This window comes from Poeciliopsis prolifica, unplaced genomic scaffold (assembly GCF_027474105.1).
Source record: "Poeciliopsis prolifica strain line A6 unplaced genomic scaffold, Auburn_PproV2 SCAFFOLD006, whole genome shotgun sequence".
In the NCBI taxonomy this organism is placed as follows: Eukaryota; Metazoa; Chordata; class Actinopteri; order Cyprinodontiformes; family Poeciliidae; genus Poeciliopsis; species Poeciliopsis prolifica.
Window position 1 is genome coordinate 672,888 of NW_026562381.1, and position 72,089 is coordinate 744,976.

At 36.3% G+C, this 72,089-nt stretch overlaps 1 protein-coding gene across 2 annotated transcripts; it reads right to left on the reverse strand.

The window, feature by feature from the left end:
* Positions 1-8,708: 8,708 nt before the first annotated feature.
* On the reverse strand, positions 8,709-55,907 carry LOC129360811 (glycine receptor subunit alpha-4-like). 2 transcript variants are annotated; one of them, XM_055031245.1, is made up of 10 exons: positions 55,560-55,907; positions 27,613-27,743; positions 26,988-27,055; positions 24,955-25,178; positions 21,847-21,929; positions 16,436-16,573; positions 16,022-16,236; positions 14,964-15,113; positions 12,747-12,857; positions 8,709-9,636 (listed from the first exon to the last, which is right to left on the reverse strand). In XM_055031245.1, the coding sequence occupies exons 1-10, from the start codon at positions 55,625-55,627 to the stop codon at positions 9,346-9,348; spliced, it is 1,479 nt and encodes a 492-aa protein (XP_054887220.1). In that variant the 5' UTR covers positions 55,628-55,907; the 3' UTR covers positions 8,709-9,345. The 2 variants fall into 2 exon arrangements, with proteins under 2 accessions (XP_054887220.1, XP_054887221.1); XM_055031246.1 differs by lacking the exon at positions 12,747-12,857.
* Positions 55,908-72,089: the final 16,182 nt, after the last annotated feature.

The window sequence follows — 72,089 nt, forward strand, 5'->3', positions numbered from 1 at the left end:
AGCAATTTTGGAGTTGTGCTACAAATTCTCCATAATATTCACTTCTGAATTTGATGGAAACCATTCTGTTTGCTATTTAGTGTCCCTGTTATGACATCCAGATTTCTGAATGACCAATAGACATTAGGTGACTTCTGAAGAAAACTGGTTTGAGTTGTGCTGCTGTATTTTGCGTATTGGAGTAAATGGGGGTTAATACATAAGCATGCCAAAGATCATAGACGAAGAAATGGTTTCTCTTCTCGCAGGATCCATGTTTAATAATATGGATTATCTGAGAGTCGTATTTTTTCTTTATTTTATACCCAAACTTCCTGTGTTCACATTAGGTTTAAAGTTATTGAGAATTAGAAACAAAATATTGTCTGCTTGATGAGCATTTCAGTGTTCAGTTCCCTCCAAACAACATTCTCTGAAGAGTTTGGCTCAGTCTGCAGTCCAGTAAGCCAGATGTGTGTTTCTAGTACAGTTGGCCAGGCTGTGCCAAACCTGTAATCGCTCTGCTGCACCCTAAACTGCTTCTGATGTCTGAGTAAATACACCACATGATGAGTTGAATCCAGGTGCACACATAGTAACTTTAGCACATGCTGCTTATGCACTTTTACTTCAAGCACACAAAAGATAACTTCCATTATAGTTGAAGGTCTATTTTAACCTGAATGCAGCAGTTTTTATAAACATCTTGTCCAAGTGGAGTTTGAGAAAGTGAGTAGTAGCTAAAGGGCTTTTTATTTTTTTCCTACAAAGAAACCACAGGGTGCTGTATTTTCAGAGCACATGAATACAAAACTGGGTTGTGTTTTTGTTTCTTTTGTTTGTTTGCCTGCAACACTTTTTTTAGGTACTAACTCCCTAGGCACACAAAGCATAAGTCAAGAGTCTTTCACTTGGATTTGGCAGACAAAGAAGGATGGTGCTGATCTATCAGCATCTGAATCCCCACCTCAGCACTAAGGAGACATGCTAACACTGAAGAATTAGACATTAGAGCAACAGGCCAACCCTTGAGGGACATGCACTCAATAATCTCATGACTGCAGGGGTTCAGACTTCTAAAATGCTTCAAGTGTTTCTGTCACCTTAGTGCAGATCAGTCACAGATGGAATAAAAGCATTGCCAGAGGGTTTTTTTCAGCATGGATCGCAGTGTTTAATATAGTGAGAGAGTTTATTTCTTTGTGCCTTTTAGATCGGAAGGCGTTGGAAAGTTTTTTAAGTCCAGCATAATGGAAAAATGTAGGTCAAAACAATACAGGGCTTAGCTGTATTGTTGTATTATTCTGAAACCTGAATCAAAACAAAAAATGCATCTCCCTTACGGTTTGGAGCATTAATGTGTTTCCGTTGTTTATGCCTGAAGAGTCTGCAGACTGACAACATCCTGAAGACTCAGCACTAGTTGGGCCTGGTTCTGAAAGAGAGTACGGTTAAAACGGAAAGGGCAATCTGAAGGAGCATCACAGACATTCATTATCATTCTCCATAGCATTCCTGGTGATATTTAACAAAGGGACTTTTATTTGTCTGCCTCTAATGAGCCTGGAAAAACTAACCTTTCCGAATTGTCAGGACCAGTGTCACCTTTCAGAGGAGATGGGAGCAAATTTATTTTTGGTTATGCTACATACATTTATACCTATAACAGTTTGTTTGGATCTTGGAATCAAATCTACTGAAGTACTGACAATACTTTCATCTTACTGCTTTAAAAATACATGTTTTCAGTCAAGATTGAAAAATATTACGATTATAAGAAAGTATCCATACGAACAGTATAGCTTTCCTACAGTGAGATTATTTCAATCCACAAAGTTGAAGGGAAGTCAATAGTAAAAGTAAGTGTGGCTTACATTATGCTAATTATTTGGGGACCTATATGATAAACTTATTTCAATGTTACTATGCCCCTAAATGGCTGCTACACACATAAAATATATTGAAAGTTAATTAAACAAACAGTTCATTTGGACTTGGGTTGCCACACATACATATATTCATAAACATTTCTAGTGAAGAAATTGGATGCACTGTTGTGCCTAGTGTTGCTAGCAGCAATAAGCTCCATTACAATTAACAAATAACCTACTAGTGGTTTTCAAACTTGCAGCTTGAACTGCGTGCAAATCTAAACATACCATGACTATGATATTAATGTCATGCACGGTCTTGTGCAAAACAAAAGGTTTTTCAAGCCTCCTGTGTACAAGGGGTCTGCAATAATGCTCATAATGTCCAATATAAAGTAAGCAGACTCTATAATCATAGCTTTTAGCATGTAACTCCTCAATTTTCTTGCCTGCTATTTTGAATATACAGATGCAGCAGCATTCACTCTACAAAACGTATCTGAGAATCTCTGTTACAGAACCACTAAGGTTTAAAACCAAAACCAAAAATATAACCATTAAACCTCTATGCTGGTTACTTTGCTGTCTGCAACTGTGAATCATTATACTGCACTCCAGGGCTAAAAGAACAGCTCAGCAAAATTATGAAATAATCAGGAGTAAAATTGAAAGCCCTGCCAAAAATAGAAATTATTGTAACTGGTATTAAGTGCACTGCAAAAAGATGCAAATGACATCTGTATTAAAAATATGCAAATTTCCCCTGATGATTTTGCAGAGAAAACAGCTTTTCTCTCTAGTTTATAATGAGCATTTCCAGGCTGGACAATGACATTTAAATCTGATGAGTCTGAATTATGAGGACAGCAGTACAAGAGACTCAGCTAAAAAGACAGTGAAGTATTTAAACAGCAACAACAGACAATATCTATTTAAACAATATAACTGCAACATCCAAATAGGAGATAATCAACAGTAACCCTAATCATAAAAATCCCGATCTCAGTCCTGCTGGTTTGTAGTTTGTAGCAGTAAGTCATCCGATGCAAAACATAGTGAGGCTCTACAATAGAAAATAAGCCAACTACTTTAAAATTGTAATATATTCTTTGGTAATGACACATGATCAATATTAAACACCCAGACTGCTTAAACATGAAATGCCTTGGCATTATTATTCTGCGTGATTACACGCTGAACAGCCAAAACATTGACATCACAGACAGATTAAGTGGGAAACACAGAGCATCTCATTACAACGGCTGTCAGGAGGTTTTGTGAAGGTTAGTGCTGAAACCGGATCAACACAGGAGACGCTCAGGAGGCTTTAGATGTTTCTCACAACAGCCACTTACTTGGCTGAAGAAAATAGGGCAAAAACAGGAAGAATCATCAGGAATGGGAAAGTGGAAAGAAAAATCTGTGTTGCTGCAGATTAGTCTCAGAAAGTCATCTATAAGCACATTTCTCCCTCTTTAAAAGCACTAAATGTCAAATCAAACTGTAGGATTTTGAAAATTTCTATAGCTTACAAAATCATATGGAATAGATTCAAAGAGAACAGAAATCTTCTAAAAAGAGGAAAGAATGGTGGGTTACTTATTGTACTCTCCAGAAGGTGAAACAATTCAAAAGCTATTCTAAACTCATTTAAGAGTTATTGCAACACATGTTGCTGATTCTGATTCACGCCTACCAGCCTAATTTCTTTCTCCTTTTCTCTTCAGAAAGTCTTTTATTCTTTGTGGCATAAATTCATGTCCAAACTAAAAGGTGCAAATGAGCTGCTTCTAAAAACTCCCAAATATTCGTCACAATCAACTTCCTCTGGGCCGTTACCAAGCACCGCCAGCTGAGCTCAGCCCGTCACCTAGCAACCCAAGCAGAGTTCCAGCACGTTTAGTCAGCCGGTTTTACTGCTGTATGCACTGTGAAATGGCTGCAGGAAAGGACGACTGCTTTGTTATTGACTTGCCACTGAGAAATTACATGTTCAGTTTTCAAAATTGGTTGTATAATTGCGCATCTGTTTTGCAGCCATTTTCACATGTGAGTGTAAACGTTGAGTTGGGGGATGGATGTGATCAGTAGCAGCTTCTCTGGAGCTGTTTCACAGACAAGAGGCCTTGAAATGGCTCATTATGAAAAGATATCAAAGTAGGCAGAACTGCCCAGACTAAAATCTCATTATCTAAGACTGACATTGTTAATTTGTTCAACATAACTAACTAGAGTGGCATCAGGTTGTTTTGTGCTGCTTCAAGGTTTGACTTGTTCTGCATTCACACCCTGGTTGTACTAAGTCACTGTAGGAGCTATTGTTGCCCTTTTGTAATTTCAGTCTCTTTTTCTTCTCTGGAGATTTTCTCTTTTTCGAGCAAATCTTTGTGACGCAACGTCAAACTGTTTCTCCTCTTGAAAAGCCATCAATGAAGACCTGCATCAGAAGTGGACGACAGAGCAACGGACATAGACGGTGTATTAAACTGATAAAACAAAACAAAAAAAAGATGCTTTCTTCTCCATGGCTGTTTGTACTGATATTGAAGAAGGGTTTGTGAAGAACTCTGCCCAGGCAACAGATCTTCAGAAAGGAGAAAAATATTTTAAAGCTGTACTCGGAAAGAAAAAGAAGAACAAAGAAAGACATATTGTTGGGTGATGTGTGTAGTAGTGCTTCAGAAACTTGAAAAGATGTTCTCCAAACATCACATCCTGCTGCACTTCAAATCCAACAACAGTCTCAGACAGAAAAGTTATTCACTCCAAGGATAAAAGACTCAAACACATGTTGAACAAAGTGCTTCATGCAGTTCAGCTCAGTCAGAATTGCTTAGATCTTTCTATGGGAGAAACTAAATTCTTCGCTGCCCCTCCAGACAAAGATCAGCTGTCCACTTAACTTCTGAAAGATTAAGCTGTTTTTTAAGGACAGGAACACATGTCTTGGGTTGAGTAAATAAATAAAAGACAAAGATAACAAAACAAAACAAAACAAAAAGGGCAATTTGTGTTTGGTTTCATGAATCAAACTTACTGTTCCTACTTATTAGTAGAGGCCATTCAAGATGTTTTGTTCAATTCAATTCAGTTGATTTATACAGCGCTTCAATACATTCCAACTGATCCTAGTTATAAAACAGTGCATTAAGCTCAGTTTGTGTAAAGCTTTCTATATAAAGTCCCAATAAAATACACTTAAGCCTGGGTTGGACCATGATGTAAGGAATTATAGCTTTTGCAAGGCACTGTAAGCTGACAGGTTTGTGAGGAGACAAATGTGAAGTATTTTAAAGGAAACCTTTAAAATAAACATCTGACTGCAAAGTTTTCATGTTTTCAGAATTTTGCTTGCATTGCAAACATTTCTGATATGATATGATCCAAAGGAAAAAGTCCCAGAGTTCAGTTGTTTCCTAAAATTATCTGAGAGACCTCAAGGTTAAATTTTATGCTTGTTTTCCTGGAAAAAAAAATATTTCAAAGAAATTTCACCAAAACATTTGAAAAACAATGTGAAAGGCAAGCAGAAAACTGATGTCAGCAGAGCAGTTCTGCAGGAATATCCTGTACGTCTTCTGCTTCACACAAAAAGAATAAATAAGAAATGTTACCAAGCAGAATCCAAGTATAAAAGAAAACTGGGATGCTGTCAGCAGAGTTTACACACCATGTTTCTTTTTTTCCTTGAGCAAAGAAATTCACATGTCTTTGCATAAAAGAGAAAACTCCCTAGCGTGTGGACATGTATGGATTGTCTTCTTGGAAAATATATCTTCTTGTGATCAACCTGCAACACTAAAACAGCTAATAAAATTGCAACTTGTCTCCGGGGTAATTGTAATAATGACGACTGTGTCTCATGGATGGGCCTGAAAATGGTAGAGAAAATTCTCAGTTCACTGAAACTGCAGAATGAGAGGGAAAGTGGAGACAGTGACACTCTGTCTCCTACTTACATGTCAGTGTGCAGGTGGGAGGTGAATGACTGAGAGCTTTTAATGCATTTTATCTAAGAGGAATATTTTATCTAATTTTCCACTTTTCCAAAGAGGAATATTAGACGGAGTGGACAGGATGCTTGAAAAATACTTCTTAAAATTTCACACCCTGTAGTGAAGCATGGTTTTACAATTTTGCTTAACCATGAGAGTCAAAAAAACAGAAGACATTTTTGAGTTTCTTAGAAAATTTTCTTTCTAGTTTTTACACAATAATAAATGTTTAAGCATTTAATTCTGGTCTCAGCTTTTCTTCCACATATTTGCTGTTTTGTGGCAAACTGGAAAAGGAATTTCTTTGGGTTTCTCTTTAATACTGTTTTTTTTCTTTACCATTTGTTCATAGTTGAATGATTTATGGAGTGCACTACAAGATGTGGATCTGTCAACCAATTGTCCTTCTGTATGCACAGCTACTGTCAAAATAAAATAAACTTGTAATATTTTGCACAACTTTGTTAAAAAAAACAGAGATAAAATCATATTTGTGACTAATTGAAATAAGCTCTGATTTATTCATCTTACAGAAACTTTTTACTATAATTTTCAGTGAAAGCATGTGTCTGACTCCATTATGGAATCAGATTTAGCTCTGGAAGGACAGGATGTTGAATCAAACCCCTGCAGCACCCACACAGATGAAACATCTTTAGAAACCAGCGGGCAAAAGAAGCACATCCTGTACACAGCTATGCCTTTCAATGTTCTGGGTGACATTCACAAGGTGCATAAACCACTCGGGGCAAGTAATTTCCTGTGTTTACACTTACATTTAAAGGTGACATGTGCTGCATTGTCCCTCAATAAATCACTGTCAAAAGAAACCAATATTTTCTTCCAATGCTTTTCTTTTTTTGCTACCTCCAGTTGGAAATTTACAGTAACATGACAGGTTTTTGACTCAGGAGCTTCTGGTACAATGCTTATATTTCTGTACCTGTCAAGTTGAAGTTAAAGTTACTGTAGAGAAGTCCAAATAATAGTCAAAGAAGCATCTCTTGCAAAGCAAATAAAAACGTAACCATTGTGATTCAGCAGGAGCTGGAGAGCATGATGGTTATTCCTGAGTTAGACAGGAAGAAAATATCTTGGGATATAATGGTTAGTTGTTCAATGAAAGCTCTCTATGGAGAAGGTTTTTTTTTTTTACACAATTGTTTGTCTTAAAAATACATCTGAGTCATCACTATCGTTGTGCATTCCTTTGAGGTTGTCTTCAAACAAGCAGCTATGAACAAAGAAACACTGGAGGCATCTAAGACCTGCTGGAACAATGAATATTTCATGTCTTCATTTTGCCCAGTGCTTCTGCAAGGACCAGTTTATAAATCACTGATAGCTCTGTTTTCATTTTGATGTCCTCTGTTGCAAGTCTTAACTCATAATGGTGGTCAATATATGTCTGTTCAAGTTACTTCCCTCTTGGGATTTGTGTCAGGTATTTTCATGCATGCATCTGCACACAAAGATTAGGAGTCCAATTTTACTGATGTTTACAAAAAAGTCTTCTTATCAAAGGAGAGAAGACTTTGACAATAAGAAGTAAAAAAAAAAAAAAAAACCAAACCTCAGAGAGAGATACATTTTTTTTTTTTTAAATTGATTTGGAGAGTTTTGTTGGTGCAAAAAGGGGAGAAAACAATTCAGGCTGAGCATCAGATGTAATACTGATGTAATTTAAATGTAATGACAATGTACATGTTTGTTAGAAACATTTCATTTAACAAGCTTGCCATTTCTTAGACTACAAAATCCAGAGGAAATCTGCTTTTGACTTGACCCCACCTTGACCAACATTCAGCTCATTTGTCTGGTAGGAATCAAAGTTTATTCCAAACAGTTACAGAGTTATTAATTATGTTCATGTTTCTTTGTTGTTTGGCATAAATAAGTTAGTCAGGGCAGTTTTAAAAACAGCCAAGATTAGAACAATGCTGTGATTCTTTGTTACCTATAGAAGGTAAGAAATTAAGCCTTTTCTCCTAACTTTGATCTATTGCCTTGAGTCGGGGATTAAAATGTGGGGGAACACTAATGTTCTCTAAAAACCCTCTGAGGCCTTCACGGACCTTTTTATTTGTAAAAATCCACATGTAATTTTCATTAAGCTTCAAACTGGTCTGATTTGTGTAGATCCATCACATAAAATCCCAAATTAATTATCAGAGAGAGAATTCACACTTGCATTAGCAGAATCAGGGATTTTAGTAGAATGTAAAAATGAAGTATGAGCTCTCAACACACTAAACATATACATGTGGAGTGACAGATTCAAACACTCTTTCTCATTGACAGGGGACCCAAACAATACAGAGGAGTTGATTAGGGCTGCAGAGAAAAGGACAGTCAGCGCCAGCTGCCTCTCTCAATTCATTGTCATTAGCAGTGGAACACCAAGCCCTTTTCAAACTCATTAGTTGATAAAACAACCCTCTGATTTCCCATTAAAAAACCCATTGGTCCTCCCTCCCTACCCTCCCCACCTCACCTTTGCATTCCCACACCCTCAAATCCTCCCCTGACACTGGAAAATAAACATATCCCATCCATCCCATGTATCAAGAGCTTTGTTGCATATAAATTGTACACACAAATTTCTGAGCTGCAGATTTGAACGGACTACCTGTTTTCTGTAATATTTGCATTTCAGGATTTAGTTTCTGCTTATACTTTAAGCTATGTGCCCTCTTGGGAATTTTGAGCTGATGGGAGCTATTAGTGGGCTGAAATAGGAAAGTAATTGTGCGTCACGCAGTCAGGATGTGACTGAGTTTCTAATGCACACTTCTTTTTTTTAAGTAATCGCCTGAATATTTTGATTAAAGAGAAGTGAAATCTTATCTTGTTTCCTGGCAGAATAACAATTTATTTACATTTTGACAAAAGGAAATACATATTTGTGCTTTGAGCAGTTGGACAGCTTTGTTTATATACATTTTAATACACTGTCTTACATACAGACATACATACATACATAATCTACTGATCACATACTTAAAATTGATTTACTGATTCACTAACTGAATATTGATAAATATCAAAGTCCCCATAACCCATATACCAATGTGATAATCTAAAGTTGTAAAAAATTTTCCTTTAACTTTTTATTGTCAAAAACATTCATTTAAAGCTGCGTAGTGTCAAAATTCAAGTCAGCATGTCTCATTCAGCTAGGATCAACTTTTCTAAATTCTTGAACCATCATCTGAAATAAAACCCACAGCTGTTAGCGCCATTTTGATTGATCCAAGCAACTCAAACAAACACACGTACGAGAAGGTGACCGGTAACACCAGCGAGAAGCCACTCCTTCCTTTTCACGTCTGAGATCCTGAAGACGCACCTGAGCACAACATTTTTGTAATTTCTAGTTCTGGCTTTGAGAAGCCGTGATGCTTCTTCATACTTCTTTTTTCTTTTTACTCACTGTAATGGGTCAAACAGGCAGTTTTGGTTTTGAGAAAAACATTAACATAATGTCAGCAGAAAGCATTTTACAAGTTTGCATGGATGTCCTCGTGTCGCAGCACTTTGTAGGTGATCCAGTAGAAGATGTTGAATATGAGAAAGCTCAAGGGAAAGACGGCTCTGGATATGGTGTCGATCCGTTTGGCCCGGTCAACGAAACGCTTGTGAAGAACTTCACCATCATACATAGTGACCGGGGGCAAAGGGGAGAACACCGTGGGCCCTTCCACTGCAGTCCCATCTTTGGTTTGCAGGCAGTGACCAAGTCCATAACCACGGAAGTAAAATCCTCGGCTCTCCCGCATGAGTTCCTCCTCCTGTCGGAGCAAACACAGGAGAAAACGTTTTTTTAGTGGCTTTTCTCTCTGTGTTTTTAACTCAGGGATTACCAGATGTATCTGGTGACAAGTTGCTCAAAACTAGCAGTAAAAATAGGCGTGAAAGCATTTTCTGAAAATAAAAAAAACAAAAACAAACTCTCAATATAAACGGTTTAACAATTCAAATACGCAAAAAGAAAAACGCAGATGCCGCACAGTAATTTTAAAGTTGTTGAACGAGAATAGACAGTATTGTTGCAAAGGAAGCTAAGAAAAAATAAAAGTTGCTTTCTTCAACTATTGTTTATGTTTGAATTGACCATGTCTGGCTTCTTCCTGTGCAGAATTATGGTGCGTTCACACCAAACAAGATTTGCGTGTCTAGCTTACATTCAAAGTCTATGTGGAGGTACATTGCGGTGCATTTCTTGCATCTAGCATGGTGCAATTTTAAACAGTGGCTAGAGCGATTTTAATGCATCTTATGTGCCCTCGAAGCACCAAATATAGACTGAATGTAAATCAGGTGCACAAAACACTAGGTGTAGACCAAAATGTCAAGTGAACTTGAAGCATCGGACATGTTTTTGACGCACAAAACGTATTTGGTATCTAACATAAATTATGCAAAAGCCAAATAAAATGTGACATGACCGTTCTGACTGCAAGTACTTTGAAAACTATTGAATGCCACATATGGGAGTCGTACAAATCGGATATTTTTGGAGGTCAAAGGATCAGATTTGGGCCGTTGAGATTGCCATATCAAAGTCGGATATGGATCACATTTACTTGCTGTGTGAAAATAGTCTTAGATCAAAGTTCACTTTAAATGACAGAGTGGTCTTTGTCGCAGTAACCTCCCTATTCTACAACAAAAGGTCACTTGATAAGACAGGCTCCACTTAGTCAAACTTTTTTTTTTTAATTTTGAGTTCAGTTTGCCCAGCTAATCTGTGGCATCTTCTTGTTTCAGCACATTTTTTATTGGATTTGTCTGGTTATGTAATTAAGTGTATTAATTGATGGATTGTTTTTATATATGCTAGAGGAAAAAACTGACAACAAAAACATTGCCAAATGTGTGTGAGGTATGACATTTTAATTAGAAACACAATATTTAAAGCTCATCTTCATCAATATCCCATGCAGATGTTTACAAAATCTACTAATCTTATAAATGTTTTAGAAAGCACAAAGCAATGATTCCACTTTTGGCTTCATGCTTTTTTTTAAATAAAGACGGATATTTTTACAGTGAATGAAACATTGCTTCTGCCCTTTGAAGTGAATATTTATAGACACGCAGCTTAACTCTGACAGCCTCTCTGACACTTGCGGAGATTCAGTTTAACGGGAGGAAGTGAAGATGTGTGATCTAAATTGGATGATTAGCAGTCAGTGTGAAGACCTCTGAAAGCTCTGATCCGACCGTTTCAACTCTTCATTTCTCTCTCACCAACACTGACAGCTGCCAAATTCTGGACATACTCGGAACAGAGACACTGAAAGCTCCCGTCAGATATTATGCTACTAATGTGAATGAGAACTGGCTCTAAATTTGTCTTTAAGTCAATTTCCCTATAACTGACCGCTCCGATCTCTAGAGTTTAGACAAATCTGCTAATTTAACTTCATATAGAGATCATTCTATCACAGTAGAGTTGTTATGAAGTACTTTATGGTTGCTGTTTGACATCCAAAAGACAAATTGCACCACACAGCCAAGCTATAGGGAGTTGTTGCTCCTGTAGCACAGCTTAATTATTCCTCGTACTCGTTCTTAAATGATACAGTATGTCATGTGCTAGGATCTAAAAGTACGGTCCTCCAAAGATAATTATTGCTCCTAATCTGAGCTCCGTTCTCACAGCAGCAACAACACCAACATATTTTCCTCTCTGGGAACCAGATGCTATTTCTTTCCGGAACATGTTGATGCACATCACCATTGGAAAAGTGCAGGCGGCACCTTTAGGCTCCTGGAAATTACACTGAAGGATGAAACAGACTTCTGGAGGTCCACCACTTTTCCCCCAATATCCTAGCTTATTTCTTTTGGAGCTTTTGTTATGTCACACAGGGAAGACGTGTTCTCATGGCTGACATAATTAATCAAATTAATCATATTAATTGATTATTGGAAGAATTTAGTGATCGATTAATCTTTACCTGGAGTTTACAGACTTAGCAAATGACCATTTGCTGAAAGAACAACACAGTCAGAGCAGCAATTTAACTTAAACTGTACAAAAATTACAAATATTCATTTTAAATACATTTTGCATTTGAAATGAAAGACCTTCTTTATTTGTAAATATGTTCAACTCAGAACTCTTCAAGTGGCATTTTTAGCTTCACCTGGTTCAGATTCTGTAATAAAATAAAAACAAAAACTCCTTTCTGCCATCCATTTATTAATACAAAAAAGTAGACAGCGTTTTGACGCATCATTGGCAAGAAATTATCAAATGTACACTAAAATTTTGTTATTCCATTTCTGGAATAAATGGAATAACATATTTTCTCATTTAAAATAGGAATTAAATTATTTGCTTATATGCATGTTTTAATGCATTTAAATATTGTGTAAACCACAACAAGTCCACATCAGCTAGCAATGGACAGCTGTGAGACACAAAATGCACCAAATTCAGAGAATTACCCAATTATGTTACATACAGTAATACAGAAATACAGTCCTAATTTAAGCTTTTTATGTTTTCAGTATGGAGATAAAACAAAAACAGCAAACAAGCAAGAGAAACAGCTGTCTCAGTTAATGCCACAATTCTTTGAAAGGTTTAAGAAAAATAAGAAAGAGAGCAAAAAGAAGTCTAAACTATTTCAACAAGCAACACAACAGGGACAATAAAGGGCAGAAATTTGAAGTTAGTAAAATACTGGTATGAAGGATCGGGAGGTGAGCAGCAAAGGTTTCATGAAAACGGACGTGGGTTTGGCTGTGAGAAATACAGCAGGATAAATTCACATTTGAGGTAAAACTTTCACAACACAATCAATTTGGGTGGCTGGAGGCACAGACAGAAATTGGGTTGGAAGGTCAGGGTTGACATGGACTTCATTCGTTTTTTTTTTTTTTTTACCCTTGCACAGGCGCTGCAATGCTGACTCAGATTTCTGTAGGCTGAGTTGTTACCAGGAATGTCATTGGGTTTCCGCAAAGACTCAACGCTTGCAGCTCGACTGCCAGTCGCCTTCATCGAAAAGGATAAAAGGGGGGGGGGAACGTTAGTGCTTTGACTTGAACTTTAATTTAGTTATTCAGGATTCTGGTTTGAAAATTTCAAATCAAAACAGCAGATACAAAAGAGGTGATGATTCAGTATAATAGCTGAGGCTTTGTACACACTTAACCAGGTATTTATAACAACTAATATTTCCACCGCATTGTTAAAAAAATGTATTAGATTTTCATCCACATGAACCTGCACAAATCAGGGTTCAGAGTGTTGTTTTAAACATGCCAAACCCACAGGGGGCAGTGTAGCACAATGCTAAAACCTGTCAACGAATTGGATTGCTTAAAAAAAGAAAAAAAAAACTGGACTTCCTGTTAGGAATTAAACATGACGCAAGGAGTTACTTTTATGGTGATACATATTTGGGTTAAACTATGTAGATTAATTCTATATAACAATATAGAATTAATCAAACACAAGCCTATGTTGACTGGGAATGGTGTTAAAGTGACTATGTGGATATGATACATTTTTCACAAATCTCCACTTTGGTCAGAGTTTTTGTAAATAATTGTTTTTAATAGTATTAAATGCAATTTTGATGTGGATGAAAGCAAAAGCCCATAAAAATTGATTTGTTTTCCCAGATATTTGGCTACATGTGGACTATGCCTGAGATTAAGAAAAAAGTTTCTAGAGCGAAATTGATACTCTTCGTGCAGTAAATTCAAACCGTTTTAAGAAAGACTATACATGGAAGTAAAGATGAAATATTTGACTTATTTCTAAAGATCAAGGCAAGACATAATCTTTCGTTAACCCTATGTTTGTCTGGTTTTGTAGTCTCCACTTAACTCACAACTTCTGTCTAGTGAAATTAATCGGGTCACGTGGTAATACCTCTCAGATGGATAGTTTGTGACCTCAAACATCTCTGGGGGAGTAAATCTGCTACTGATGTGAACATCAAACATCTTTTTCCCTGAAAGACCATTACTTTCTCTCCTCTGTATTGATGGCGGATGGCAGACTGCCCAGTAAACTCTTCTACATTTACAGAGAACACGTCTGAGGCTGCCCACTCTCTAAGGCATTTAATGGGATTGTCAAGATGTCTTGTCTATGGAAAAATAACTGTTACTTGTCTGTCTTTAAGCTGAATCCACTGTGGTAGGCGTATTGTTGTGTGAAAAGTGTTCCTTATCAAAACTAAAACATTTACTGGAAATGTTACGCCGAATGTCTACAACTATAACTACTTGGTGTTTCATCAACATTTAAAGCATAAACTAAGAGCATGAAGAAACTTAACTAATTTAAAAGCAAAACAAATAAAACAAGATGAAAGTAACACAACAACAAAAGAGGGGAAGAAAGATGATGAACATATACTCAAATCTTAAGTTGCACCAAATGTATAAAGTGGATATAGATGCACCAATTGGAGATTTATGGCTGAGTTATGCTGTTTTTCTTTTTTTACATTGACCCACCAATCAATTTAAGTCAATTTTCAAGCCATTCTAAGAACTGTTTTTTAATCTTGTGGCCATTAAGTTACGAATGTTACAAATAAGTGTAAACTTTTTAACACAGGGCTTTTCTACCCTGATTTAACATTATGTTTGTGCTTCTTGATACAAAAAGAGCCACAAAAGTCTGACATTCAATACTGCAAATAAGATATTAACTGCTTACTAATATCCAATATTTAAACGTATAAAAGCTGTGTAATGGAACCACTGCATCCCAGTTTCTACAGTCATGGAAAGGTTGTTTCTCTGTATCAAATGGTGTGACAAAAATAAAGATTCTCGAAGGTCCTCACAGGTCAGTGCTCAACATGAAAATGAGCCGCGCTGAGATGAGCACATCTTCCTCATCTAACTTGACAGCCAGCTGTAGCGTGTTGATGTTGTCAGGTCCAGGATACGTAGCACGCCACAATAACAAGAGGCATAAGTCAACATTATAGGAGCTGACAAGGTGTTGTGCTGCTGAATGTGTGCGGTTTATCTTGGGCCTACTTTTTAGGAATCAACTGCATCTTGTGATGGCTGAATGTTTTATTTCCTGGAGACATCCTTCAGCTGTGTGGGTGCCTGCACAATTTACACTTACTATTCTCTGCTGCCGTTGCTTTTTCCTCAGCCTGATGAACTCCTTGTGTTGCCTCGAGACAAAGTTGACGGCTGCATACTCCAGCAAGGCGGCAAACACAAACAGAAGGCACACCGCCATCCATATGTCAATGGCCTTCACATAGGACACCTGAGAACAGGAAACATGACAGGGTAATCAAAAGCCAATCAATAAGGCTGAAGGAAAATTTGTGGGTGGTTCACACTCCACCCGTTTTTCTGCTGTGGGTTTCACCGAATCTCATGTCTGGGATGACCTAGAATTGAAATGAGTCAGTGAGTTGTAGGCAGCTGAAACGTAGCGATCAGACAGGTCACGACCAAGACTCGGGGAGTGCCCCAGCTGTGTCATTCATAAAAGACGACATGTCAAAGCACATCAGTGATACTGGAGCAAAGCATAGAGACTTCACTTAATTAGGCAGCAATTTACTGGCTGTTAAAGAAGCAAGCACTGGAACAGAGAAAAGGGAAATTCTGCATCCATTATAGTTTTCTGTCATCATCTCTTAACAGGATCTAAATTATACAAAATTATGACCAAATCCTTCAAAGTCTGTCACGCCAAAGTAAATCTTTCCCTGAATGATTTAACAACGTAGTTTTGTTTCTTAAATCAAAAGTGCAGCTACTTTTACATGTATGTAGCTGAGATTAAGTTTCTGCTGCCTTCACTGTTTCTGGTATAATCAGGAAATAATAGAACCAAACCAAATGCTATGCCAAATAGATTATTTTGAAGTACTGGCAGAAGTTTTACTTCCTCTCCTCATATTGTCTCCCCTTCATCCCCTCCAAAAACATCTTTGTTTCAAATCAGAAATACAGAAACAAAATAAAACATGGATTGTAGCAAACAAGACAAACATAAATACAACATCATTATGTAATATGTAAATTGACTTTTGAATGCAGCAGAGTTGTGTTGCTTTTGTCTGCACTACTGTGATTCTATCTAAGTTTGTCTTGATATCTCAGGCTACTTTCGTGTATTTTAACCAGAAAACAGTAGAAATATAGCCAGTCTTGCAGGCTTACCTTCGGCAGAGAAGCTCTAGAACCAGAGCTCTGCGTGGTCATCGTCAGCACTGTGGTGATACCCAGACCAACTCTGGCCGGCGCAGCGTCCATGTTTATCCAAAAGGAAACCCAGGAGAGGATAACGATGAGGAGCGAAGGGATGTACATCTGGATCAGGTAGTAACCCATCTGCCGTTCCAGGTGGAACTTCACCTCAATGCAGGTGAATTTACCTGATGGAACAGCATGAAATATTAAACTCAGACTCATGGCTCTTCTTTGTGTTTGTTTGTTTTTTAATGAAAAATATAAATCTCCTATTGTCAATGTAACTATATCAAAGCAGAAAGTTTGAAAAGAGATGCACACTATGTACTGGCTGTTATTGGGTCATTGCTTTTTTAAGACTTTAAGTGGAATTCATTCATTCACCTGTGTTGTAGTGCTTTGTGCAGTAGCCCAAGTCCTTTTCTTCTTTCAGCACAAACTGTGGGAGTGTGAGATCATCAGCCACTTGAACAGGGTTGTCAGACAGCCACTCAAAGATCAGGTCATTCATGGTGTAACCGACTGTGAAAGAGGAAAATAGGACATGAAGAAACAGACGATATTCAGTCCAGAGATAAATGATTTCCTCTTTATGAGGAAATAAACATGTCCATGTTTTTTAAGTAAGTGCACCTACTAAAGCAACACAGCTCAACATTGTCCATCCTCCTTCTGACAGTTCTGGTTATATAACTAGACACAACTCAGTAAGCAGAGCCGACAGACAAGAGAAGGGATGCTGTCTTGCAGACTGTGCTGCCCCATGATTTTCCATTACTACTGGATTTTCCAAGGTCTGGAGAGACAACCGGAGACCCTCTGACATTGAAAATTAAAGTTTTTTTGCCAGGTTTGACCTCTGGTACTAATGATGGCCATATTAAAAGAAGAGATGGTTGCAATAACCATCTCTTTATCTGCATTTCTGACAGTTTATATCTCTTAATTAGCTGCAGAAATCCTCCCCAACCACCGTTAATGACCTTGTTGCTACATGGGCTGCAGAGTTGTAGAGGTCCACAAATGAACTGTCATTTAATTCAGGTGTGTTGACCACCACTGTTCAAAAATTACAAATAGGTTAAAGTGATCTCCAAGAACAACTGCACTGATTTAGAGAGAAATGTAGGAGAACAAGTAGATTTAATATAAAAATAGTTCCTGTGAAATATTGAAATTGAGCTGTTAGCAGGTCATGACCTCAATAAGAGTGACACACAGTAATAATCTTCTGCCAGAAGCTGCTTCAGATTTCCTTTAAAACTAACTGTTGAGTGAATTAGTGCTTCAGAATTTATCTGGAAGCATTAATCTGGTAGAAGATAAGTGTGTTAAACATTTTCAAAATTAGCTAAAGTGCTTAGTAAAAGATTAAGATTTTTAAAGTGCATTAAAAATCTTAATATTACTTCCAAAATAAGAATACATTTGTTGATAAATCAAACTACTCCAAACCAAAATTTGTCAGAAGTATGAATACTTTTCAGCTCAAATAGATAAATATTGTATTTGCAACAACATACAAATTAACACTTCAATATTAAGTCCAAGAAGTTATTTGTAATTCATTTAAAGGAATTATTAGTCAGTTTTATGAATCAAAACAAAGATTCAATAGAAATATGTAACATTTTTGGTATTTCATTATTTCTTAAATATACATTAGTTTATGGAAAAAAAATGGAACCAACAAATTATTATATAGTTTTGCTTTAAATGTCCACTTAAAATTTCACCTTGCATGTTTAAACAATAAAATGATTAATTTTGAGGTTCTTATGCAGAACACTGAGGGAAAAAAATGACATATCCTTGCACAAAATGCAAGGATATGTGGTACTTGTTGATATGCATTTATTTAAGATGTTATGTGTTTTCAGAAATGTGCAGTTTTTGTTGTGGCAAAAATACATGCAGCATGAAACACCGCAAATCTCCTTGAGCATCTGAACAATGCTTACATCTACTGGGAACCTTCAGGGCCTGAGCTGCAAAGACATCAATTATTCAAGACGCTACATCCAGCGCTGTACCTCACGTTAGAGAAACACTTCCACAAAAACACACTTATTTTGTTCTTGAGAAGAACTGTCACTCACACATCCTCCCACAATAACCGAGGAGAATGCCAATGCCTTCCTAAGACAATACAACGGTCTGCTTTGCTTCTGTCAATTACAACTATTGACAGAAGGTTTGGCAAACATGACCGACTCATGTAGCAGACAAAAAAAAATTCCTGAGCCAGATTGTCTGGGATTGTGAAGCGAGGTCCATTCGTCACATGTGATCCACTTCCTTATGTTTAAAAGCCATTCATCAAGTGAAATGCTTCACAGCCACCGTCTCAGTCTCTCTTCCATTCTTTTCATCGATCATTGAAGATAGAAAGTAGGTTTAAGATTACTGAACGCTGACAACGCAAGGTAGGAGAACATCTTATAAGCTGTGTATTTGGAGCTCTGATGTGTCAGAATAGAAAAAAATCCCATGCTTGGAGCTTTTTATATAACTAAATAAGCCAGTGGCATGAAAAGGCCAAGCAGAAGATTGGCCCTGGATCCTGAAGTCTGGACGATTACACCTGTTTTTTCCTCTCTAACAGATGGTGTAGGCACATTTTCAGTAGTGACAGTAAAACCTATAATGTCCTCTCAATGTTAGGCTCCAGCCAAGGTGATTGCACCCTTGGGTGGTATACTAGCACTTGTCAACACAAGGCCAAGTATTCTCACTGGGCTTTTAATCAGAAATGATTACCTCTCCTCTAATGGCAGCGGAAAGTGATACAGTAACTCAAACCAAAACACACTCACACACCTTTAAAGTCCACAATTCTCCCTTTAGTTTTTACACTTGGAGGACAAAATATTTCACCTTTTGTTTTTGTTTATTTACATTGTTAAGCTGCAGTTTCATCAATCTATTTAAATCTGTTTCAAGCATTAAAACATTCTCGCTCTAAAGCTAAAACAGACACAAGGAGATGTTATATTCAGCACAATTTGGACTTTAGTGGAGATGAGCTTTAATCACCATAAAAAATCTGACAAGAACTTGGAGTCATTAGTATTAGAACTCAAATACCAGTTAATCAATATATTTTCCCTACTGATTAACTAAAACCAAAGGAACAAAATTAATATAAGCAACTAAAGTAAAACAAGAACAAACAACACTAAATACTCACACTGTTGTAAATGAATACAAATGAGTAAAACTGCAAGATTTACTATGGGATTATCTGAATTTTATGGACCAATTTAAAAATTTTACTTAAATATAAAAAGGCTAATAAGTGAAACTCTCCTCTAAGAAGCTGACTGCTCAATAGTTTCCCTCATTATATTCAAATATTAGCCTTGAAATAAAATAATGTTTAATAAATATATAGAGACCAACAGAAAAAATGATGGTAATTAAAGAACAAAAATAAAATCTACTTTAAATATATAATACAATTCGTTTATTATGTATTGCTAATACTATGCTTATGAGAATATACTTCTAAAATAGCAAGCTTCATGAAACAAATATCTTCAAACAATTAAATGATACTGTAGTACATACATTTTCTACAGTTAGTACATTATTTTGGTAAAACAAGAATAGATAAATTAGACATCACAGTTTTTCAAATTTTTCTGAACTAATATTATATTTGTAAAATATTTGTAACATAGATTAGCAGCTCCTGCAACTTGGTTTTTAATAGAGCCATTAAAACGCCTGAGTTTTCCAGACCTAGAACATCACAACCCTTACAAAGACGAGTTGAGAAATGGATGGAATGGGAGTCCGACCAGAAAAATTATAGAGTCCTCTTATGAAAGAGTTTAATTTGACCAAGTCATAACAACAGCTTTACAGGATAAAGTTAATATCTGTTGTGCTATTTTTGTTTTGAATTGTTTGTCCTTGTGTTAATTACAGAAATAAATCAAGTTGCTTATTGGAGACCATGGAGGATAGTTTCACAAACACCGAAACAAATTGTTATTGGATCAGATAAAAATATAAGAAACACCACCAGCTTTCCTTATTTGTGGAACATCCTTCTGCAGAGATTACTTTATGACACAGGTTCTTTGTCTGTTTCACCCTTTGGTAAGCTTAAATTCCCTGTGATAAAGAACTAAATCACCTCTGGGCACAGCGGTGACTCACATAATAATAAAAGGGACACTGAAATAAAGTTTTATTATTTATATCCTGGAAATTGGTTTCATAAGGGCAGATCTTATCTCTGCTAAAGGTAAGGAGCGACTAAAAAGAGAGAATAACATTTATTCCATTTCATTCATTGCAGTAACCTTTGAAAATGTTTCCAGTGTATAAATTATCCCACATTTAAGCATTCCAGTTGTGTGTGAAATAGTATGAAAACATCATTAATCATTCATTTTTCCCTTGTCTAACCATGTTTGTAACAGTAATTAAGTATTTTCCTGCTGCCATTTGCTAAGGCAGCATGTATCTGCCTTATATGAATGGTGTTTGATGTTTCCCATTTTGAAGAATGCCTGAAAGAAATGGGTTTGCGTGTCCCGCCGTATTTTTAATCCAGAACTCATCTTCAGTTTCTTTGATTTTATAGGAACTGTAAAGAGTGTCAGAACTATAAGTGTGGAGTTTGAAGTAGGAGACAAATATATCTTTTTTGTAAGACGTCCTGCTATGAATAATATATATGCTCCTCTATCTCCTTCGTCTTATGGGATTTTAAGTGCCTAATCAGAGGATTTTAGTGACTACATACACTAGAGTACCTTAAAAAAATAACTTCCAGTAACTTTTATAGGACCTTACTTTTTAATTTTATTTGAATATATAGCTTAAAATAATTTTGAAGTCACACAACTCTTACTTTTGTAACAAGATGACTGGTTCTTCTCACTCTTCATTGCATTGTTGACTTAAGTTAACCTCCATATGTGCTTTCATTCTGTTTTTTAATTCTCACTTTCAAGTCTAAAATACTAAACTTCCTTACAAATATTTGGTAGATATTTTTACTTAATCCATATGGAAAATCTAAAAACAGAAATTAAGGAAGGAAGGAAGGAAAGAAGAAAAGAAGGAAGGAAGAGCAAACTTGAGTAGTTTGTTCTTCTTTCAAAGAAGAACAAACTTTTGTTGTCCTTCAAAAGAAAGACAAGAAAGGAAATCCAGAAGGGAAGACAAAAGTAAGAAATTACAGAATAAAATCAGAAAGAAAAGAAACAAAGGAAGGACAAAAGGAAGGAGGGCTTCGAGATGCGAAGAAAGAACAAAAGGTAAACAAAGGAAGTACACAAAGTAAAACAATACAATGTAGAAAGAAAATGGGATGAGAAAGGAAGTAAATCAGGAATGAAGAAGAATAGAGAAGCTATGAAGAACATGAAAGAAAGGTGGCAGAGAAAGAAGAAATGATATAGAGAAAGGAGGTGGGACAATATTAAAGTCTAGAAACAAATATTTTTCCAGACTGCCTGGGACTCATGTAGCTAAAAACTCTGCTACTCTCCTTTTGGACAGATTTTTAACGTGCATTATTCTTTAAGAAACAGTGAACCCGTTTGGACATGGTGCTTGTTTCCAAAAATATGTGGAAACAATTGAGCTTTTATTTTTGCAATCAAATTTGTACTATGGTAACTTGTGAAACGAGGTACACTGGAACAACACCACTGTCATACAGAGTTAGTATTCCTTGGATTACAGCCATGTAAAGCAAGGCAAAGACTGGAACACAAAAGAGATTAAAAAAAATATGTAAGAGAATAAAGGAAGAGGAAGAAATGAAAACTCACAGCTTTCAAGCTGCATGGTGCAGGTCTGAATGTCCATTGGGAAATTCTTCAAGTCCATAGGGCAGGACAGGATTAGAGTCAACCTGAGACAGAAACAGATTGGAAAAAAAGATGTGGAGCCATAGGGAATATGAGAAGGCCTTAAAGAGGTCAGGGAAATGATTCCAGACATAGGGAGACATAGTAAGATTACAGATTGACATAACAGTCAATTTTATAAGCACAAATGTACTTTGCTTACCACTTTACAGAATGCAAATGTCTATAAAGTCTTAATAAAGAAAGGGCACAAGAGGTAAACTTCCCTCAATGACAGAAGATTGAAAAACATCTTGAGTTACCATTTGTTCAGTCATTGCACCACAAGTAAATGAGAAGTAATTGTTGTAGGCATCCTGACTTCATTTGTTGTGCAGTTGAAGCTTTATGGCTCCAATGATTCTCAGAGAGGAAAGATGGAGAAAGCTATTTAAGAGTCTGACTGAAGGAAAGCTGTGTAATTACCCGCTGTAATGCATTGCCCAGAGGCGAGACAAGAGCCTCCAGCAATAAACACACTCACATCCATCTGATAATGTGCTATGATGATACAATATTATTTCCTACAGAAGAAGAACAAACTACAAATACCCCACTGATTGAATTCTCACACACAGCTTAAACAGTGTCATGTATTTCAGGTTGATTTGATTCATAATTACCAAACGCAGCTAGGAAGCAAATCAGCTACGTGACAGCTCAGTCGCTCGGTGGATTGGAAACGTTGATCTGAGTGATGCTGACACAAATGTTTTGTCTCTCTTCAGCTTTCAAATCAGTGCATTTGTGAGTGTCATTATTTCTAAACCCTAGATTATGCTTAAACCTGGTGTACTTAAATTGAGAATGGCTCATTTTGGTGACATTAAGGAGTGTTTTATCCAGGAATAACCACCTGCTTTAAACTGAAAGATCTTTTTACAGTGGGGAAGATATTTTTGAGTTTCTTCTTTAAAAGGAATGAACGTTTTTGCATTTTTTGTCCACAAACGTGAGAGAAAAAAAGCTAAATGAAATTGTTTGATTTTTAAATAATAAATTAGCATTTTATTGTACAAAATAAGTTTTTAATCATCAACCAACCAGCAACAATCCTGCCTCTCATAGACCTGTTTGTTCATCTGTAAGAAGCTCTCCAATCCTCCACTAAGTTCATGTGTTAAGTGAACTTGTTTGAATTTGTTACCTGTGTAAAAACACCTGTCCACATACTTAATCAAAGTCCTATCTCTCCAGTTGACTCGGGACATCAGGGACAAAACTGTAGAGCTACACAAGGTTGGGATAAACAAACAAGTTGGTGAGTGAGCAACAGTTGTTGGCGAAATTACTCAAAAATGGAAGAAATTCAAGATGCCTGTCAATTCCTCTTTGATTCTATTTGTATAGAAATAATAAAATTAAATAATATTTCTAAATTTTAGGCCAGTAGAAATCAGTTTTCTCTTTAGTAACTTTGGTATGACCTTTTTGCACTTTGTAAAAAGCAGGTTTAGTGTTTATACCTTACTTAAAACTGTACTTAATAAAAAAAAATGACTTTATGGTTACATAATTTTATTTAAATTCCCATTAATACTTTGTAGATGTGTTTTTATTGTTTCCTCATACTGCTGTCAGTCAAACCTCTTGATAAATCTGGCTGGGACTGTCTGTGGAAGAAACTGTTAAATCTGCTCCCATTTAGAAGGGGATACATTTTACTATGGCAACTCATGTCCAGGCCCTTCTGAAATTTGCAAGTGACTATCTGGATGATTCAGAGGGTGCATCAAAGCAAGGCATGTCAGATGAGATCGAAACCATAAAACATTGTGGTAAGCATCATAGTGCTTTCCTCCATATTGGAGCAACGTATCGAGAGATTTCCTTATTCCCCCAGTAAGAGAACTGAATATGGGTCAATGCTGGATCTTTCTGCAGGACAATGAGGCAAAACAAACAGCCAGGGCATCTAAGGCTGTTTACATAGTGACTCCATAAGAAGCATTTGAAGGTTCTGATCGAGCCAAGCTAGTTTGGAGGAAACTGTTTCCTACCAACAGCCCTGAAACCTGAAAAATCCCTGAGGGATCTAAACCGCCTGATGCAGTGTGTGAAAACCTGGTCAAGAACTACAGGAATCTCCATGATTGTAATCAGATATTTACTGTTTTTTTGCCTTGTCAATAGTATTTTTAGATAACTTTACATATTTTTAATTTGTAGTGCTGCTGCAATGTTAGTGGGTGAAAAATCAGAAGAATAGCGGTAAAATTCGCAATGCATTTACATATTTATTGTGAACTTTACATTTCATCTTGTACTTATATGTGTGGCTTAACCCCTTGGGAATCATTACATTTAGCCAATAATATTTACCTTTTGAAAACAAGGAAGCTATAATGTTTTGAATCTGAAATGTGATGCTGGAGTATCAGGAGTGCTTTTTTTTTGTCCAGTAGGAACCAGAACAATATCCATCTGCCACTCAACATTAAACAGAACAAAATGGTTATGGAAAATAGAAAAAAGATTTAACTGTGACATCCATGTCATGACTAGAAATAAGATCCTCTTCTCTGGTGCTACGCTTAAATCGGTAAGATTTCCTTTCCCCAGTGCAGAGTGTCATTTAAAAACTTCCATCAAAGCCTGTCACACGCTTTCTGTTTGGCATTTTCATTAAATCTTTTTCACCATGCTCCCTCCATCCCTTTTGATGAGTGGACAGATGCAGAGGGTGCTTGTCTTTGGAAATTTGGCAATCCACAGAAGTCGAGATGTTCTGCATGATGGGATTTCTTTGCTGTCTGCCTCTCTTGGACCGTACTGAGAGACATTTTTGATTTGAGCTGTTTTTCCACATGACACTTAGTGGGATTCAATCAACTCAGAGTTGACTTTGGTTACTTAGTACATGTTTGTGAAGGGAAAGGATACGACTAAGGCAGTCCAACTGGAATGCGGAATCAAAAAAGGACAAATAAATAACCTACATTCGATTTTTAGACAACTAGAAGTTAATTTGGTTTCTAATTACCCATCCACATCCAATGGTTTTGCTGTCCATGTTTTGACTTCACTCACCTGATGCTGTAAAGAACATTCCCATCTTGGAAAATCCGCAGCAGCTTATTATCTGTCGTGACCTCATGGAAATTGGCTCCCTTCTCATTTGCAAAGAACAGATCAGGTTTCCAGATCGAATCCAGCATGGAAGGATCCAGGTCCAGGGAGTCGTCTGGGTATTCGTTGTACGCCAACCGAGGGTCGTTCCATATTTGCCGTAGAAACACGTTGAGTCGGTAGTCCTGTGGAAGAACTCAAGGTAGTTATGGAAAACATACAACAAACAGAGATGGATTTTTCTGCTAATTTTAAAGATGTAAGGATGACAGATACTATGTTGCTTGTTATAAACATATTAGACTTAGCTATCGATTAAAATTATTTTAAAAATGTAAAATATGTCTGGCATTGTCAAGAAAAACTGAACGCAATGAACAAATGGCAGCAGTTGTAAACATCACTTGCATCAAAGGATTTATGACTTTCATTTGATTCTATAATTCAGGAACATTTTAAATTTAACTGGAATGTGAAAATGGGGCAGAGCTATATCAAAAAGAAACATCAATTTGTAAGATATTCCTCTTTTTTAATAATAATAAAAAAATCAGGTCACTGCATAATTAAGTTCAAAATTTTTCATACTCGTGGGAGATTTCAAACTGCCTTTTAATTTTACCAACACTGGCAGTAATATCAATAACTTGGAGTCCCTGTAGTATTAGGGAATATTGCTTTGTTTCATTCATTGAAAACAGTGTGATTTCTGCCTCTGCAGGGATTTTGTATGAAATAGTGAATGACTGTAAGGCAGCTAATGTTGGATTAGCAATATGGATTTGGAACCAGAGGTTATGGGTAATTGGCTTGGGTTAGACAGGGAAGCACTTATTTATAATTTGATTATTATTTATTTGACTTGAATTTGACAGAAAATGTATGAAAGGAGCTAAATAAATGAGGGTGATCGCCAGTAGGTTTTCCAACCTCAAATCTTAGGAGCCATTCACCAAAAAGAAATTATCAAAATAACAGATTAGAAATGCAAAAAGCGGATCATCAGTTAGAAGAGGGCTTGCAATAGTTATATTTTCTATTGATAAATGAGGAGGATATACATTGATAAAATGTAAATTAAACCAGACTTTCTTTTTCCAAAATTGAGACTCATCGTCTTTTGAGAAACACTCGTCTCATTTTCTATAAGAAAAAAGAAAAGTCTCAGTTGAAGGAAAATAGTCATAACTCTAAATCCTGTAGAGTTATGAATTATTCTGGGTTTAACTACATATTTTTATATCTGACCAAATATGTGTGGCTGGATGCCCCGTCATGAACTGGCGTGACCCCACAGGGATTAGCAGGTATGCACAGTGGATGGATGGATGGAATATTTTCAACCAAGTATTGCATGTGTTGCAGTAAGTAATATTTATAACACTGCATCCATGGCTCATTAGAATATTAAAATATAAAGAACTGTGCAAAAGTTTTGATTCATCCTCTAGTTTATATATTCTAATAGTTCAAACTGGGCTACATTGTTATTTCTTTAAGCTTTCTGCAGGTTTTTACTGACTTTGGTTCAGCAGCACATTGTAATCGCGAGTGCCGTCGTTCTGGTTGTAACCGGGGAGGACTGCTCCTCTGGAACTCCCTCAGATCCCCTTAAACAGTTCACGACTGTATTGCGCTGACCCAGCAGCAATAACACTATCAATGCAGACCTCTTCACTCCCCTCTCTCTTTCATTTCAGTTTTTCAATTTTTCATTTTAATTGCTGAGTGGACAGTTCATTATCAGCATGTCAGTGACCCGTTGGTCTCTGAAGGTTGCGCTGCTGTGCTCCAGGAAACAGAAATGAGAGGCTCCAGCAGTATGGGGATTAATAAGCAAGAAGATCAAGGAAGAGAAAAGAACTGGTTGAGAGTTGCTTTGTATTAACTAGGGAGATGGTAGAGCGACGGTTAATATAGATATCTTAAAACTAATATATAGGAATCTATTTCAATCAATTTTTATTCTGAAAAAGTAAAAGTTGTTGACTTACCATAGTAGTTTCTGTAATAGACCCAAAGCTGTTGATGAAAATATTGCAGGTGACATTCACAGGAGGGCCTGAGGGAAGAAACAACAGACTGAATGTACACATCGCTCCCATAAGTTGGGATTTATGAGATTAAACCGCTGCACACGTTAAAGCTACCCATTATACTGTACATCTCCTGAGGCTTCTGAAAAATGTCAGCAGTTTCTTCATTACTTTTAATCTTCGTGCATTGATTGCAGCTGAGAATGTTACAGGAAATCAAGTGATTGCTGCTCTACCTTTGATTTGGAAGAAACTGGAACTTTATTTCTGTCCGAGTGGAAAAGGTAAGCGGAGTGTTGAATTAGAAAACAGAAATGTTGGGACTGTTTAAACAACTGAAGCACTAATCAATCAGGTAGTGACTGAAATTGCTAAACTTTGGCTCCAACTTGTTGTCAGCCAATAAGATAATTTTTCGAACATCGAAAGAAAGTTGCTATGATCATTCTTGATGGAAAATATTGTGAAACAAAAGATGTGCTTTCACTGCAGAGTGTTTGCAGGCATTTATCTTGTTTCCATGTGTCTGTTTTGGGATTTTATTGATGGTAGTTGTGATAATATGCTGGTGCATACAACGCACCTTTGAAGTTGGGTCTGATGCGTGCATCGTATCCTGACGTTCTCCCCATGAGTTTGTCCAGGAAGTCAGAAGGTGAAAGCTGTGGTCCGACCCGCCCCGGGGGCTTTGTCTCCTCCTTACAGGAGCTCAGTCTGAAACCCCAAAAGACAAGGAACAAGCAAAGCATGAGTGATTTAAAAACCGTACAGAGTAAGTGTTTTAAGTGCTTTGAACTTCTTCTTCTTTTTTGTCGGGGTTCAAGTGCAAATTTCTAAACTTATATATTATATATTCTAATAAATTATTGCAAATGCATCTCCAATCTGCTTCAACACACCTAAATCAGATTATCGCAGGATTCTGACTTGTGCTGCACAACATACATGGTGGTTTTGCAGTGTTTATATTTCAAAGAACAACCCCAAAAAGCGCACTTTGCATCCCTCACCAGACCCTGTTCAGTTCAAAAATAGCTCCACCATCTTTGTTTCTGTGTCAATGACTCTGCTCAAGGATGCAGCAGTGCCCTCTTCTGGATGGAGGTTTTTCTACAGCATTAAAATAATTTAAAAGCAGAGGTCATTAATTAATTGATTGGAACTCATTTTGATCTAATTAACCATTGATCCATAATGAATCAATAGTCAATTATTTGTTTAAAATAGAAAATAGAATCGAACAAATCAGCAAGTCTGCTAACAAAATAATCCAGAGAGAAATGAGAATGAAAATTAGATCAAATGAGTTGGTAAAGAACGATTCAACTCTTTTGCATGTTGTCTGTGTCTCATTGCACTTGTTAGGCTACGAATGCAGAGAAGGAACAGAGAAGTTGAGGTAAACTTGTCCCTTTCCTGTGATTCCCACTGCTGCTGCCTTAGCAGGGGTAAGTCTGACAGAATGATGGCTCAATTGGAATGCTATGAACGTCACACAGGGGAGAGGAACGAGTTGATTGGAGCTCCAGAGAGGCTCAAACAACCACTGACAGGAATTACCAACAGGCAGGAGTCAAATTGAGAAGAGGAAGGAAGTGGAAGAAAAATGTTTAAAGGTAAAGGTAAAGATAAAAAAACGAAATCCTGGATCATAATGGATCAGAGTTCAGTTTGGCCCCTGCTATAGCTCAGCATGTTGCACCGCGTGATTTTGATACAACTGTAAATAGTTCACGATCTGTCTTGATCTAAAGCTCTGTAGTAGAGATGGCAGGTTCAATCCCGAGGCAGCTTTGCTGATGTACCGTGTTCCTGGGAGTGTGTGTGGAGCCAGTTTCTGATCCATCAATCTTAGAACCTCTTAGCTCTATCTACAGTCACATAAACTGCACAGTCAGGGACTGCAGGCTGGAGGTCTTTGTGGAGAACATTTCAGGTCACAGAGATGCTGGATTGACATTGTGATATATTTGTGCCTTGTAGTTTAGGCTGCAAATAGAAATTCAAACTCAGGTTGTGTCTCATTATCTCATCATTCCTAACCGGCTTGTTTATTTCACTCCGCACATTATTGGTGAGGATTTACTGTCACTATAGTGGAAATAGAATAAATGCCAATTCCACCACTTTGCAAGTGGAGCTGTCAGTAGTTTAGTCTTTTTAAAAAAAACAAAAAAACAATGCAGATATTTGTGTAAAAATAGCAAACAGTTTCACAACAAAAACACTGCAATTAACAGAGTCAAAGAACAAGTCTTAGACATTGCAGACAGCAAAACAAGTCATTATCCCCCCATTTTCTTTAAATTGGGATAATTATACAAGCACAATTTCAAGAACAGAAGAGATGTTTTCAGAGGTACTGAAAAAAGCAGCATTCAATTCATTTTTTAATTATTTTCATATAGATTTTTGTTGTTTTCTAACAAACCAACTTTACAGCCTTGCAAAAATGTTAATATCCCTGAAACTGTTTCACATTTTCCCATATTACAACCACAAACTTCAGTTAATCTTAATGATATTTTATGCTATACAAGAAAAAGTGGAATAGTTTCTTCCTTTGTCACAATGAAAGCTGCTAAGAATCCAAATACAGATAAATGAATGCGGGAGGACGGTGAACGCAACCTACAATTTCCAAAAAGGATTTGTAAATTCAGATTTGCACGCAATTCATTCAAACACATCCTTAGCAAGAGCTTCAATTCTGGATACACTTTATCATCTCTGACACGGGACCAGATAGTATTTTGCAAGCTGAGTCAAGGAGAGAACAGATCATTCAGTTGTTATTCAGGTTTATTCTATTTCTCTATCTAAAATTATATCACGGCTGCAGAGATCCATTGAGTTTTGATTGTGATTCTTCATCCTAGATTAAAAGTTTCAAATGTTCAGTGATATCTGATGTGAATATTTGCACTGATGATATTTTATCTCTGGTGTTTTTTATTTTTTTTATTTTGTTATATTAATGAGCTCTCTAGTTCTCTTTGTAGATTTAATGTTGTGTTTTGTACCTATAGGGACTTAATGCTGGTCATGGCTCATTATTTCACTTTCTTCCTGACATGAGGAGGCAATTTATCACATTTGACAGCTTGTTACTACCTTTCGTAAACAAAGTTTTCTGTTGACCAGTCATTTGCTTTTCTGTTATCCATTCTTTATTCAGTAATGTTTTACAAATCCACAGCTGGTTCACAAAACACTTTCCAGTCTCGCTCACCGGTATTTATTGTCAGTATTCAGCATGCGTACCAAGAGAGGGAAGTACATTTCTTGATCTTTGAGGAAAAACTGCTTCAGTTTTGTGCATGGAAACATCTACAAACAAATTTAAACAGGGTCATTGTAAAGAAAACAAATTGGTTCAGTTTTAGGGTTTTACTAAAAATGATAAAAATGTTCTGTTCCCTTCATTCACTGTAAAATGATGAACATAGAATAGTTTGGAATAGTTTGGTTATCTGAGACAGGTTCTTTAAGATTGCTCATGTTTTTATGTCTTTTTAATGTTTTTGAGTTGAGACAACCCTGCATACCTCACAGCAACAAAATGACAAAACTGGATTTCATGGAGGTGCTCCCACTAATCCAGGGGTCAGGGGTCAGCGACCCGCGGCTACAGAGCCACATGCGGCTCTTTAGCGCTGCCCTAGTGGCTCTAATTTAATTTTATATACTTTACGTTTTCAAAAGGCTGTAATTTTATTATACTCCATTTGTTGTTTTTTTTATCACACGCTTAACGGTGATTATTTACAAAGAGCGATCGTCGTTATGCAAACTGCATTTGGGGGCAGATTTTCCGAGTTAAACATAAAGCACCATCGTACAACAGAGGAGTCACGTGGTGCGTCATTCCTTCCAGGATGCACTGCAGGGAAAATAAACATTTAATCATGAATACTACTTATATATATATACACTTAGTCGTTTTGATAATACGCTAATATAAACACCCAGAGCCTGTTTTGCCTTCTTTATAAGCCTTATATAAGGCTTTTACTTTTTTTGCGGTTCCAAACAGATTTGTTTTTTGGGTCCAATATGGCTCTTTCAACATGTTGGGTTGCCAACCTCTGCACTAATCACTGTCAATTAGTTAATGCATTTTATTAATTGGACTGCCTAATACTTTTTATTGTCCTCTTTTGCAAAATGCTTTTTAACTGAAAGGTGTCTTACTATATGAAGTTATGTCTCTGCAAATTCAAACACTAACAGAAATTGTAAACATCAGATTATCTGCTACTAATTTTAATCTGCTTTGTAGCCTTTTATTCATGCTTTTATTTCTCACACATGCTCTCGTACAAACAAAGTTGCACGGGAAGATGGAGTGATATGGAAACCCTCAGTGGCAGTATACCATTTATTAAACTCTTCTGGGCTGAAAAATAGTGAATATTAAAGCATTTTGTTGGCTCTCCACTTCTCTAAAAATACCCTTCTGATCTTTTGTTAATGGAAACTGCCAGCCTATATTAACAAGTTATAAATGTGTGAGCTGCAGTGTAAAATCAGACTTATCTGAACATCAGCTTGAAACATGACTGTCAAATAACAGAGAAAATGTGTTGAAAATGTAACAGAAATTGGTGACTAGGGATGTCATAACGGATTTGTAAAAATGTCACTCTGGGCTGCATGGTGGAGGTGTGGATGGCATGAGAAAGTTTGGCTTGGAAACCTGGCCTGTTTCTTTCTGAATGGAGTTTGCTTGTTAAACATATGATTTGTCTCCGGGTACTCTGGCAGTCCAAAAACACAATCACACACACATTAAATATTAGTGGGCATGTGCCTGGTTGTTTGTCCATTGTCTCTTTATGTTGTACTGCGATGAACCATTCAGTTAGCGCTGGAGATAAGCGAGACTACAGTGAATGATTTCTACTTTTAAGAAGCAATAAAGACTATTTTTGCAAAACTATTCAGGGATTAATGATGCGAAACTTTTCCTGTTGAGTTCAACAGCTGAACTTCTCACCCCCAGCAGGAAAAGATTTCCTTTTTTCTTTGCTTTCTCACTTGGACCATTTCGCCTCTCCAAACAGCATCTTGCATTTCTAATAGGACTGCTTTCATGTTGGTGACATAGTGAGAATATCTTCTGTGTAGTCTTTCTTCTTTGTAGCAAAACTGTCCAGCTCATTCTAAGACATATTATGGTCCCTACAGCAGATTCTCGGTGGGACCTGGAGTTTCTTCATATTAGTAGATGCTGAAAATCTCTGAAGAGAAGATGCCCAATTCAACTAACAGCGGCTTAACAGCTGGAGTGGCGGGCACCAATGAACTTTAGGCATCAGCTCCTTCATGTTCTTTATACAAAGCAGTCACTGGATCCAACTCACCAGCAGATTATAGTCAGTGGATAAGGTGACCTGATATAAGGTACACTTATGAAAAGCAGTTATTCCCGATGTTAAGCTACAAAGTTATCTGCAATAGGTTTTTCAGTACACTCTATAAGTGTGTTTATTGGTCCTTTGTTTGAAGGATTCATTTAGTAAGATGTTCTCTGCTGATATTTAATTAGCCTGACCTTTTGCTTCCCCTGCATTCCTTTTTATTTGAGCGTTGCCACCAGACTGCCGGTTAGAATGTGCAACTAATTTCTTTCCATCCATTTTATGGCAAGTTTAAAACTGTCACAGCCTCGTTAGTGAGCGAATGTACCGGGTTACAAAAGCAAAGCTGGATCAAAGGTGAAACACAACTGCATATGGATGCAAGAAAATTTCTACTTTCAACACAATATTATGGGTGACTGTGTCAATATGAGCCTGGAAAAATATCTTGTTATTAAAAAAACACCCTGGTTAGAGTGCTCAACCTTATTCATTGTGAGGAAACTTAAGTCCTTTCTTCTTGAAGATTTAAAATTTGTTTTTATGACTGATGTGATGCCGACACCCCCACCCCCCGACACACACACACCTTCAGAGACCTTCTGCCCCACAATGCCATTAAATTACATTGAAATAATACAGTTTAGAGGTGCTCAAACTTTTATGATTTTCCACAGTACCAGTTATGAAAAGTTTGTTCTTTTAAACAGAAACAGACGCCATATATCTGTTTCATGCCATGTTTATTATTTATAGGCTCAATCACACACAAACTAAAAGAAAACAAGGCAAAATTATTTTGTAATACTTACAGTGGTAAACAAGCATAAACTTTAAGATCTGCAAACTGCTCAGTGGGGATTTCATGCATCTTCTCACTTATTATATCACATCCTTTAGATGCCTAATTGGACTGAAATTTTTAAGACCTGTAGGCAACAATAATACCTAAAACTACTTGTGCACCATTCCTGAATCATTTTTTGCTTCCTTTCACCTCCTTTATTCAGCCAGAAGAGGCCACCTGGAGGACATGACCTTATGTTTCTCAGCAGAAATTATAATTCCTCTTGCAGCCCTCAACGTGATGTAAAAGAAAAATGATTCGTAAGACTGTACTACATTCTTTCATGGCTTTGTAATTCAGTTCTGACGCTCATATTCCCATTGCTGGAGATGTAGCTCAAATTGCTAAAAAATGTATCAGAATCGATGGTGGTTCGGACTGAAAGAAGTGGTGGGTTCTGCTTACTAAAACGTTATTTTTGCTAACCTTTGAAGCTCTAATTATAACAACTATGGCATCAATATCAGATATCTTGGATCTTGAAAAAAGCAACTCCTAAACATGTACAAGTGAAATATAATCAAGGATTAAATAAGACTACGCATAGAGAAAAAAACAAACCTACAATGAAAAGTAAATTAGTAACTGAAATAGTAAAAAAACAAAAAACAAAAACAATCAAACAAACACTAGGGATTTTTTTCCCAACAGTTTCAGTGAGTTTATCATATCTTGTAGTTTGTCCTTGAATTTTACAGATAAGAAGTGGGGAAAGATAGCTTACTTTTCAATTTTAATACTTCCCTGTAATGATTGTGCAATTCAATAGCCTTTCAAGTTACATTTCTTTTTCAGGGTCAAATTATGTGCAAAGATTGATCCACTTCTAACTTTTATGTAATGGCAGAGCCACAAGGGAGTGTTGTGTGGGCTGTGGTTATGCTTGTTGATTAATCTCCCGTATAATAAAACTTGCAGGTGAAAGGAGGAAAGTTTTACATGCATTTTTTCTCGATCGTATTTAAAGTTGACTACACCTAAATTTGAAAATATTTTATTTGGAATATTAAAAAATATATATCTTAAAAATGACCAAAGCAAATAATTTTTTATGGTACCGTTCAGGCTGTTAAATTTAATAACTTGTAGCAAAAAAGATAGAACATAAACAGCCACTTAAAAATAAAAGCATGTGTATAATCATCCAACTACTTGATGAATTCGGAGTTGATAACCGAAACATCAACACAGATGTTGAATTATATTAAACTGAAAGTTTACAAAACAACTAATTAAATTATCATTCATCTGGAAAAATTAATTTAGAGGAAGTTAAAGTTAGCTAAACAAAAAATGAGCTCAGCTCACATTAGAGAGGTGTCATGCTGATCTGTGTCCACTGCTAAAAAAAACCAACAAATGCATCTGAACATCAGAACTGGAGCATGAAGCACAGTGGCTTACCCTCAGCTGCATAACCATTTTCCCATTCTCATTACGCTCAATATTCTTTGCACTAAACAATAATTACTCCACCCATGAACTTTCGTTGACTTTGAGGCACAACTCTTTTCAAATCGCTCTGTTTTGAACACTCGAGTGTCATGATTTTTATTAATCCACTGTGAATAACAACTCTGTGCCGTCGCTCATGTGAACTAATTTGCACTGCAATCTTTAATCTTGTGACTGAGCTTTGACATCTGCAGAGAACGTAACAAACGGATGTTTCCAGGCTTGTGCCACGGTGATAACCGGGGCACCGCGCGCTGTGGCTTGATGACAGAATTATGCTCCTGTTTCTCTGACTCTGAACTCCAACTACCACCCCAGGCTGTTCCAATGCAGCCTTAACTAATCTTTAGCACTCTCATCAATTCTGGTCTAGTGAGCTGAAATCCATATTTGTGTGAAATATAATATCCTTCTGTTTATGATTTAATTCATTTATCTGTCCGTATCCCACTGTGTTTAATCTGAAGAAAGTGGATCAGCAGTTTCTCCAACCTCTCGTTGCTGTCACAATGTCACAACAGAATAAAATCTTCCACCCACACACTTTACAAAGTTTTGTGCTTTGAGTTCATCTCAGAAAAAAGTTCTTGCTTTTGATTTGAGAAACCTAATCTCCTCTATGGACGAGTATAAATCTTGAGCAGTCAAGTTCAAATGGGCCAATCTTAGACTAAACTTCTTGAAGACACTAAATCATACATTTTCAGATGTACTTTGATCTGGTACAGCAACAAACTAATAACTCCATGAAGAAGAAACTATCTCTTCAAAAGTAAGAAAGGGGATGAAGTTACACATCAGGCTCAATGCAAGTTTTTCTCTTAAAGTCAATGAAAGTGATCAATTGCTCATATTCTAGGGCAATGTTGTCTACCATAATTCTTGTGAAGCAACATATTTTTAATTATTCTCTTTTGTGCAATAGTTTCTTCTTTCTTGTTACCATTTTTGTCTGTTCCCCTTCTCAAAAATATTCTGTCAGTCAAAGCAGAGAAGAAATGTTATTCTTCAAAGTACTTTTATGCATAATTTGGTGTTTTTTCCAGAATATATTTTTTTCTTCGTAGCAAAAGTTGTACAGTGTATCTCAGATAAGGCACCTCTGACAAAGTTTGATGGATATATAATTGGCTTCCCAAGAAACTAACCACTATTTTCAAAACTTAAAGTGTTGCATTTAATCTTGTAGTACACATTTTCCCTACTTTTCAGCAACTTTATATTTGACCAGTGTGAACAGCAGCAATACCAGTTCAAATGCTAGGATTTTTTATTTTTCATAGCTAATTGTTTTTATGTAGCTAAACATAAGAAACTATTTTGGAGATCATCAAAATTGCTTAAAATAATGTTTGACTGAGTTTAAGTAAACTTTCATGCTCCAAAACAATATATTTTATGCATCATAAGTAGTATTTGCCACCATTACTGATTGTGACTAAATTTGCAAGAAAAAATGACTTGTAAATTTAATTGTGCATGCCTGAAAATGTGTTAAAGTGAAATAGATATTATGAAAAAAAGACCCTAAACACATTAAGTCCATAACAATCCTTCAATTTGTGTGTGTGAAGTGGAGGAAAATAAACGCTTTTCATCCATTCTCATAACTTCATACTTCAGCAATTTCAGTTTCTAAATCTTGAACGGTAGACTGATTAGCATTGAAATTGAACATAATTGTATGTAAGATTTGTTTTCTATTTGCTCTCCTGAAAGCGATGGATCACTAACTGAAGCTTTCCGACAGAGGAAGCTGCAGCGGTAGTTTGTGATCACCCTGAGGAACTGACCTTTACCCCCATGTGAGATGAATCTAACAGAGCCTCCTCTCACCTAGCCATCCTCACAGACTTCACTTGAAGCCGCTCTGTATTCAGGCCATCGTTTTCACTTCTAAGATCTGGTATCAGCGCTGACTGCCGCCTGTCAGTCTGTGAAACAGAGCCAGCAGGCTTTCTGATAGAGGAGAGAAGATACTGACAGCAAAAGATTGCTTTAATGTGGCTGCTTGGATGGGACTGCAGCTTCATCCTCAAATAAAGGCAACTGAAAACTTTTACAAATATTGCAAAAGTACAGTAATTACTGGACAGCTGTACTTGTAGTTGGTACAAGTATTAATTGAAAAAGCTGCAGCTTTCCAGTGCATAAATGTTGTTTTGATGTAGCCCAGAGAAGTGTGTGCACGTTTTTTGTGTGTCAAGCATTTTGTCAGCTTGGTGTGGCACCACATGGTTTTCTCAGCATTGCCTCACACCCCACCGATCTTCCTCCAGAAACAAAGGCCACAGGGAAATCTCTGCATCTGGCTTCTTACCGAGTCAGACTACTGTCTAATACTATACACTGAAAATGTAATTAGAAGGTTAGGGGAGATGATGATTTATGTTTTCAATTTGCTACAAGCACATATAGGGAATGTTTTCTCCTTTTACTCACCATATAAATCAAGTAATCTATCTGATGTACAGTGCCTTTAAAAAGCATTTGGCCCCTTACATCAGATAACCCAAATAAATACAAAAGATACTTTTGTTCACAAAAAAATTTCAAAGGTTGTTTATACACCTGTTCTGTTCAGTCCTTTTAAAGGGGACCTACTATGCAAAATTTACATTTTGCAAATTTTTATACTTTCTTTTGGGATCTTAAATGCTTCTAAAAACATCCAAAGCACTTAAAAAAAAACATCCAGCTGTTTTCTGGCAGTTTTTTTGGTGTCAAAAACGTTGACTTAATGAGTCACATTTAAGGGGCAATGAGCCGTTACCCAGCTACCCCGGGTGAGCCCAGCCCATCACCTAACAACCCATGCAGAGCTCCGGCACATTTGGTCAGCTGGTTTTACTGCTGAGTACAATGGCTGTTGGAAAAGACAAGTGTTGTGTTGTGGACTTACCACCCAGAAACCACTTGTTGCTTTCTTTTTGGTTGTGCAGAACTTTCTACTAATGCTTCTTAAAGAAGCTGCAGTTGTATAGATGCACATCTGTTTGGAGCCATTTTCACATGCTTGTGTGAACGCTGAGTTGGGGGGCATGGCCAGCTGCAGCATGATTTTGTGCAAAAATTGTGAGAAATATATTTTGTACCTATCCTGTTAAAGGAGGCATAATAGGTCACCTTTAAAAAGAAAATCCATTTACTTGTCTCCCTCAGAGACATTTGGAACCATTTATCCAACTCTAACAAAAACTGACAGAATGTCCAAGGTTATAGTACTAAAATGGGAGACAGCCATTTTATATAATTTGTAATTGATAATATTTCCTATGACTATGTATTAAAAGCTTCAATAGACAACTGTCCTTTTGTGCATCCTTTTAAACAGTAATACTGCTTTGCTATTTTTCATTCTTGGCTTTAAAGAGTGAAGTTTGAAGTGGCCAAGAACCTCCATGCCCTCACTAAGTGCCTACTCAGCAATGTGGGAAGATCTACTTGAACCTGACTTATGTAAAATGCTTCAAAATGCTCACAGCGTTGGCAGCTTTGCTTGCATTTCACACAATTTTTAGAGTTATGTATTTTTATTTTATGCCATAAAAAAAATACTGCGAACTCCAAGTTTAATCTAAACCTTCACAGTGAGTAAAAGAAAATTAAAAAAATGTTCTGACTCAGAGATTTTGTAGAAGTTAAAGAACAAATCTTATTTTGACATCTGTACTATAGTTTTGGGGGAGCTGAAGGATTTTCTTTTTGCAAGGTTTAAGCTTAAATTCATAAAGAAAAAAACAGTATTCTAGGTGAAATGAATTACATTCAGTTATATTATTAAAAATTATTGAGAAGTTAATTTATTTCACCAACTATTTACTAATTGAAACACAATATATAATATACCGTAAAAACTTGACAACTAACGTTTTCAAGTTTGGGTGTGTTAATTTTGATGATATTCCACATAGTCAACCAAAACCTTTAAGATTATAATATATCAGATTAATAAAACAGCTTAATACAAAACTGTGGCTTAGTGAAAAGTGTGTTTAATACCCGATTAAATGTTATTTTCAGAAAGTACATTGAAACAAATGATAAAATTTATTGTATTTTACTGTATTTTTCCCCAATTTGGATCATATTGGAAGCCCGTGCTAAGCAGCTGAGATTGTATAAACACACTGCCATGCCTTTGGCATAAATGTACCCAACATGGCACTTTAAAGTTAATAAAGCTTTCACATATTCAAAGCTCTTATCACCCCATTGACACTAAAAGAAAAGAAAAACCAAAGAAAACCAAACCTCTGATTATTATTCAAGACAATGAAGTTAGTCCAATGAGTCTGACAGGCTGTTATCAACCTAAACAAACAAACCAGACAGTTCTGAAGAGGGCAAACATCCAGTTTAATGTTTAGTTACTTAGCATTACCATTCTTCAGCTTGCAGTGTGTTTTCTTTTGTGTGTGTGTGCGTGTGTCCATGTCCACAGCTCTTAGGATGGAATTGAGAGTTTATTGCCATTAAATCTAAAAATTAATCAGTAAACTGTCATCCCTCATTTGGGGGAGAATGTCACAAGCCATTTCACCCCTGCAACGTCAAAGTTAATTGATGAAGCTGAAGAAAGAGAAAGAAAATGAGCGAGGGCGTAGTACTGTAATGCATAGACAATCCGGCAATCTTGTTGTTTTGGCATTTTGTGCATGCATTTTTCCCCACCTTTATTTCAATTAACTTTAATATAAATTTAAGAGTAGCTTCAATTTCTAATAGCTATTTTTTTTCTAAAAATTATGAAAAACATTCAATTTATATAATTATATTTATTACATAACTTCTCTTGGGCTAGTGTAGAGTGGAGTCAGATATTATCTTGGACAGAATGTGAATAATTGATTGTGATAACACAAGTCTTGGTGTATCAAAGCACAGCTCAAACGCCCACTGCCCCACATGGAGATCCTGCACTCTACATGACCTATATTTTGGACATGCAACAAAGAGGAAGGAGGTTGCAGGCATAACCACTGGCCTGTTTCGCTCGATCAAGCTGCTGGCACCAACCAGCAGCATCATCACAGAGCCACCATGGAGTTGGTTCTTCCAGGGGGTTTCTGAGGCAGACCCGTTAAAGAGACACCCTGCCACTGCTTTCACAAAGACTTTTTTTGGCACATTTTTTCTGCCAGTTTTTTTTTTTTTTTGGAGAAAAAGCAGCTGAAATTGTAATGTTAATTTCTGTGGGGTTTTTGGTTGTTTGTTTTCACTTCTGCAAACATACATTCGACATTAAATCACACTAAACTTGGGCCATTTGTAAGTTGAAATATTTTTTTTATATATTTGAATATCAGAACTAATAAATAGGAAGAGAGAACTTTTTCATTTTAGTATTTGTTAAAACTGTATTACACAAGAAAGTAATGTGTTTTTGGTGTTGCCATGAAATGTACCAGTATTTGTGCTTCTATTTCACTCAGATATTGTGAGTTGCCCAAACAGAAGTGACCAAAGTAATGGCGTCATCCTCAAGGTTTTCCTAAATTGCAGAGTAATTTGGGAAAACCCAAATTTCAGAGGAGGTAAATGTGTAAATGTGAAGAAAGAGAAAGGGATGAAAATTGTCAGGAGAGCAGAAAAAGGAACCAGACTACCATAATAAAAGAGGAACTAATGTCCAAGAAAAAAACTAAATACTAAACCTCTAAATCAAACACAAGACTTGAAGTATTGCAAAATAAGATAACATTTTATATAAGAGTCGTTTCTCCAGCCTGGTTTGACACATTTTCAGTTGTTTTGAGTTTTTAATTGCTGCTCAGAATATTATTGTGAAGACAAAACACGCAGCTGCTTTGCTTGAAGGGCATGGTTTTTGTCTCTCATTTTGAAGAGTGACTAAAAATTACCCTCCCTGTAAATTCATAATTATACTTCAGTGAAACAGGAAAGAATGGATTGCACAGTAAAAGCTTTTAGATATACTAATCAAATTAAAAAGGTAAAAAGAAGTTTGTTTCACACTTTAATAGGTGTGGAGTGCACTGCCTGTTGACACTGTCATTCAAGAAACATTAAAATTAAGCACCAGCAATTAGATCCATATCATTGCTAGAGTCCTATTAGAGAAACCCGTGCAGATTAAATTGAGATTATCCAAAATTATAATCGACTCAATTAGCAGTTGACTTTCCATGAAAGGACAGAAAAACCTTTATATAGGATCATATCATTCCCTTTTAAAAGCACAAAGAAAACCAAGCCCTTAAAATAATAACCCAATTTAAACTTAATTCAGGGCTTAAATAAATTGAAAAAAAAAAAAGATCTAAAATAATTTTCATCCAATCGTTACAGAGGTAAACTCCAAAAAGCTGAGAATGAAGGAAATGAAAGAAAGAGGAACAATTAAAAAGTTTTGAAAGTGGCAGACTTTCAATGCATTTAAAGTTTACTATTTATAGTGGAAAAAACAGGAGTCAAGAAAGTAATCTCAAGGTTCATTACTTTGTGAATCTGAGAATTTTATGTAATATAAACTTTCATTACGCCTGAAAGCTCTGTGCCACTCACAAGTTAAAAATCAATAAAAACGGCCTGAGAATGTATATCTTTTTGAACGTAAAACATTTAATGTGTGTCAGTGAACACCTTGAGTCAAAAGACTCCCCAAGTTTGTTTATAGTGAGACTCATACAGTGCTGACGCCTTTCAATGCATCCCGAGCTGACAAGTTTGGATAGTGTCAACCCCCAAATCACAGATTATGTCCCAGTAAACAAGTCTGTGACAGCACAAAGCTGATGGCAGGTAAAAAATGGCCTGATGTTTTCATCCTCGGAGATGTGGAAAACCCGCAGGCGAGACAGACTGGCTGGCTGAGATTTCCTACGAGGCCTGAGCCCAGGAGACAACTCGGGCACCGCTCCATTTGCTTTGTGCACTTTTTTTTCCAGGGTGATGTCTTATTCACAAGAGCCTCTTGGGGTGCTGGACACGCATTGCATGTCTTGCAGTTTTTCCAAAGAACAAAGGCAGGCGGTTATGGTAATTCTTTAGCCTGTTAGGGGAAAAAAAAAAACAAGTGCAGGAGGACGACAAACTAATCCTGTTTGACATACACTCTCGTCCTTTTATTTTTTACTTTCTCAACAACTATAGAGAGAAAAGCAAACATAGTTTTTTTGAGTTTAGCTCATTAAAAAGAAATATATTGCATGAATCAATGCCTGCTATCACAAATTGACAGCTTAGCACAATAAAAAGGCATTTCCAGCCGTCATCCTGACTTGTTAGGATCTTGATTTGAGGCTGTTGCTGAGAGAACATATCGAAGAGATGGTCACGCATCATTAGTAAAGTGTGGGTGAAGTCATGCTTTCAAAACCAAGCCAACCTTGAAAGTTATGACCCTGAAAAAAGCCATATATTACCAAAATATATTTTTCTCAACTGCGACAAACCCCCACATCTCAATACGCCCTCTCAATGTGACGTCATGAAAGCTTCAAATTATTGACTGTCTGACCTTGAAATCACCACTGAGCAAAGCACATAATTAAATTTTACTGCTGTCTCAAGGTGATTTTGTTCGTGCTTGTGAAATTTCCTTTGTTATTTGACATTGTAGATGTAACACGAAGGTTTAATTTCACATTGGATACATCTTAAAATGTTCTAATACAAAAGACCTACATCCTCATGATAACATTTTATTTCATTTTTTTGTGTCAGTGCAAAACATCAATTGATGTCTGTGACTCATTTTATTAAATAAGAGATTACCCATTCTCTGCGAATCTTCCAGCATGGTTTTTAACCAAAGATAATTAGCAATACCAATAACCTTTACTTCCTGAATGTTTCAGAGCAAAATTGAGGCGATAAAACATTACTGGAGCTCCCATCTGAGAATCTTAACTTTCCTTTTATCCACAACACGTGTACAATTATATTTAAGTGACTACATGGAGACACAATTACATTTTGGGGGAAAATGAAGATGAAATGCGAGAGTTTGAGTAGTGTGACCATGACTTTGGAGATCATTTTGATCAGATCTTGGTACTCAAACACAATTTTTTTGCTGAAATCAAATTTTTTTGCATCGTTGATCATGCTACTAATAACGTCCAACTGAAATCAGATTTCTGTTTTAGGGGTTTACGACAACTAAAAATAAATAATGGATGCAACTATCTATGGACCGACTTTAAAGTTGAGCAATGGAAACAGACAGTACTGTCAAAAGATCATAAGACGAAGGAAGCTAATAAAAAAGAAAACACCCACATTTATTCAGTGTATTAAAATCAAAATGAGTTAAACACAGATGATGTTGAAAATAGCAAGACTTTCACTACCAGATTATGTCTATCGACATTAGGTTAACATGTGAAGAAAGGCACAGAGAGAGGAAAGGTATGCATCAAATGGCTTGGGGTCGAAGTCTAACCCTCTTCATCTGGTGCCACAGAGTTTTATTTGTGAACCTCTGGGGTTTATAAACGTATCATTTCTGGTTGCAACATGATCAATTATGTAAAAGTTCAAAGGTTATAAGAAATAATGTAATAAGACCCTGTGTGCATTAGGGGAATGCTGTCATAAATAATACTCAGCCAACATTGCATTCTGATATTCTTTGAGAGCAGATCCCATTTTTCTTGCTCAAATGATGAGCAGTGTGCTAAAAATGAGAGAGAATACCAAATGCCTTAGGATTTCGCCAAAATTACTCCACAAGACTTCTGCGGGAATTATTTTAAGAAACCTCACTCGGTGAAAGCTGGGTTATTTAAAAAAAAATAAAATAAAATCCTTCACTTCAACTTAGAGCATCCTTAGGGATTAGCAACAACACGTCTCCAAGTTCACACTGATGTGTTCTCCTTCAGCAAACTTTTTATAAACTTAAGCATATTATAGTTTGATACTGCTTCACCAGCCAAGGACAACAAGTCATCCCGCTAATGTGGGGAGAAAAGAGTGTGCCAGTGAGGCAGAGGTCAGAGCGGGGATTTGTGGAAATACATGATCTGCAGTGTTTTACCCTTGAAGCAGCTTGGCACTCTATAGAAAGAGTCAAATATTCACCACTTATACTAAAGAGTCTCAGATAATGCCCACCTACAGGATGTCCAACTAGCAATCAGCAGAGCACTCATGAAACGTCTCAAAGCTTTATGCTTTCTTTCTATACACTTCTGTGAAGTGTGAGATTTAAGGTGAATGTAAAATGTGACTCTTTGCGTAGAAAGGACGTACACATTTTGACCGCCCTCCTTTGACACCACTGAAGGAGGAGAAACCCTCTCGACCAACATGTTATCGGACAAACACAGCTATAATCCCTCTTCAACACCACTCCCAGCCCCCTTTAACCACACGATGCATTCTGCTTTGCTGCTCATGCGTAACTTCGGCTGAGGTAAAATACAGGATGTGGAACAATTTGTTGTTTAGGATTTTATTTTCTGACAGGAGCAAGTCCTCTGTTTCCTCTGTGCGAGTGAGCAGAATGTTGAAAAGTGGCATGTTTGAGGGATCACGGTTTTTACATGAGTCACAGAGGCTTTTTTTTATAGCTCTCACTGGGTTTACTAGACTGCAATTCCTGTCATAATTTAATATCCCTAGCACAAGCAGATAGAAAATAAAACTTTTTTACCAAAGAGCTAAGACGTTTTTACAAACATATATTTGGATTTATGACAAAACCAAAACAGTAAACTAACCCTAACTTGAGCTAGTCTAATACATACAAGCTGCTGTATTAATCACTTTTTTCTCTTTCAATTTAGCTCTGACCGCACAAAATGTGTAACACTTTATTTACCATGTGAGCATAAGACTGACATGACACTGTCATTAACATGAACATGAAGAAGTCTATAAATGTTTACAACTGTTGTCATGAAGAGTCATTCGGTAAATAGTGACACTTTTAAGGCAATTTTTAATAGAACTTTGCACTAAAAGGGTCCTTGTCGACCGAATAATGCAAAGTTTACACTTTTAATGGACATTTAATGCAATGTATAGTGCAAATGAAACGTTATCGGATAATCTTTTGGATAAACCAAGGGTGTTATGCAAATATCAACTTGTTTGAGCTTCTGTTGTGTTGTAATGTTATTCCCTCATCAAAAACAAACTTGTAATGTTGAGCTTAAACAATCAATTTGATAAATCGTGATGAATTGATTGCTGAAGTAGTCGTCAACCAATTCAGTTAAAGATTAATCATTTATTGAAACAACAATATTCTCAGAAATGAAATTAAGCAAAAACTATACAAAACAATATATACATTTAGCATTTAATACCATGGAAAATGACTAATATGTATTACATACATATTACGTATGTAGAGGCGTCAAATTTAATAAACTAACAAATTCTTACTTGGTGATTGATAAACAGCTGGGATAGTTAAACTTTAAAGTAATTTAAAGTTTCTAATTTGTTTCATAAGTTTAAAATTACGGAGGAAATTGCTACGTTTCTGTCACCACTTGCCTCCAACATTTGGCAAATAAACCACGGAGATAGAAAATTACTTACTGATTATTGAGCAGTCATTCACTGGCTCGGTTGATGGTGTTTTTATCCAGTTAGAGCAGACCTCCTGTTGACTACAAGTCAAATTTTCTTCTCATCCAACTGTTTATTGGCTTTCAGAGCGAACATTTTTTCTGCCTTCTGAAAGTGAAGTTTCATCAACATGGGCCCTTTGGGGAGAAATAATGACATGATGGAGAGTTTCATAATGGTTCCCCACTTCTGGCCTCTAATTGTAGGTTGTGAACCTCAGAGCTAAAGTGCTGCTCTAGTCAATCAGTGGCCATTTTAATCTGCAAGCGCCAGAGAACAAGAGTGGAGAGGTCAATTTAATTGCATTACCTTTCTACTGTGTCACATATTTTGTATCCTGGATATAGAGGAGGCTTACCAAGTGATACATTGTTTTGGTTTTACACAAAGTTGTACTTCTGCATAAATGCATCATACATATTCATCACAAGAACCACCTACCCCTGGCTTTCTATATGTTTTTTTTCCTTTTAGTATTTTTTGGGGGTTGCACAACTTGCAAAAAATTTATCATGAGAAATGTAGTCTGCACAGTTAAATTAAAATACTCCACATTACTGCAGTGGCGGCACAAATAGAATAAAAATATCCTTTATTGTCCCTTAGTGGGAAAATTCAGGTGTACCAACAGCAAAATGAAGAGGAAATGGAAGCATGCAGATTAAAGGTAAATAATTCAAACAGAAAATTAGAAGAGAATGTAGAGTAGAAGAAAGTTTACAAGATAAAAAACACTGTAAGGGTTTTAAAAAATAGCATATTCAGATTCAAAGAAATGTGTTAGAGGAGAATAATTTAGAAAATTTACAAAATGTGATTGTATTTAGAAACTCTGAACATTTAAGCCATGCACAGCTCTGTTCCTCCTTCATTCATTGAAACATTCCTACTTTTTGAGCACGAGCAAAAAGTTCAAAAATAAGCAGAAACAACAAATGGCTTGTACTTTTATTCCAGAGGACTCTAATGTGCTTTACACTACTTTCAGTCAATTATCCATTCAAGAACACAGTAACTCAGTGATCACTGTGTGGCTACTACATTGTAGCCACAGCTGCCCTGACCACCATAAATTCGGGCAGCAAAGTTAGCTTTTATGCTTTTAATACCTTCTGTCAAGAAAGTTAAAAAGTATTTTAAGGTTAAGAAATGATTCTCTATAACTTAACTTACAGATTGTTATACTATTTGTAAGTAATGGTAAGAAATTCTGACAAATGTTGCTTACGTTAATACTTGGCATTTGTTTTAACTATTCCTGTTTTAACTATTCCTGGCAAAGACTGGATGCATTGGTCTGAACACAATGCTACCGTCAAAGACACAGAGACACAAAGACAGGACAAACAGGAAACAATTTTAAAACATGTTCTAAAACAACTTTATCCAACGTGAAAGACAAATTTCCTTCTTTACCAGCTTGATTTATTCTCTGTGACTGGAAAAAGCCACGCCTCATGAGAGAAAGAGACCAACGTCCATGACCAAAAATAATGTGAAATGGGCTAAATAAAGCCAGACAAGGCCAATTCAAAGTGTTAAGGCCGATTTTGTCTGCTGGATACATAGAAATTAAATGTCTGCATTTCCTTGTTTCTTTTCATCTTATCGTGAGAGAAGGGATCCTAATCCTTCTCATCATACCAACCATCGTAGTCTAATTTCTCATTAGTGCTGGGGAGGTAGCAGATCTAATGTGGGGTTTATCAGAGCTCTTTAACTCTAATTGAGATCTGAGATAAAACCAAAACAATGAAGTTTAATCCTCCCAAAGGAGAACTATAAAATTTAGTGATCTTCTTAAACTGATTCAGGCAAAAATAAATTATTTTAAACATTGGAGTTATACATTTTAATCATATAACTTGGGTATTTGTAAGTACCTTTGCACCAATTTTCCGTTTTGTGCTCATTACTGTTTTAATATGCGTCGATGTGATCTCCAAGCAAATGCACGTCATTTACAACGCAGCATGTCAGAGCTTTCTGTTATAATAGCAGCAGCTTGTGGAAAGAACATATATAGACAATACAATGCATTTTTCCCAACAAAGGATTTACCTGTGTGTAAGAAAATATAAATCTAAGCTTATATGTAGAAAATCAAGGGAGAGAAACAACTCCCTTCAGGTAACTGAATCAGAAACTATGGACTGACAAATGATAGTAAGAAAACCAGACAGTATTTATGTAGAACAAAGATAATCACTGATCAGGTGCAGGTGAGGTAATTACAGCAACCTAGGAACAGGTGTGCAGGAGGTTTCAGAGAGCAGAATGAAGAGAAGAAAAAGAATCATATAAATGCAGAACATGTGATAAGTAAGAAAAAAACATGAAATTAAAACACACAGACCATCATGTTGAAAGGACTTAGTATGTGTGTGTGTGTGTGAGTGTTAAAGTATATGTTTTATATAGTTGTTCTTAAGGTTAGCAGATATATAGGATAAAAAAAAATGTCTGAATTACATTCATTCATGACATATCTTGGAAGTGAGTGTGTGTTGTAGGATTAATGGTGTGAAATTCACAGTCTCCTGCTGCATCAGGATTGGGAACATCACTTTTGAAAATGTTAGAGGAAGACAATATTGGAGAATAATTTTATCTTTGTAGGTCGTTGAAGGAAAAGAGAAACAGTATGATGAAAATTTTGCCACACAAAATAGCAAAACTGGGTGACGGATTACGTGCTAAGAAACTACTTCACCCTTTTTTTTAGAAATATGGGTCTGAAATACCTAAAAAGAACAGCCTGAGCTTGATTATTTTACATTGAATTGAGAGAAATTACATTATGGGATGTTCAAATAGCTTTCTGGGGATTTTTCTTTCCTCCCTTTGATGGAACCCAACTTGAAAAAGCAACATTTAGAGAAATCAAATCTTTACTAAAATATTTCACACTGTGTACAGCTAATTTAAAATGCAGTTTGTGATTTGTAAAACTGTAAAGGTGCAAAATCTATTTGTGAAAAAATTGGGATGCTTAGCTTTCTGTAAAATATTTGTAATATTTTGTCTTGTCAAATTATGAGCTTGTGTTTTCTTTCATCCTTAAATATAAGTAAATAAAATCAATTTGCTGGTATTTGACACTTGAGAAGGTTATTTTTTCAAAGCAGTAAATGACAAAAAGCAGGACAAGAATGTTCTCCGTGGTTTTGGAAACTAACATGATGTAAGTCAGCTGCCGTGTGTTAAGATCAACTGTAGGTTCACAAAAATGTCTGTTCATGTACGAAAAGTAAAGGAAAATCATATTTGGCAGAAAACAATCACTCATGGTTCTTAGCCTGAAATGTCAGCCTAAGACCAAACAGCACCCTGTCATCTCCACTACAAAACCAATCACTAATATTTTGTAAATGAAGCAAAGGGCCGATCTGTGTCAGGCACTTTGATCATTAAGATAATTCTTGGAGTAAATAGGTTTAGCTTCCTTTTTACTAAATCCTTTTTGCTGCAAAACCAAGAATGTAGGTTAGTTTAAATGAAAGATGCAATGACTTATTTTGAGTACAAACTCTTACAATGCAAAATTAAAGGACTTTTGATAAATATAAATGAGCAGACGACACGATAAGGTTAACTGTTTTTTAAGAAAGTGGAGACAATTAGATCTTGCACATTTCCTCAGTGGATTTTAAAGCTAAGAAGCAGAAACAGACCAAGTTGTTCTTTATCTTTTGATGAATCTTCTTCGTGTCTCTCATCGTCATAGTTCATTGATAAGTACACCAGGGCTGCTCGTAGCTGTGCTGGCTGTGGAGAGCAAACCGTCTGTTCGACTCCCCTCGTCCTACTTGGCTCATTTTTTAGTCATTAACTCACGTAAACATCCCATCTGCTCCTCTTCTACACTTTCCTTGTTCACGCAATCCTTGCTGTGTATCAACAGAGTGTGTGGGGAGTTTCCTGCATTTTAGTAAAAAATGTCTGAGTGCAACTCAAGGAGAAATCACTGAGTGGTATTCCTGTTTTCTCTGACAAAAACAACATAATAGACATTCTGTTTAAAGCTTTAGTTGTTTTAGATATGCAAAGGTTTGCACGTTGAAAATAAATGTTTTGTTTTTTTTTTAAATACAAGCCGGTGAACATGTTTCCCCCCCCCCTTTTTTTGCACAACTCTGAATAGTATGAGTAGTTCAAAACAAATATTCTGCAAAGCGGCTCTTTTTATGTTTATTTGCCTCCAGATATCACGTTACAGAGCAGATGCTACTACACCAGCTGGGACAACCATCTACATTTAATTAAACCCAAAAAAATTTTACACATTGGCTGAATTGTGTTTACTTCCTTCCAGGATGTTTTCTGTGAGAAACTATGTTTTTCTCTGCGGTTTAGCAGGTGTTTCAGAGGCTCTTCACAGGAATTTAGGGCTGTGGGCTATGCTGTGTATAGATTTAACATTTCAGGCACATACTCTATTTTTAATTTACGAACAGACTTATTTTGATGTGCTAGAAGTCCAGAAGGAATTTAAGTTTCAGCAAGCAAACAATATTTTGCTCATTAAAGCTGGATAAAACAAAAATGTTTTTCTCTCACAACACAAAAGCTTCATTATAGATGGAGGAAGGAAGAAATCTTCTTCAATCTCTAAGTGAAAGCTGCTGGCAAAAAAGATTTTCTGGTTCTTTCGCAAGAAGAACTACAGATGCACTGATTTCTGATCTCCAGTTTTTGTGAAGCTTTGACCTGCTCATATTGTCAATATTGTAGCCGATTCAGATTTTTCTTTGAGATATTTAATCTATCATATGGGATGGAAAAAAAACTTGAGTGACGTAGAGTTGGAATTTATCGTATATCTTCAAAATAAAAGCACTATTAAAATCAAGCTTATTTCAGCTGTTTTTAAATCAAGACACTCTAAAAAGTGTTTTTATCTGTAAGTACTTTGCTCGTTTAGTCCATTTGTGTTACTGATGATCTCTAAAGATCTCTGCAATATAATTGAGGCAATCCTGTCCGAGGCGATATTTCATGAAAATATGATGACGTTGGGTTTATAATCAGTGGGAAAGCATTTAAAATATTTAGAGTTAAGAGGAAAAGCCTTCCCCAGGACAACGTTTCTCTGAAGGGAGCATCAGGCTCAGGAGTTCCCAGCTCAATGGGACGATAAACCCATTTCAGATGTGAAACGTGATCTTTTGCTGGCTAGAGGCAAGGACAGCCTGCCTGTTGAGATTATCTGTCTCTCGTTCCAAGGCAAATCACTGCTTCACTCTGCAATTCACCAATGAAGAGATACATATCTGATAACCAGGAAGCGTGGAAGCATTTCCACAATTTATCCTTCTTCTGTTGTGAAGTTCACATACTTATGAAATGAGTAAAAATGAAAGTTTTGGACCGGTACTATTTTTTATTAAGCACCCCACACTGCAGGAGGATGTGCAACTTGAGTAATTTAATTTTATGTAAAGGTGCAAAATTTCAAATGTAACCACATGTGGCCCATTCAAGTGCTTTTCAGCTAATGCTAAATCACTAAAGTATAAATTATATCTTCCCTTGAAATACTACAAACCTCAATAACCAGTTTAATCTTGACAATATACAGGATCTGTGATGTCCTTATGTTTACACTTATATCGTTTTCACTGCTGTCCAGGGGAAAAAAGACACGTGAAGAAACAGAACATTACAGTAAAAAGTATTCACTTTCTTCAAATTAAGAATCCTTAACAGTTGATAACCAAAACTTCAACTTTATTTATTTAATGTTAAAGCAGAAAACTTCAGTTTAAAGTCAAAACTGATAGATATTTGGAACCATATTTTAAAAAAAGGGAAATTGATGCTGCCACCACCTGTTTGGTGTCCTTTGGTGAACCAGTTTCTGCCCCACTTTTAAAATAATTTTGAAGAAACGCCCAAGCTCTGTAATGGTCACATTTTCTTCATTTATTGATAACTGTCACCTTGAGACAATGTATTTATGCGTTATGTAAAAATACACTATTGGTACAATCATATTTTCATGCCTAAAAGCCACTTTATTTAATGTTGAGTGAGGAAAAAGTGACTATACCAGGAAATTACAGATAATTTAACGTGTTAACACTTTTCTGCTCTATAATAATTCTAAAATATTCTTAAAGTGCCTCAAATTTTTGATTGAACCTACGATTCTCCTCCAAAAAATCAACCGAGTGGCCGAAAAAACTAAGGAAGTCAGACAGATTCAGCTTTTCCCGTTCAGCTGGCACTGAATTTAAACCGACATGAAGTGCAAGGTGCAACACTGTCTCTTTGTACACACACACACAGATTGATGCATGCAGTCTGCATTCGCAACCCTTTCAGACTGCATACTTTAACTTTGATGCAACCTGTAATATTCATTGCATTCTTTGTCCCCGTTTCCTCCTGTTGACAGGCAAGCAACATTTCTACGTCCTTCCAGTCTGCGAGCTCTGCTTTGTGCATTCAGAAATGGCAGAGAGCTTCTTATTTTGGATCTCTTCTTCCGCCTCCAGTTGCTCACATTGTCTCCGTTTCCCAGCCTGTGCCACATTTCTCCATCTCCAAGCCCCATTCTAACTGCTGCCTGCAGCAAAACATGCCAAACTCTCAGCTTTGTCTTCGCATACATCTCGGCACGGTTCTTTCTCAACCTTTTCCCATTCCCCATCTCTGTCTGATTCTGCCTCTTTTACACCTGCCCTCGTTCCTTAATCTTTCCTCTTTTCCTGCTTGCCTCAATGTGGCTTCCTCCACCCCCTCATGTAGTGAGCAGGAAGGCCAGTAAGAGAGCATATAATTTCTCAGAGGAGGTGCTGTCAGTTGACTGCCTCTCCAGGCTGAGAGCTGCTCCCCTCGCCCCTGGGTTCACAGAGTCACGGCTCTGTTCCGCTCCGGGATTATGCAGATCTTAATTCCCTTCCGTTCACACCTGAGGGTGGCAGGGCATGAAATAAGGAAAGTGTTCAGTGTGAACAAAAAAGTTTTTTGGCACTGAGTGGGGAAAAGAAAGAAGCTACGGAAGTTTGGAAAGCAGGAAAGGAGAATAAGCTAAGACAAGTGAAAATTAATGATGAAAAGAAAATCAAGATATATTTCTGCTTCTGGAACCAGAAATACTGAACGCACCTTGACTGATGCATTCTCTTATTGCCTCCAGAAGCAAAGCCACACTGATCCCAACCTGTAAGCAATGTTTGCAGCTGTGTAACAAAATTTAATTCAAGCACAACAGGTTGATAAATGCACCAGTTGCACACATATAGAGAAAAACATAAATGGCCAAGGTTCAACTTTTATCTGCAGGATTTTCTGAAAAAAAGAAGTACTGCTAATCATATTAGATTGTCCAAAAGAGAGTAAAGCACTTTGCTGCAATGAGACAGTCACCTAACAAAAAAAACCTTTTCAACTAGTTTAGCTAGAAGGAGGTATTGATCTTAAGCCATTCCTGAAGCCCTGTCTCTAGCTGTTGCCTCTTCACAATCTGCAGTCATCACTAATGTTTGTCTACCTTTTAAACCATACACTTTGTTCTTCCACTAAGCCATTTATTACTATACTTAGATGCAGCGCTCTTTGACTGGCAAATTTTTGTACTAAAACCTCCTAGTGGACTGTATTATTACCGATCCACAATAAAAACAAAACCACAAAAGCCCCATCATTGGTTTGTTTGCAAATGCATTTTAGCAAAAGTATCCACAGATCCTGTGTAGAAGAGTGCTGTGCAACATCCTCACCAAATTATTTGCAAAATATTCTGCTGATCAATGTCTTATTTAGTTTATTCAGTGCTTTTCCAATGTGTGCTGTCTTTTGTATATCACTTACCCGATCTTGAACTATAGTGTTTGTGAAAATATTATCAACGTACAGACAAAGAAAAAATTAATCTTCGGACATGTTGACCGGTCTGCTTCTCCACTAACCTGGCAAAATATATCAACCTTAAAGAAAACATTTGAAAACCATTAACTGCAAATTGTTGACAAGTTGCACAGACATTTTTATCAATGTTATATAAGAGATTATCACTGATTGGCTGGCTGCTGTAGCGCATTCTTTCGAGGATTTTGATTGGTTTATGAAGGTGTAGCATTAAGAATGTTATCTAATTCAAACCAGAGGTAAAGATAATTTCTTTCAGAATATTTTCAGATGTTTTCCCATTTTTTTGAAGATTTCCAGTGTTCCAGGGACATTCCTTATAAATACATGACAATCCCAAATAATCTTCTGATAAATTCAGTTGGTTTATTGTATTTTTGTGAGCAGAATGGCTGTCCAAACCTCATGGCAGAAAATGTTTTGCATTTTCCAAAAACTCGTAGTCTATTTTGTAATTATTGCAACAAAAAGATTCAAATCTGAGGCACGAGAGAAAATTCTGTGATTCAGAAATGTCCTGCCTGAGACTCGCTCATGTCTCCCAGTTTGGCAGGCATAGCTAAAACTAATAGGTTTTTGTGAACACTGGTACATCCAATTTCTATGCACCACAAATCTGGAACAAACTTCCAGAAAATGTCAAAACAGCTGAAACACTGAGTTCTTTGAAATCAAGGCTAAAACCCCACTTGTTTTGAGTTGCTTTTGAGCCGCAATCACTAGAATATCTATCAATATATTCGGTGTGTATTGATTATTTTTATGATGACATCGACAAACTGTAATGTAGGTTTCTTAATTGCTGATTGTAAGATGTTTTTATGACTTATTTTTATGTTTTTATGCTGTTAAGCACTTTGAACTACCTTGTTGCTGAAATGTGCTATGCAGTTAAACTTGATTGATTGACAAATGGTATGGGGATCAATTTTCAAATTTAATTCATTAAATAAATTGTCTTTACATTATTGAGACACAATTATCAAGACAAGTTAAATTTAAATTTGGGTTTAAAGTTCATTAATCTTCAGATCTTGTACCCCAGTTTGACTTTCTGTCTTGCAAAGCTCTTTATGTATCCCAATATTTTGGGTCTGTGCATGTTTTAGTAATTGGATGTTCTCATGAGAAACAAAAAAACAAAAGTGGTATTGTGATTTCTCTTTTTAAAAAGTGAAAATATTAAATTGAAATACAAAATATCTTTACATTTTTTTAAAAGTCAAAGGCATGTAGGAATGAAAGAAACATGAAAAGACTGAACTTCTTTTCATGTTTCAAATTGATAAAGAATAAGACAGGCATAGCTTATAGTTAGAAATATTTTTGGGATATTTCTAAGCAGGCACCTGATTCTGCAACCATTACACATTGAGACTGTAGGAGGCACTGTTTCTTCTGTGCACCCTAAAGGTGTCATTATTTTTTGCCACATGAAAGTGCATATAGGCAAAATTATCCACCCATTGTTTATACCACCTTATTCTCACCCCAAGTCCATCACATGGAACACAATCATACACTCCTAATGGTAATATTGGACAGAATTACTGTAACATTATGGACTGTGGGAGGAAGCCGGAGTACCCGAAGAGAACCCACGCATGCACAGGGAGACAATCTATTGCAGAAAGATTTCATACAGGCTCGGATTGAAACCCAGGACTTTGTTGCTGCAAAGCAACAACAGCACAGAACAGCCCTGAACATCAGCATAGTAAAAGCTACATAAAGAAATAAAAAAATATGTTTGAAGAGTTAGATAAAAAAATCTGTTCTTACCGCCATCTCTCTCTCTCTCTCTCTCTCTCTCTCTCTCTCTCTCTCTCTCTTTCTATATATATATACATATATATATATATATATAGATATATATATATATATATATATATATATATGGGCAGTGACGTCATTGTTATTCAAGCATACACTTTGCCAGACTTATGTTATTTTAAGAAAATACATTAAAGTTTTTGTTTATCCGTTTTTTATTGTACACACACAAAAGAAAAATAATATTTGTATTTTTAAACAAAAACAGCACTTTTTAAATTTTACTTTATTTTATTCTGTCGGAAGTAATTGTTTTGCCAGTTAACATATTACTCAACCATAATAAGTAATATTATATCTAAGTTTCTTTACGCTTCGAATAAGTGGATTTTTGAAGCTGTGTGATTTCTGTGTGCGTAAAAACCTGGGAGAAAGAAAATGCGCTCAACATGGTTCCAGGTTATCAAAATAATAAACCTAAATTCGGTTTTTCCTCTTGGTATCTTATTGAATCCACGAATGATCTCTGTTTATAAGTTATAACATTTTTAATAGCGCACAATTAATGTCCAAAAAAGTTTGTGCCAATCAAATCCCCCCATCACCCCCCCCCCCTCCAAAAAAGGAAGAAAACTCGCATCGCTTAAAAATGCTGAATCTTCTTACCTGATGAAGCCTCCTTGGAAGACGCAAAAAGACAAGACATACAAAATCCGAAAGACTTGTGGGAGCATCCTCTAGCTCAGAATCTCTCCTTGTCCCCGCTGAATAACTTGGAAAAATAAGAAATTAAAAAAAATAATAATAAAACAAAAATCAGCAAATCCACAGAACCACCTGTGAGACCCGTCTAAAGGAAGAAGGCATCGTCTCTCAGCTGGATCCAGATTCGTCTTTGGGGAAACTTCTCCCCCTTCCACACAACCAGGGGGGTCTTCCACGCATCCACGCAGCGGCTGAACGGGAGCTGGTCAGTCTGTTACAGTGTTGCTGCTGATGTTAAAGGGGAGTGTCGGCTCGCCACTGCCTGTATGAATGTGTTTTAACATTGCTTGGTTTCCCTTGTCTCCGTATTTCCCTCCCTCGCTCCAAAAAAATTAAACGTGGAGAAGATTTAAAGGAACAGACCCGCATTTCTCCTCCCGCCCCCCTGTTTTTATTAAGCCTGATTCGTTTTTTAATTACGGTTAATACTGAGGAATAGTTGGGGTGAGATTATTCGCTGTTTTGCTGATTTGAATCTAAGATAATGAAAAAAATAAAAAACAGTAGTGGTTGTAGATTATGTTGAAATTTGTTTTTGTGAATCAAGACTTGCTTTAACTGCTTGATGACTTTTAAGGATATCCTCTTAAAAAATCTACACTCACTGGCCACTTTATTAGGTACACACCCATCCATCAGTTCTCTGGTGATTCTGAATTGATAAGTGTGGAGACAATGGATGGATGGGTGGATGTAATTGCTTTGAGAAGATGGTGGCCCACTTTTTTCTTGGCTATAGCCTTTTGGCTCGGCTAATCTGAATTCATGCAAACATGCAGATGCAAAGGCAGTTCACTGAAACCTTTTAAATGAATCTCTAGATGAGTCATCAGTAAAATATTTACTGATTCTTTTTTGTGTCGAATTTTGTTTCAGAATTCAGGTGAAATGAAAAAGTAGCATTGAAATTGCATCCATCACTACAAAAGCTGCTGTTGAAATCACTTCATTTTTTGTCAGGGCTTTCTGACCTCTCATTCTGGTAAGATTAGAGTTAAAATTATGCATGTGAAGCATTTTCCAGCCTGATGACCGACCCAGACCGACCCAGACCAACATATGTCAGGTTTACAGTGGACATTGTTGCGTTTCTTATATGCACCGATGTGCCAAATATTTAACACTGAAACTGCAGGAATGGTAGAAACAGTCAGGAAATTTAAAAAGATATAATACAAAGTAGTATCGAAGTCCAAAGCTTAATAAAAATGCTGAAATTTTCAAAGTTCATTGAAAGCAAAAAAAAGCCACTTAGTAAATTAACAAATAGACTTCTATGACCTCAGTTAGGTTTTCAAAAACAAATCAACTATGCTCTGATCTTCCCCAGTTTACAGCTTAACTTTAGAGATTTTATTTCTAATAAAATGTTTAAAAATGACACATCTTAGTAAAAGTTCAGAAGTTGAAAATTCTTCAACCAGTGCTATTGTTACTACTTGGCCATTAATGAGGAAGCTTTTTAAAAAGTTTTTACTGTAATTTCTCCTTAGATATAATTTTCCTAGCTACTTTTTTTTTCTTCGAATTTCTGTGGAGTGAGCTTCTTTTAAGTGATACCAGAAATAGGAAAATGAACTCTGTCAGCAATATGGGACAAGAAGCAAGATTTTAGTCTAGAGCACATCAGTCAAACTCAAGGCCCACAGGCCAAATCCAGCTGCCATAAGTTTTCAAGTGACCCTTTATACTCATCATGCTTAGATGTCATTTTATCAATCAAATCACAGCAGTTTTTATTTGCATAGGGCCAAATGTGAAAAGAATTTCAATATTATGTAATTTCAAGAAGTACTCATTGAAAGGAGAGATATTTATAAACTTTAACATTTTGTTAATGGATGGTTTTATCAACATGTTCTGCCATAACCAGTTCTTTAAGAAAATTTATTATGTTGATGTGACTCAAAATTAAATGCAAAACAAAAACAAAAAAATAGAGTTTTATCTACTGTTCTTTTTTTCAACAGAGGGAAGTTAAGCTCAAAATATGAAATATGGCATCTGGAGCAAGAAAGTATGTTGCTTACAGCAGGCCGCTGTCACCCACAAGGTTTCCAGGAAGGACAGCAGCGCTGACAATGTGGGAATGACTATTAAACCCCGTTCAAACTCGTCTTCCTTTTCATTACTCCGAGGGTGCCCAAGCGTTTCTGCTTCATGTCTCCAGTCACCATTCTGTAGAGTTGCAAGCACAATCATATTTTATCTTGTAATATTTAGGTTTCAGCTTGAACATGTATGAACTGCATGTTCTCATACCATCTGTTTAAATAAACTACTTTTAGTGACAACCAGAAAATAACCTAAATGGAGCTTTGATTTTATTTATGTTGCACTTTCCCAGCAATAATACATTTTAAAGTGCTTAACAATTTCAAAAATAGACATAACAGATCAACAAAAGCACAAATTATAAAATGAGACATAAAATAGTAAAAATAATGCACTCTGATTGCAAGGTTTTAAAATGCTGAACACAAACTGAAGCAGTGTGTGATAAACCAAGTGAAATATATTTAAAAGCCAAATCAGTGATCTGATTTGTCTTTTGTCACCACTATGTATGGAGACAAAGAGGGATGGAGAGTCTAGTTCTGACCTTTGAAGACAAACAAGACAATTTATTAATTTATCTGTATTAAAAGTACACTGCAGCAGATGCTTTGCAGCATTGAGTTTGTACTTACAATGTGAAGGTAGGTTAACATTTTTCTCACCCCATCAACCACGGTCATAAAACGTTTCCGTTATTTTCTCAAGCAAGGAGCACTCAAGTTGCTTCAGGTCACTGTGAGATTACTAGAAGAACTAGTTCCACAGGGACAGTTTTCAACTTGTAAAATGGAAAAAATGTCTTGTTAACAGTGAGACATTCTGCCAGTATAACCAGTAATTATTTTCAAAATTAATATTAAGGAGTTATTGACTGAAAACAAGCTCCTATATGCTGCTGAAAGGTTACTTGTCAGCTCGTTTTGTCTTATTTCAAGATGCCACAGGAACTAGACGAAAAAAATACTTGGTAAGATTTTGTGTTTTTGCAGCGTGAAAGCTGTACTTCTAGCATTGTGCTTTGCTAAAACTTAGAAGAATGTGTGCCACAATGACAAAAAGAAAATACTTCAAGAGTTAGAGAAGCAGTTGCCAAAAAAGGCCAAAAAACATTTATCTTTTTAACTGATACTGAGAGTGAACAGGCATTGCTAGTTTGGCAGGGCTTCCAGAAAAAAGATAATTCTTCAACCTTTATTTAACCTTGAAATCAAATATGTCTTTTACCAGAGGTATTGGTATAAATCCATTAGACCAGTGAGACAGAAGTGAAGCTTATCAGCACCTTTTACCAACAGCAACACAACGGAGGTAATTTGTTTTTCAACCACAGCACCAGAACACATCGCAGTAACAAATTCACCCGGCATCTCCTCTGTATTCCAAAGTGTGACTCAAACTGAGTCATCAGGACAGTGGATGCCAAACACAGCAACAAATATGCCACAGGATGCCTGAAAAAGAAAAGAATCAAGGTTTCAGTGGCAGGTAGGACAATGATGAAACCCAGAGAAAGTTGAGCATAAATGAGAAACAGAACTTTGAAAGACTGCGGGCCAAAACCTGGCTCAGCTGTGACAAAAACACTTATATGTCTGCTTGAAGACATGCAAACGGTACGATCCATTATTCATTAATGGCTGCATACCATTTGTGACTTAAATGGCATTTGACACGACTCTAATGTGCCAAGGTGACACTGCTTAAAATCAAGGAGAGAAAAAATTATTCCAAAATTAATATTCTATGAATCCTTTTTTGTATATCAAGCTGCCAATATTTCCAGCCATTGTTTGCGAACAAGCACAACAATGTAGGCTATATCTCCAAGGGTTCTTCTACCCTTAGCCCCTGAAAAATGGCTGCTTAGCCCAGCACAAAATCTCTAATTCTCTCCCTTAGGGACAGACCTGTGGTTAGAGTACACAGTTTCTGGCCCCAACCTCGTCTTTATCCCCAGCTGCACAGTAAAGACACATCCTGCACAGCTGTTGGTTTTGAGGGAATAAAAAAAGCTATGTGCAGTGGTCCATGCTGTTAATAGCCTAAAGAGATGATTATACTAAAAATGTTCTGAGCAACTTACATAGAGGAGAGAGTTAAGGTGCTGCCGCCTGAATTTAAAATCTTTTCCTATTTGTTCGCAACAGCCATGTCCTATTTATTTTTGAAATTCAGGTTGCAGCCGTTTGTGTGAAAATTAATTATTTTTGTTTTTATATTCACAAGGTCAAAGTTTCTGCCTTCTGGGTAAAGGGGTTCATGTAAAGTTGAGAAAAATACTCAGTTTTTACCCAGTAGATGAACATGTTCAGGTGACAATGGGCTTAAATGTCATTTAAATTTTGAGGAGAATTAAATTAAATATATATTTTAGTGATAAGTATCCATGCAAATTACTAACAAACATTTGGTTAAAGATACTTTACCAAGTTGTTGTGCAACTTAATGCCATTTGTGGGATCAATAAACTTTTGGCATAATAGTGGCCAGTATTTCACGTGTTAAAAAAAAAACAAACTGTTTCTCTGTTTTAAATATAAATGTATGCAAAGCTTTTTCAACATTCTGCCAGTATAAAAAAATAAATAAATTGTGTTGTTTCCATTCAATAAGAAATGCAATTAAAATCACATGTTAGAAAGTCTATTTGTGAAATAAGTCATTATAAATCATAGCAGCTATGGATGTAAACACTTCTATGTAAGTGTTTTCATTTTGAAATTTGAAGACGTTTCCATCAGCACTTAACTCTCAAATAAAAATAGTTCAAATGTATTTTTTCAAGCCCCTGATTGATATAACATTCAAGTGAATGCATTTAAGCATCTTGGGAATTGTGAATAACTTTTGATATTATCAGAAGCATGTTTTTATTCAGTGTTGATACAGGAATATCATTGTATGAAGGATAAATGAATAAATTGAGGTATTTTTGATTTGGATTTCTCAGGTTTCAGAATGAACCTCTTCAAGAACTATCCACCATTAAATGAGGAGCGTGTTTGGTCATATCTTACCCCTTCTCATACATAAATATCCCCCTAAACCCATTTAAACCTAATCCTTTTGGCCTTCACTGTTTACTTAGGCAGACGTTTTGCTCTACAAACTTGATCTCAAACTTTGTTTAAGAGCAAAGTGTTATTTGAGTCACATTTCTTAAATGCAAATGCAGGACAAAAGACATCCTTTTCTCCAAGTATGTACAGATTTAAAAAGTGAAGGGAAAGACATTGTCTGTCTGCATAAGTGAAGCATTCATTCAGTTCAAACTACCACCAGGAAACCAGACAGTCAAACCAGAAGAAAGAGAGCTGATGTCTATGACACACAGACACGGCCGCCACAACGTAAATGACGAGGCAATTCTGAGTCAGTGAGAATCAGTCAGGCAAATTATTGGAAGGTTATGATGTCAAACCAAGTTTAACACAATATGGACTCTTCATTTTATTCATTGAAGTTGTAGTCAAAGGTTCTATTATGAATCCCAATCACATATTTCTCTTCAGCCATGTGTTTAAACATGGTCTACCTTAACAGACAGTTTAAATTTAAATAATATGCCATTTGATGGCTCATATAAGAAGATTAAAGCTGACCTATTATGCTTCCTTTAAAAGGTTAGGGTAGTCTCCGGGCTATACAAAACATGTTCTTCCCATTTTTATTTTTTTGCAGAAAATCATTCTTATATAAATCCAAATAATTTCCTAAAAACTTTGAAACATATAACAACCATAATCAGCATTACCTTTTAGCAAGGAATAGAAATGTGCTGCCATGTTTAGATGAGTGTGTTTGCCTAGCATTTCACTATCTGGAAATCTTGCAGTAATCAGGACAGAATGTACTTTTGGATTAAAAAAAAAAAAAGAAAGAAAACCTTTAAACTGGTGTACTAAATTGATGTGCAGTTAATTATTGGCAACACATAATTTAATACAGAAAATATATTAATTAATGCCAGTAGAATAGACAGGCACAAACCAAAAACAGTCTTTGTACTGGGCTGATTATGAAATTTTGGATTTTAGAGAAGAAGCAACCAAAGATTGAGAGGACATAGATTACGTAGACAGTCAACAACATAAAGTTTATATTTGACACCTAACAAATGGCCCAAATGTCTTGATTTTGGTAAGCCAAGGCACAGAGCTGGATAAAACCTGGGTGGCATCTGGTATGAGAGGGAAAGGTGAGATTGTGACATGAATCTGATGGATGTCCTGCCAGCTTGATTGAAAAGATTATACATCACCTGTCAATGCTGTTCGTTTTTCAGGCCATGTAAAGCCACTTATTCTAATGCTGCAGCACCTTGATTCAAGCAGACACTGATACTGTAGTTTTACACTCAGTAGTGGAGTAAAGATAAGAGCTTCAGCCCTGAGCAAACTCGCCGCTGTCAGTTCAGACACAGCTGTGCTCTTATTTCCAAACTGAAGAGTCTGTCTTAGCCTCAGATAACACAACCAGACTTGGGGCAGAGCTGAATTACGCTACTGGACACCATGTACTTTCTTTAAAATGGCAACTTCTGTTCACCTCGTCTTGCTTTTTTTTTTTTTTTTTCTTTTTTTTTTTTTTGAAAAGAGTAATGCAACCTGAAAATGGGTCTGGGTTGAGTCTATTCTAAAAAGAATAAATAGTTTCAAAATATCCTTGATTACATGTGTTTCACAACAATATAATTTGTGACTGCAATTTTTCTTTATACCAAAATGGGCCCTTACTTTTAGTGTTTTATAATTCCACAATATCCAACAAATCTGTTGGATACAAAATGAAGAACTTTTTTATAGCGATACATAAAACTAACTCAAACTGACGAGAAACTTTCTCCTTGTAAAATATAAAATGAGAAATTTCCTCGTAATACCTATTAAAATGAAAAACTTCAGCATAAGCTTAGATTAAAAACTCTAAAAACAACTTATAGGGGATAAAACTTGAACTGATTTGCTATTTGTTAATAACAAATTCTTTTAAATTTGCTTTTGATTTGTAAATTTGTTTCCAAAGGAAGAAAGGGCTCATCCAGAGTAACATTAATGTTGCAACCAGCCACGATTGACAGTTACTACACTGTTCTTAGGTTTGAATTGTGTCTGTATTACAACACAAATATTTGTGTTGTAATTGCCAAATAATTCAACCTAACTATTACATATCTCAGCAGATATGCCCTCTGAGCACAGCAACAGTGCTCTCCTGCTTTTTCCTTTTCAAACATTGTTGTGAATGTTGGTAAGTTCAGTGACAGGTCTCAAGCAAATTCTTTTTTTATGGCAGAAAACAGAAACGACCGGCTCCACTCAGTCATGATTACTAAAGATAAGTTGATACACATTTACTTTGTCAAGTTCAAAGACATTACTGAATCAATAGTGGAGTTATTAAAATATTTAGGTGGATTTTTATTTCAATGAATCATTAAATTTGTTGATTGTTCCACCCTGGAAAATATTATGAGACGAATTCAAACGATGAGTGTTTTTAGACGACTGACCAAAGCTGCAGGTTTCCTCCGAATTTGCAAAAGCAATCAAAGTCTTTCAGCTGATACTCACAGTTCTGTTTATTATTGTTATACAAACTCAGAGAGTCATCCCGAATCTCCAGAGATCAGTTGCGCTGATTTGTTTATTGACTAGATTAGAATCAGTACGCTTTGAGTTGTGTCACAGCCACATCACGCTGGGTTCTAATTGCTGTATCCTCATGATATAAGCCAAAGTATCCAAGAATTATAATGATGAAATGTAACTCTGGCTGTGCTGATTTGAATGTGCAACTGCACAGCATCTTTATGTCTCAGGAGCATGCGGCGCCCATAAATAAGGTGCTTCTATATTGTTTTTGTTTCCTCTGACTCATGCAGTGGAAAACTGTTTTTAATTGGCCAAGAATTATGCTTGCATCTCATGTCTGTGTTTAATAAAAGAGATGTTTGAGGAGAGCAGTCTTTCTGTGACTCATTACAGATTGAGAGGAATTTGAAGGAGCGTTCAACCGCTGTCCTATTTTCCACGTAGCGCCTGGGACGTGCAGTGGTAGAAACGGTGAGAGATGCCCCGTGGCCTCTTTTATGTTGCTGTTGTGAGTTTTGTGGTAGGAATGAAAGGAATACTGAGCAATGTGGTAAAGCATAAAATTTTAATTAGCCAACAGAAACAGCAGGGGCTCTTGTGGACTTTACATTCATTTTCTGCAAACATCTTGAAGATTTGTGTTTTAAAGCTGCTTACTTGATTTGTGTATAATTAATGGTGGATGCACTAAATATATATTTAGTCTCTGAAGTCTAATTACAATTGTGGTCTCACAGAATCTGTCTTCAAAAACAAGTTTTAGACACAAGAATGTTGTAACTGTAGTGAAAGTTTTTCATATTTATATATATATATATATATATATATATACCTTTAACAATCCACTCAGTGTTTGTCATCAAGTATTTAGAGGGGATTTTTGTACATTTATAAGCCTTAATTTTATGTACAATCAATGAAATAATAGTTTTAGTGAAGGTAAAATTTTAGTTTATCCTTAATCCAACACAAAACATGGGATAATACACAAATTTGAGTTTACAAACTACAACACCAAAAGTAGAGAACTGAATATTTAAATATTGTAATCAAACTAAATAAAGATTCAAAATTTATCAAGTGGTTAATTAGTCTCTTAAGAGTCTAAGGAAACAGTTTGCAGCCAAGTTCTGACTAAGAATGTCTACTCTAATTCTAGGAGGGATTAGAAGGACAAATTCAAAGAGTTTCAGTACCAGAACCGTCACTAAAGAAGGAATGAGTGCTTTAGCAGACTGAAATCAGGCTGCTATCTTTCTCAGAGAGTTAACTTGGACTTTAGCTGTAAGGTAAGACTGGCAGCTGCCAATTCTGACTCAAGCCATTGGAGGCAGTTTTTCAGTTTGGATTAAGAACCAGTTTGAATATGAAGGAAAACGCTACTTAAAAGATGGTAGGAGTTGATAATGAGCACACATCCAACATGTTGAAGAGAAATTAAAAATAACCTCAGTGGAACTTTACACTACAAATAAACAGTCAGAAGCTTCTCCCACATACATCTCCCCTTAAAGTCTGCATTGTACACTTTAGACCAAAGCCTCAACATCCACTCCAAACTGTGTACCACTATAGTAGGGAGCTATATTTAAAACAAAATACTTTTATGTGCAATAATACACCGCTCTTTAATTATTAATGCCTGTGAGATGCATCCCATAGATACAGGAACCACATTCATACATGGAGCTTCTGCTGCTGCATGTTTTCTCCATTCAACCTTCAAATCAGTGAATCATAAATGCTAGAAAATATTTCACCTTTACCAGCTAAAACCTTTTTTAAAAGTCTTCACATTCAACCCCTCTCATTCTTCCAAGGACACGGTTTCACATTTAGGGTTTATGACTTTAAGCAAAATTTAAAGTTATAACTAATTATGTAATTATTATTAACAATAATAAGGTCATTGATATTTGAAGGACTTTAACATTATGTTAAGTTTTCTTTTGAGCACGAACTTGTTGAGATCTTAAAAATATTAATATTTTGGAGATTCTGGGAGGCCACCTGCAGAGTATACGTATTTCGCTTGGCTAAGAGGGGCATTGTGTGTGTGTATGTGTGTGTCTGTATTAATAAAGGGAATAATCTGGCTTGGTCTGACTGAGAGGCAGCCTCGGATGGGAAGTGGGCTGTGGTGTTTGGAGATGAATAATGGTTCTCTTTGGCCATGCAAACCTGCACCGATGCTGCAGCACGCACCACCAGACCGAATGCACCTGAAATTGGTTTAGCTCCATCCTCTCTCTTCAGACTGATGAGCAAAGTAAATGTATTAAATCTGGCTCATTGCTTTCTTTTCCAGGCACCAGAGCACAATGAAAAAACAGGTACGTTTGAAATTAGCATGTCTATTTATTTGTGAATTATTCATTTTAATTAATCAATTTTGAGTGCATGGTTTCTAAAAACAATTTCATAATTGATCACTGATTTTTTTTGCAATACATATTAGGATGAAACCCGTTCAGGTTGAAAATAGAATAAGTTAGGATGCAGTTGACTGAAGGTTTGTGGGCAAGTAACTGTTTTTCAGAAACAGATGATTTATCTTTCCCTCATTTCTTACTGGTGCAGCTTTAGCTCTGGAGAAAAAAAATAAGAGATCGCAACCCTTTTCTCAAAAATCAGGTGGTCTACAGGTATGCAGCCATTTTATTTGAGTTTCTGTCGAATTGCAAAACCACTCAGTGATCATCTGAACCCAACCTTATTTACTGAGGAAAGCAATAAAACACAAGTTTTGTACCAGGTCCAGCTAGATGGCAATGCAGGGCTAGCTAGTATAACCTGGAAAGGAACAGGAAACAAAATTATTTCTACTCAAGAGTTGAAAGCTTTTGCAAAAGAATAAGAAGGGTTTAAAAGAGAACTCAAAAGTGCTTTTAAGCTAACTTCAGATAAAAAGAAATCATAAAATATGCTTATTGTTCATTTTTAAAAGAAAAATTCTTAATACTGAATGACGTGACCACAATCAGACTGTGGTGACAAATTATTTTAGAATTGCATAACTTATTATTTTCATGCATGGTTTACGTGCAGAATTATTATGTATGTCTCATGCCAATGACGTAAAAGTCTGATGAAATGTGACATGATCGTTCAAACTGCACACACTTTGAAAAAAAATAAAAATAAATCCTGCTTCCTTCTGCTGTGACAATGTTTCTTCATTCTGGGAATTGTACTTTCCCCGCAGCAGGACAATGCTTGATGCCGGACAGCTAGGTCAGTCAAGATGTGGCCGAAACTTCATCAGCTCAATACTCAGTCATGGGCAGGCCGATCATCAGATTTGATCCCACTGAAAGCATCTGGAATGTGAGAACATGGAAGATTTGTTGCCATCAAACATAGCAGAAGCTCCAAGTTTCTTTAGTGAGGGAGAACATGCCTAGATGCATAAGCTATCATGACAAGTTTAGGTTTACTCCAAAGAAATAAAAAAAAGTTCCTTCTTGAGCTGCAGGAGGTTTGCAGACAGTGTAGAACCTTCAGGGTTCAACAAGAGATTTGTCAGACATACATTCTGATGCAATCAGGAGCAAGTGCATCTTTTCTTTTTTATTTATTTTCTGTTTTGTGCAGTGGAAAGATTTGACATTGTTGTCTCACATGCATACTGTAGAGATTTAGTTTTCTAAAATATTTTCCAGTCATTATGGTGTCTGCCTACACCTACTTCTTTGCTGCTAAGTAGTCTTGTAAACGAGGACACTATTTCCAATTGTGTTCATAGATGGAGAGGAAACAGAGGATAGTGAATCAGAAGAGAGTGATTTGTGATGCAGCATCAAGAATCTGCTTACGCTTGGTGTTATGGGAGCCACCAGACCCTCATTGAAGGTTGCTGAAATACAGAAAGTATGATTTATATGTATGTGTACGCTAAGATGATTAATCATGTTTCACTTGGCTGTCCGTGGGGTTAGTTCGACATGCTCTTGTGTAAACATAGGAAGTTTGAATAATTTCTGTATCCCAAACTTCAAATATCTGTAGATCTAACTGCTCTGTCAACACACCAGAGGCACTTTCTTGTTATGGTGTTTACTTTTCTTACTGTGATAAAGTTTGAAGTTAAACAATACACAATCCCAAATTGGATCTTTCTTCAAAGATAAGAAATCTGAGGAGTAAAAAGCGAAAACAAAACCTTAGTTTATTGTCTTGGACTTTGGACAAGATAAGGTTTTTTATTTTTACGTGAGCAATACCAGGCACTTCACAGTGATATATTGCCCTCATGTTTAGCACATAGAGAGGTCTGAAGTAACAAATTCTTTTGTATGATTCATACTTAGATGATTAAGTTTTGTTGTGTCTATAATTTATTACTCTTCTGAGCAAATTATGGTTTGTCAAGTAGATTCACAGTTTTGTTGAATCATAAAGAGAATACTATAAACCTTTCTAATTTACAGTTTTTTTTTTAAGTGATTGCCACCTGTATCTTTCCCCTGCATTCTTGACTTGAATTTGTCATTCTCTGTTTTTGCATCTGCTGACATGGAATCAAACAAAACTATGATGAGTGTGAGGATTTAGTTTTCTGTGTTGTTTTTTGGCTAATTTAGGCTTGTGTCTATTTGTTTTAAACTTGATTTTTTCCAGCTGGATCTCGTTTGCCCTGATTACCCTCTGCGTATTTTACCTCACCTGTGGCACCTGCTTGCTGTTCATCTCAGTCGTTTGTCGTATGACTATGTCCTGTAATCCCAGCGCTACATGTGTCAGTGTTTCCTGTATTTGCCATTAAGCCATAATTTTGACTACTACCTGGTCTACCTCCTCACCAACAATCCACCCACTTCATAACAGTGGGTGGATTGTTCTGTTGTGTATCAGCTTGAACACAACAGAAAAAAAGTTATGCGTTAAAAGTTGTTAAAATTCTAATCTTTGCAAAGTAAATACTTAAATCCTTAAAACTGATCCTGGAAGATTTAAAGTTTTTCTGTAACCAGTTTCAAGGCTGCCAGCAGAAGTTTATTAAAAATCCCTTTCATATCAATAGTTAAGGCATTTATTTCTTCCCTATTGAGAAGCTGAACCCCAGGCTAATTTTTACTAATTTGTCTCTTTTTATTTCTTTTGAGTTCATTAGGTCTAACTGAGAGCCTGTACAAATGCTCAGAGGTTTTACTGCTCAGCCCTCACGGCATATTTTATTTAGCAAAAAGGAGCTACGGTTAATATTTGTGAGTTTTCTGCCCTTGTACTGCACACTTTGCGATTCTGGTTTATTTTTTTAGGAGTGTGTGATTCTTTGCTCTCCTCTTCAATTTTGTTTCCTCTCTGGTTTATATTTAAAACTGGTTCAGATCAGCAACCGGGAGAAAACTGTAAACTGAAAGAGAACAAGAGAATGGACGTGAAAACAAAGGTTAAGAGAACCAAGGACAAATTGAATTTAAAGGAAGTGACACATTTGGGTGGTAATATTTGGGTCGATGGCCACATTCTTCTGTTGGCATTGGGCAACAGGAGGCAGATATGACATGTTCTCAAGAGAATGTAAATTGGTTCAATAGGTCACCCAAATGCAGAAACTCAGCACACTGCTGACCAGCTGCTCCCAAACACGCTTTAAGAGTCTTTCGCATACGACTTCAAACAACCCTACAACATAATCTAATAGCTCTTTAATTTTAATGTAAATGTTCAGGTGTTGCCAATGAGTAAAGCTGTGCCGAACAATAAAATACCTTGTATTTTTTTATTGTCAAATTGTTATTGGGAAACAGATCCGTCTATTTCTAGAGACACAGAGAGGTTGAAAGCATTCATTTACACGAATCGCTGTATTTATTTGTTCAACCTCTAGTTGTTTGATTGTGTGTTGTATTTGTCTGTACACCTCAATCATTTGTTTGTTCTTGCCATTTGTTCAATAATAAATAAAGTTAATATTTACAAAAACAAGAGACCAAGAGGAGAGAAGACAGAAATGCTGCATAAATTATTTCAAAATAAGAGTATGGATATAACTATAGCTAACTGCTTGAAGAATTATTAACCGTCAATAAACAAAACTTCAACATAAATGTTGAAGTTTATTCAACTTAAAGTTAGAATTTATCCAGGAAGGAATATTTAGGAGAAATTAAGTCCACTACATATTTCCAAAGTTAGCAAAACGCTAAATGAAAAATTAAATGCTTAATGGTGGTACATGGTATAGCTCTTCATGGAGATTATATTCCATGATTGCCGCTCTGCTGAACTGCTAAAGATGATGAATAATGCTCTGGGTATAATTGGCCTCTACACTCTCCATGTCTTAACTCAGTCAGTCATTTGTAGGCTGGGCTAAAAAATATTTCATGGACACTCGAATGATATTATGTAAAGTTTAAGATGGAAATCTAATGAAAGTTGGAAACTAATTATCCAGCAGGAAATCCACAAAATCCTGGTTCTTAGCTCCAGTCAGCAGACTGTGATTGACCTGGACAGCTGGAACAATGATAACTGGCTATTCGTTGAACGATGAACTGACCATCACCTCCTTCTTCACACTGCAGCATTTTTGACTGCAGCATCTTGAAATAATGTAGGCAGAAGCTCCTATTTCTTCTCCCACTTGGTGCCGAGGAGCTGCAGGGCTGTGGATGGTAATTGGTTGGATTGGAGGTTCAGTCATCTGGAGGAAGAGGGTTTGCCGGTAGTAATAACTGCATCGCTCCCTTGCAACTCAGCCTGCATACATCACAGAGTCAAATTTAAATAATTCATCAGTATGTTGTGGGTTTATTTTGTCAAAGCATCCAAAGACAGGATGAAGGGAAGGGTTTGAGGGTGAAGGAAAAAAAAGAAAGCAATAAACTCTTGGGGAAAGATCAACTAATACTGGTTGTCAGAAACTTGTCCAACATCCATCACGGGTAATTAGGTTTATGACACACAGACGGCACAACATGGTGTTCTGGAAATTAATAGGAAGAGAATCTAAATATAGAGCAGTGTCTGAAAATGACATGTTTTTTTTTTTTCTGGTGAATTTCCAAATCAACACATTCTTATTTTCTTTTCGAACTTCTATGGCTGCTCTACCTTGTTGTGTAAGATGCATTTCAAACATGGAGGATCTTCTTTTTCTTGATGTATTTACTTACAGAAAAGATGCTCAGTATGAATCCTTTTAATCACTGAGTCTGTACGTGAACATTTAGGTCAGCCCCTCTTTAGTTAGGACGGCTTCAATGCCCTGCAGCCACCATCTCTATTGAAAGACGCACCACCCACTCGAGAGGGCTACAAAAAATGGGAACATTTTGCTTCACTCTTTTTTTTTTTTACAGTTTATTTGAATTCAAAAGGATTCTCACTTGTACTTTTGCTTTCTAGCATATTTTTTTTCCCATTAATGACAATCAAACCCTCCTGGAAGCTATGCTTTTATCTTCTTTACAGTGAACTCTGTTCTACTTTAAAATATCTTATTATAAAGCTTCTTGGATCCAAACCTGCTTTGTGTTTTTTTATATATATGACAGCCACCCTCTGGGATTTGTCTCATACTCTTCATCAAATCTGCAAAACACTTCCTACTTTTGAAGATCCAAAAAGTCTTTGTCTCAGCTGCAGATAGAAATTTATTGAGCTTAAAGTGATTTATTTTTTTTTAAAAACTCTAATTTTAACTTTATACTCACAAAAGCCCGACATCATCTGATCGCAAACATGCATGGTATTCTATCTAGATATGGTTTTCTGCTGCTTTGTGCTTTTTATGTCTTGGAGGCCTTCTTTTAGCAGAATCCTGCTGAGACAGCCACTGGATTGTCTTTTTCAGAGAAGCTGACATTCAGTCATGTCTTGCAGGCTCATGGCTACATCTCCAGGGAGGCTGAGAGAAACAAAAGCCCAGTGCAGTATGGATCCTAACAAAACAGCCTCCACGGATCGGTTCTGGCCTCCCTGCTGCGATACACTGACATGCCTATGGAGCTGACTGACAGCCTCCTCTTCCTTACCACTAGTAAGGTGAAAGGATCATATTCTCATAGAGCACATAATATAATCGATTTACCAATCTATCGTAACATGTCGTAAAAAAAAATCTGGATGTTATGAAAATTTTGAAATTCAAAACGGTAAAGATTTGCAATACAGAGTGAATTATTTAAAGGCTTAATTTCCTGTAATTTTTATGATAATTGTATCCCTCAAATAATAAAATAAACTCACATCTAACCATTATTTAGATAGTCAAAAGGTAACATTAGCAAATGCTGACTTCATGCAACACATCGTCATAAGTGAGTTGTGAGTTTACTAAATAATATCTTGACCAAATGACAGCAAAGTTTCTTGTAAAACAGCCAATATACTTTTTTTTAGATTATCTTTGTTTATTTAGTTTTTAGTTCTGCATAATTGCTCTGCAGTAATAAATGCCTTCCCTTCTTTAATTCACATAAACAGATATGTGAACAGAGAAGTGATTTTTAGCATTTATAGCTGTCATAAAGTGTGGTGGTGGAGGTGGTGAGTCAGGCGCTGGAGACCCAGGTAAGGTGAATAATGAAATTTAATGAAGAATATCAGTTCAAAAAAACACAGTCAATAAAGTTGTCCGCGGCTAGGCAGCACGGCTGAGCGGAAGCCAGGGCTCACACCGGTAGCATCTAGTCATGCAGGCGGCAAACAAAGACAAAAGAACGACGATTGACAATATGACAAGGACCCGACGAGGAACAGAGGACACAGGAGGGACTAAATACAGAGGGTAATCAAGGGAATAAGACACACCTGGGAACAATCAAGG

What these genes read in the sequence shown, in the direction of transcription:
- LOC129360811 (XM_055031245.1), bottom strand. Translation starts at nt 55,627, where the DNA reads ATGCTCCCACAAGTCTTTCGGATTTTGTATGTCTTGTCTTTTTGCGTC. An exon ending in CACCATGCAGCTTGAAAGCT is followed by an intron (nt 16,574 to 21,846) that starts GTGAGTTTTCAT and finishes CCTCTTTCACAG; the next exon opens with TCGGTTACACCATGAATGAC. An exon ending in AGCAACGGCAGCAGAGAATA is followed by an intron (nt 12,858 to 14,963) that starts GTAAGTGTAAAT and finishes TTTTCGATGAAG; the next exon opens with GCGACTGGCAGTCGAGCTGC.